General features: G+C 35.5%; 1 pseudogene; it reads right to left on the reverse strand.

Moving 5' to 3' along the window:
* Window positions 1–30,007: 30,007 nt before the first annotated feature.
* LOC145678955 (protein GVQW3 pseudogene) lies at window positions 30,008–30,562 on the reverse strand (annotated as a pseudogene).
* Window positions 30,563–72,089: the final 41,527 nt, after the last annotated feature.

A 72,089-nucleotide genomic window follows, 5' to 3' on the forward strand; every position in this document is an offset into this window, starting at 1 on the left:
ATCAGTTTTTCACTCTACTGTATAATTCGGTACGATTATAGTTAATATTCATGGCATCTTTTGGAAGCATTCGCGTTCCTCACAAAGAGAGCTGTAAAATTTAGTTTTGTTTAAAGAAAGCACTCTTGATTTTTTTTCACACAGACTTGCATTTGTTGCACTTGTGGATATGAAACAAAAGGAGAGAGAGAGAGAGTCAATACTTTAAAAAGAAACACACACACAGAAACACTAGAACAGTTTTTTTCTTCATGACAACGAGCTATCGCTGTGACTGTGTTCCTCACGCTGTGTGTAAAGCTGCAGGTTGCTCTTGTTTTGTTTTTTCCTGTTCCTGACTCACAGACACTCGCAGTGAGTTGAAGCTGTGTAAAAACGGAGAGGAAACGGTTAAGCATACCATACCATAAACTAAAAACAATCGCTATTAGTAATAAATAGTAAGCTAATTCTGAATAAATACGTCATCAGAAAAACAAAAAGTTATTTCATTATTATATTATTTCGTTTCTTATTAACATAAAAATTATACACTTTCTACAATGTTTTGTAAAGAAAAAAAATGAACAGGACCGGATGGGATTAGATCTGGTGTCAAAACAGTATAAGAATTACTAGTCCGTCACTCTCCCCACTTGCCCACACAGATTTTCTTTTGATGCCTATCATTTTCTTAAGAAATAAATGCTCATGGCTATAGAGCATGTCACTTCCAAACTTAAGACAACAGTTTTTCTCTTTGTTCATATATTTCAGTATAACATCTTGCTTACAGAAGCTAATTTATATTTGGCAGACAATTTACACCCTAGATTTAAGCCAATAAATGCAATATTTTGCTCCAATTTCCAGTTCCTTGATTCATCTGTTCTCCTACTAATCTTGTTATTCCCTCTGCAATCGTGCTGTGCTACTCCAAAAATTCCCTCGAAAACATTATTGCCAGTATACACAAAACCGAACATAATTTTGTTTTTTGCTTATATTTTTATTATTTTATTATATTTTTTGGAAATATCTCCTTAGATGGATTGCTTTCTATTATCTCCACGTACTAATAACTGAATTTTACCAATAAACATTTGGAAAATGGAATAATTGCGAAAAATTGTGAGTTACAGTATACGCGCAATATTTTTTGCGCATGGGAGTACATCAGGTTCGTTAGAGCAAGCTACTGATCATATTGATCATACAGAGTTACAATAAAGAACTGCTTAAATTATAAGAATATTATTTGATAGTTTCATATATTAATATTCATAGTTAAGTTTGTATATGACAAGAAAAATTCTATCAGTTGTGACAAAGTAGACAGAGCACCTAATAGTATAAACTAGTATTGTGCACCTAAAATCCTTTATTAACTGTAATTCATCTTATGCTGTGATTTGAGTTTTTTTCTGCTTATATCAAATGTGTTGTTTACGTAGGTGGTAGTATGTAGCTAGTATAATTTTACTTATTTCTTATAATGCTACCACAGGGACTAGTTCCTCTAAAGGTTGTGTCCTTTATTTAGGTATATACTTATGTCTGTCTGTATTCAAGATTATATCATCTTTTTATTCATTCCAGCAAGATATGGAATCATTTCAAAACTAATAGTGGAAGGACGAACAATCCGGCGGAAGGATGGCATGCGAAATGGAACAGAAAATTTCCAGGACACCATCCCAACACATTTTCATGTATCCAAGCCTTACAAGAAGAGCAAGCTTCGAATGAATTAGCTATAAGAATGTTGGAGCTGGGCAATGTCCCTACAAAACAAAAGAAGTGGAGAATAATTGATGAAAGGCTAAAAAACTTAAAACAAAGACTAGTGAGCGGAAATATTGATTTGTTCACTTACGTTAACGCAGTATCCCATAACGTTCACATAGAGTAGCTTCTCTCTTTCTCTGTGTGTATATACTATTTCATGGGGCAAATCATTGTGACATGAGCATTAATGGACTTTCTTGTTGTATAGTGCTTATTATATATTCATATTCTAGTTAACAGATATTGCAAATATTCATTGAAACATACTGAAACTAGATTATTGATTTTCTTATGTAGAAAGATTAATACATAGATTATTTCTTTTCTGAAATGTGCGTATGATTTCATAATTTCTTAGTGTTCGTAGTTAATACTAGTACAGGAATTCCCTCTTTAGAGCAGAAATTCCCTTCTTACATCTTAGGCAAGATGGGAGTAGGCAAGATGGGAACTCCCATCTCGCCTAGAATGGCGGAGATTCTTATCTTGGAGATATCAGCGGCTGATAAATCGTTAGGCGAGATGGGATTAGGCAAGATGGGAGGACACCTAATAATAATAATAATAATAATAATAATAATAATAATAATAATAATAATAATAATAATAATAATAATAATAATAATGAATTGTTAATTAAAATATATCATTCTGTTCACAGGGTAATCTGTAGGTACAGTGTGTTTGACGTTTCACAATTCATAAAGATGATATTACACAGTTTATACGAAACCCAAAAATCACACTAAATTTTAATAAACACAAAGAAAGGTTTCTGGCAGCCCTCTCAACGTAGATCCTGATTACATTACTGACATACAGTGCTATTCGCCTTTACAGTTTTATTAATTGCATTAAATAGAAAACAATTTGTGATGATAAAAAACTAGTCAAATAACAATTTTAAAAGCATCGCCACATTTTCCATAGAAACTGTTTTTGCTATAGTAATCGTGGGTACTTTGTGAAGGATTAAAATTTTAAATATTGAAATTTCTGCATGATATGAATTTATTCATAAAGAGACTCAGGGTTTAGCGTGATTATAAACAAGCTATTTCAATTTTCACTTCACGATGTAGCATTTAAAAATATTGAATTTCTTTCGTATTAGACTGTTAATTTCAAACAGACAAATCTACTGTTTAGAGGCTATTATTCCCACCAGAACGTGCGAATTGCAGAAAATTACACCTACTGCATAACAAAAGACAATATCGTCGGCGTTAAGGCATAAGTCACTAACTTCAAAAGCACACGAATGGAGTTAGGTACTTCTTTCAGTACGAGAACGATATCCAAGTTGGAATGTACGGCGTTCTGATACACATTATGAGGATAGATGTAGCAGCACATGACATTGTTATGTTAAGGATAACCACGCTTAGCATACAATTTCGCCTACTTCATCTAGCCTGACAATGTTAGAACGTCGTGTATTTCACCTTATGTATCGTTATCATACTGAAAGAAGTACCTAACTCCATTCGTGCGATTTTGGAGTTGGTGATTTCTACCTGAACGCCGACAATATATTGTGGGGATTTATAGAATTTATAGGTAGACAGGTGCATTTCAATCTTCGTAGAGATTGAAGAAGAAACCCTATTCTCGAACTTTTTAAATATGATACATCTTTTACCACTAAATCCCCAAAATATGATTACTTAAAAATTTAGAATATGAGAAATTGTCCTAAATATACTTGGATTCAATTATTGTCACAATAATTATAATAGTTTTAGAGATAAACTCAAAGTTATTTATTAAGTAACAGAATTTCGTTAATAAAAGCTAAAAATGAAGGCTGCAAGAAGTATCATCTTGGTGCGAAAACAATCTATAGCGCTTGTAACCAAGTTATTAAATGACTCAGCAACTTAGCTTTCCAAAAAGGTATATGAATAAGCTAAATTCTGGAGTTCACGTTAGCGTTTTCAGTTCAGACTGATGATGGACCGAAGTTTTTAATTTATTCTCCTTGTATTCGGATTTTCATGTGTTCTATTTTCAACGCTAACTTTTTGATAAATATTTTCCATGATTTATGTCTTCTAACAAGGGACGTATGCGAAACGTGACGTATGCGCCACACAAACAGTGTTGCCATCCCAAAACAAATTTATGGTTTTTCAGATAGCACGTATACCATTTTATGGTATTAAAACAATTGCCATAAAACTTGAAAGAAAATAAGCAAAAGGGGGTTATCTTTGTTGCCAAATAAGGGAGATATGAGGCTCTACAGTTGAGGAATTATGGGGCCCGTACAGAGAAATGAACAATGTACAACAAGAAGAAAACTACAGAAGGACCAAATGTACAGTGGAGAGTTAATTATGAACAGCATGCCCAGCATGCAGTGACTAACGGTCTTGATACAGGGTTCACCCAAAAAGGGCACATGGTAGAGTTGGCGTAGAAAGAAGTTTCATGAGACATTATGCAGAAATATGAACAAGAAGTCTTCCTATAGCGCAGTAACTTTAATGGCGTTTGTGTGGAATCGATATCTCGATCCGTTCCCGAGATCTATAAAACGAACTGTCTTGGGGTTGCAACACTGTATAAAATCCTGTATGTCTTCCAAACCACAGAAACGAAGGCGTAGCGCGTGAAAAATTATAGAAAAGCTGTGACACGAAAAGTAAGAAATCTGTGACAAGAAGGTACGTCAGAATAATTTCGCAAAGATTAATGAACTATGATAGGTGTCAGTCTAGAGTACAGGAAACGTATAGTTAGCATGTGAGACAATGATGAAGATAAAACACACTGCTCAGGTTACCAGTAATATACAGGTGCAACATATTTTAATATACAACACCAAAACATACAACACAAAAGCCACAGATAGTATGGAAAAATGCACATATTTATCTCTCTAGCTGCACATTCGACATGACGTATCAAGCCCGTTAGTCACTGGATGCTGTCCATGCTTCCTACTGTACATTTGGTCCTTCTGCAATCTTGTGTTGTTGTTATACATTTGTCCGTTTCACTGTGTGGACCCCATAATTTCTCAACTTCAGAGCCTCATGTCTCCCTTATTTGGCAACATTGAAAAACCACCTTTTGCTTATTTTCTTTCACGTTTTATGACAATAGTTTAAATGTCATGAAATGATATACATTCTATTTGAAAAGCTATAAATTTGTGTTGGGATGATAACACTGCTTTCGTGACATTACTGCTGTATTCTTGGTCGTGTGTTCCCCTCCGGTAGGTATCAGGTTACCTACATCCATTTATCATTTTTTTGCGTTTTTCCGTCGTTTTTGAAGCATAGTCTCACTCGGTCACCTCTTGGTACGAGATGTATCATACGTACCGGGTAAACAAGGCAATTTCGCACAGAGTGAACATCACCATTATGATTAGCTATCCACGATTAATCAGGATACCAATTCTCGTAAATATCTAGCTGTCACGTTTCGTATACGTCCCTTGTAAGCAGTTTCAGTGTTTATATTATCATCAATATCATTACTTGGTTCTGGGCCTATTAACAATCAAAGACACAAAACTTGAGTGCACAGTATATAGGAAAACAATCAGAAATCACACTTACCTGTATCTGTAGAGAATATTATTGAGAAGTAAAATTAGTAATGGATCTTACTATATTTTATCTGTAATTAGCATACATAGTTTTATAGTATTATAGGAAAGAAATAAGAAAGAAACCAAAAGTGATCGAACATACACCAGCATTTGCAACTACGTTGATTCTGACGTAAGAACCTAAATCCCAGTGCTATACTTTTTGTCTTTCTTTTGTGATATCCAAGAGGGAAAAAAAAGACAAGCGATCTTTTTGCAGTCGTTTTCTTCAGAAGATTCTTTGTCCTGCTTACATAAGGAAGAAAGCGAAAGCAGAGGCCCTGAAGCGTTCACCTCTGATCTTTCCAGATGTTCCGGAGACACGCGGTCCTTCGAGATCATTCATGGCCCCCGGAACTATGAGCAGATAGGCACATCAGAAAGGAAAAATTCCAGAAATGGAGAAACTTTTCGCCAAAGTTTTAGTCTTCTTTCCCAGTATGTGGCTGGCTTGGCTGTGTCTGTGTGTAATATGTTCTACTTTCTACGAAAGGCGTGGTACTGAAAGAGAAGAGTTTTCCAACAAACACTTGGCTTACGAGCCTCCTGAAAGAGCATGGCTTAGTCTTAAATGTGAAAAAATTGTGTAACTATTTTCTTGAAACAGATTAACCGGACTACAATATAATTGAGGAAATTGAGCTACGAAAGGAGTGGTAAGAGTTTTTGCTTTGTTCCAGTGAATTAGGTAGGAATGCTGATAGAAGCACACGTGAATTGCTCAGATTTCAAGTTAAATGTTTGGTTTAAATTTAGATTCTAATTAAATCACATAATATTTTTGATTTTTGAAAAAAAAAAGTTAATTTAGAAAATTAATTTTGATTTTAAAAAAATAAATTTATTAATAAATACTCAGCAAATAAATTTGTAATTTGCTTCAAATAGTGCATATCCATCAATATCCATACAAGAATAAAGCCCTCCCAATTCGTCTAGTGGTTAGCGTTTGCATCTTTCATGTATGATGTCCCGGGTTCAATTCTCGGTGGAAGATAAACTAAACAATAAAATAATATTTGTGTATCCTGCAAGAAATCGGATGTTTTCGGAGAGGTAGTTATTGCACATAAACTAACTGATAATATAGTCTGTGCCCAGTGTACATGCATAAATTCTAAAATAAGACAATCAAAAACACAAATAATGTTTATAAAACAATTTCTTTCATCAAGAACATTTTTATACATGCTTAATAGTATAGTATACTCACATAAAATTTACGGTTCTATACTACATAATCTACCACTCACTATTAAATGTCGGTAGCCCCTATCAGTAGATCCGTATTTACGTAGGACACCGATATCTGGACCCAAGCAGTATCCAGGGGCAGTGTAAAAAAAAAACGACATTGAAGTATAGAATGCGGGAAAAAGTATACCATGCTACTAGCGGTATTGTAGACAGCTTAAGGAAGATCTATACTAAAAACAATGTTGGTACCACAAAGTATTTCCTGTGGACTAGCAATTGGTAGTTTAAACGATTTTTGTTTGTATTAATGTCAAAAAGACACATTACAATGTTAGTTTTTTGTCGGACTTTTATGTTAGGTTTGCTTACAAATAAGAGATTACGAACAAATAAAGAGGCTGCAAAATTTGTTGGGTTCAGAGACGTTCAATACAAAACTACTGTCCTACTAGTCATATTTTGAACATCCTCAAATAATTTACCTTACTTAAGCGTGATGTGCATAAATTCCAATCATTTCAGGTACTTAATGGTTTTAGAGCTTATTGGTAAAATGTATTCTTTGTATGATTTAATTCCATTTATCTGTTCTACTTCTCCGTTTTTTATTTATTTGTGTCAATATTTCACCATCCTTTATTCTTTCAGTTAAATTTCGTATTTTTCTCTTGTTTGTGTCAGGGGGGAAAATGAGGGTCCCCTTAATAGGCTGAAGTGTTTGCTCCAAAAAAGGAAGGAAGAAAAAATAAAATGAAATCTTTCAGTTGATCTTGCATCGTTTGGCCTAATCCTCGTTTCGCCTAACCGATTATCTGACATTTTTATGGCAGATGAATGATAAGATTTGTGCTCGCCATTTTAGGCGAAATAACTATCCTCGTTTGGCCTAATCCTCGTTTTGCCTAAAATGGCGGACTATAAAAAAATTCGCGGAAGTAAGACTGGAGGTAAATTTCGAAAGATTATTCCCTACTATATGAAGAACTGAGAAATATTTTATTTCCCCAAAACTAATTTGTAGTATGAGCATTTGCTTTAGGGAAAATGCTTCGACATTTGTGTTATGGTTATTTTTCCTTTCCATTTTGAAAACATTAACATTCGACATACCTTTCATTTAAATTTAACGCCCTCACAACATCTATAGTGGCTATATTTCAGATGAGAGAAAAATAAGTTACACATACTTTATTCCCTATTATTAATTTCGTTTAAAAGTGAGTGTTGTCCAAAAGGTACAAGTGTGCATTCGAAGTACGAAAACAATGAACGAAACTGGTGGGGTGAAGAAGGTGGAAGGAAACGCATGAAGACCAAGATAACCCTTACACAAGATTTGTAACGTGTACTTGAGCATGGTATTTCATTCGATTCAACCATATCTGCTATTTGTGTAATTATTTAGTCATATGATGTTCCGTTATAGTTTTTTTTTTTTTTTTTTTTTTTTTTTTTTTTTTGTAGCAAGTGAATTTCACATGATACTGGAATGTTTCCCAGTATTTGCTCAAATCTTGGAAATTCGAATGCAGGAAATGACTATAAAGCTCTTCCACTACTTTCAACACTTGTATTTGTTATTGCAAAATGTTCTGAAGTACATTAAGGTCAGATGAACAAGAACACATCTGAAAGAAGCTCAAGATTGTAACGGACCAATATATTTATCTTGAATATACACCGTATTTTAGGATTACACTTTAGCCCACAGTCCGAATATTTATAATCTAGTCTACTACTTTTACCAAAATCCACTGAAACACTCCATCTTGATAGTACCTTTTATTATAATACGTAATGAAGTAAACAGTTACACTTTTTTGAATAACATACATGTTGATTCTACAAGATGGATCCTCTGTTATATTTTTTGGTTTTCGTTTCTATTACGACCAATAACACATATCGTCAGATTACCATGTTAGCATAACATCAATAATAATATCAGAAAGAAATTAATTCTATTTCTTTTTATATTTTTTCTTCTTCTTTTAACTAGCTTGTGCATATTTCAATAGCACATATTGCCCGTAAATACAAGAGATAATGTTTAAGACTACATGAAAAATACACAATATCGTTATAAGATAAGGGGTATGTTTAGTACAAGGGGTCCAGAAGCACGTAAAAAACGCAAAATTTACAGGAGAAATGAGTGATACAAGTACTTAGACGTAACATAACGTAACCAAATCTACCCTAACCTAACATAAACTAACGTAAGCTAACCTGAACTAACCTAAACTAACGTAATATTAGTAGAAATAAGCGAAATTCTATCATTTTTTGGAAAATTATGCGGGATTCTTACACTAATATAACATAAACTAAACTAACCTAAACTAGCCTAACCTAACTTAAAGTAACCAACCCTACCCCAAACTAACCGAATGTGAGCAGAAATTACCAAAATTGTAACATTTTTTAGAGAAAAGAGCTGGACCCCTTCTGCTAAACATAGGCCTAAGATAAACAAGTATTCTTTATACTCTAGCAGTTTTTTGTACGTCTTTGCTTCATTTATAGTTTTGTCGTACCAATACATTACAATTTGAATTTTCTCAAAGCTCTTAATCAACTAGTTTTTATTTTCATTGGTGAAATTATAACTTTTGATTTCAAATTTCACTCATTTGACATACTACCGGAACGTCCATAGCATAAGTCTTTGATTAAGATTGCTACGTCTCGGAGATGGTGTAAAAATTGAACAAATTTTAATGATACTAGTTAAGGATAATCCGGAGTTGAAGACACGCATGATACAATCAAATTTAACTTGTGTGCATAATAGTGAATCTAACATCCTTATTGCATAGTAGTGATCTTTTTGTCTCCCGGGCGGATTTACTCTCTCTCTCATACACACACACAAACACACACACATTATATACGAACATGGTAAATACATAAAGTTTTGCTAATCCTAACTGCTTGAAAATATTGACCGCGGGTTAATATAATATCAATATTAATAATATATTTTGCATTTCTTTCTAGGGAATTTTCTCTTGTAATTTCCCTCTACTTGAATTTCCGTGATTTTTTTTATTGTCCGCCATTTTAGGCGGAACGAGGATTAGGCCAAACGTGGATCCCCTTTCCGACTAAAATGGCGGACTGAAATCTTATCATTAATCTGTCATACAAGTGTCAGATAATTGGTTAGGCGAAACGAGGATTAGGCAAAGCGTGGCGACACGCTTTCAGTTGAACGTTCCATGATTAGGCTTTTCAGGATAAGAAAGACGATGATTAAAGCAATTGAATGGCAATGGAAGAATTGGTGGAGTGAGAAAGTGGGAGGAAACGAGAGAACCCTGAGAAAACCCACGGACACGATATTGTCCACCACAAATTTATTTTGACGGGATCGAACTTGGGACCCCACGCAGATGTAAGTGCTCTACCACTGAGTCACGGTAACCCCTACAAGGAAGTAGAACATCAGTGGTTATTAGTAAAAAAAAAAAAAGTAGAAACTTGGATGAATATGTTGATATTGTTTGGTTGTTGTTTGTTCTGTATCAAACACTATCCATTCAGTCGGTCCGCCACGAAAGTTGCTTTATCATTCTGTCTCCCTGCTCTTGTATTCAGGTGATAGCCCGATCAAATATATTGTGTCTATTAACGACCGTCCACTTAGTTCTGGAATTTCATTCCCTCCGCTGGTCTGAATCAAATTTTCTTATATTCCCCACTGTTTGAGTCGGTTTGCAATTTCTCTCCATATTTCCATGTTGTACAATAGCTGAAGGTTTACAAGTACACAATATTTGAAAAATTGATTAACTAGTTAATTTTTCAAAATCAAATAATTCCTGCAACTCCTGAAAAATATATCCTAAAATATACTGCAACCAGAAATGCAATAAAGTAAGCTGGGTTGCATATTACCGAGCGATAAGAACTTTTCAGCCAGTTTTCTGCGAATGATTTAACACTGATGATGGATGTTTAGAACATTGGTGGTATCATGACTGTTCGTTTAAGTATTTTGTAAATCTCGTTCAATTTATTAGCTTAACTTATAAAATCTTTCATCTTGATACGTTGCTAGACAAGTATCTGTAAAATAATTACATTTATTTCATCATTCTGTAAGAAAAAGAAATAAATATTAGACTACTATTCCTTAAACCATCACGCCACATTCCTTTGGATTGCACTAGCCTTTCTGGTTATATGATTGAAGACGTCTTCGTCCTCTTCTGTCAAAACTGTTGGAACTCACTTTCCAGTGTGCATTATGTAAACGGACGCAGAGAGAAGTGCATCGCCACAGCACCCACTATTGGAGGCTATGATCGCCTCCAGGCCGATCAGCAGTTGAGATCTGGGAGAGTGCATCAACACAAAAGCATCCCAGGCCGCCATCCGCATATCACTAAATTGCGTCACGACAATCCGTTCGCCGTCCTTGGCAGATTTGATGGAATATGAAATTCAATCTTCAAATTCAGCATCAGTTCTATTGTATACGCCAGAAAGTTACACAACAACTTTGTAGAGTCATCTTACCAATTTGAACAATTTCAGAGAAAAAAGAACAATTAAGGAAAGTTATTACGTATCCTGATAGTCAAATCTTTTATGTTCTCTTCCTTTTTTGTTTAACTTCCGCCTAATCTAGTCATTGTTTCATCATTGAAGTCGAGAGGTTTCATTTATGCATTGAAGCATAACCAGCGGCATAGCGAGCATTACAATATTGGGAAGGGGGGATGAAACTCGAAATTGCCAAGTGATCAGCAATGTATTCGTGATTTCAAATCTTGTATAGTTCACTACTTATGGATGCCCAAATACGTGAACTTTCTATATCGAATCTTTGAAGTATACAAGTGAGCAGAAAATTTTTTTTCTTCAGTCCTCCAGTCTCCTCCCACTTCGATTTCATGATTTCGCACTTTGATGAAAAGTATTAAATATCGGCACGAAAAATACTAATATATAGCATCCCTTTTAGGTGTCCTCCAACCATGCGCCCGCGGCACGTGCCTCGCTTGCTCTCTCATAGTTGAGGCCCTGTGAGCTACATAAGTAACATACAATGCTTACGTAATACTTTGACCTATAAATATTATAAAGAGAGGAAGAATTACAATTTTTATTTAACTTTACGAAAGAAGCAACTACGAGACTAAAAATAAGGTAGGAAAGGCAACACATATGTATGAAAATGAAGTGAAACGCACACTGGCCTATGCTTTCACCCAATAGACCTATTGTTTGGAACCCACAAATGTGACTTTTGGAATCTTGCACTTGGGTTCGCAGCGGAAGCGACGAAATGACTTGATTCATCCATTGTGGCTTTCCTCCTATTGAACAACACTCCCAGAAGCCTACTCTGAGTCCATTCCCAAAATACACATTTGTTGAGTTGTCCCTACTCGAAAAGCATGTAAATAGAGAGTTTTACTGCAAAACAGAACTGAAATAAGCTTTTGTTGTCCTCTGTATTAATATGATGTTTCAAAGCGAAAGGTTTATTCACACACAAACCAGACACAGTTACATAATATATTCACTTTGGTATCAAAATCTACTTCCACTTGACGAGCTCCTCCTTGGCTAAGCTGTTACCGTACGCGCCTTTGGAGTGGGATACTTGGGTTCGATTCCCGGTGAGAGCTCAAGTGGCTCGGATTCCACGTTAATCAGTAGGTCCACGTCTCATATAGCCTTGCTACTCAACAGGATGTTAAACTCAAAATCAACTCAACAACTATTTCCCTTTGACTACTGTAAAGGTAACCAAGAAAGTTATGTCACTTTGTGAGGAGGTCTGTGTTCAATTAGCCCTACCACCCTGAGTTGAATGCGAATGGAGGTAAGGCGAACGTCAGTTGTTTCTGTGGGTATATCCAACATACTACCTGGTTGTGGCAGTTCAGTTACACCGAGAACTTGCTTAAGGACAGAGTGAACATGGGACCTCCACAGACCGTCATAAAGTCATGTATGCTGTACGAGTACAAACTGGGGTCAAAGATGTGCCAGGCCTTTGGTGAGGGTGTCGTGACCACCTGGACAGTGCAGCGGTGGCTTAACAAGTTTAAGGACGGTGACGAAACACTAGAAGATGGCACAACGTGCCAGAAGAAAAATAAATGTACAAAATGAAAATTTTCAGGCAGCAATTGCGGCGAACAGTGGCCAGATATGTGAGTAACTGGGAATAAAATTCAGTGTGAGTGGAGAAACCATTCGACAGCACCTCCATCAACTTCGGAAGCACTACAAGTTAGATCGATGGGTACCACATGATTTGACTCCGGGTCAAAAGACAACGCGAGCAAACACCTGTGTTTGTTGTCTCGTCTGAGGAAGGAGCCATTTCTAGACAGGGTGTTGACATATGATGAGAAGTCGGTCCTGTACGAAGCTCCACGGCGCCGTCATCACTGATAAGAATCCCGTGAACCTGTTCCAAAACAGCCGAAACTAGCACTGCACCAGAAGAAGGTCCTATTCTGTGTTTGGTGGGCTGCTTGCGGCATCGTGCATCGGGAACTGCTACCAGCTAGTCAAAGCATCAATGCAATTGTATACTGTCATCAGTTGAGCCGTGTTCAAGAAAAACTCAAAACTCTGGAGCCAGCACTACTGAATCGCAAAGGGATCCTCCTGTCACAGGACAACGCTAAGCCCCACGTGGCTAGAATGACCGGAGATACCATTCTACGCCTTGGATGGGAAACACTATGGCATCCGCCATACTTCCCAGAAATTGCACCGTCAGATTTTCACCTGTTCCATTCGTTGGAAAATCACCTTAGAGGACGCCAGTTCAAATTCAATAGTAGAGGTGAAAAATGCACTTGATACCTTCTTCGCTTCACGGCCCACCAAGGTCTTCAGCTATGGATTAAATAGCCTTCCAGAACGTTGGCAGAAGGTCGTTGATGCTGATGGGGACTATTTTGATCTTCCAGGTACGTCGTAGGTGACATATCGATGTTCGAAGGTGGTGGGTGAAAAAGCGACAGAACTTTCTTGGTTACCGTTATTTTAAGAAAACTCTTAAATTTGGCAAATTTACATAATGTACATAGTAAAAAGTTTTTACTAACCAGTCATTGCTTTGTTCTTGTTAATCTCCACAATCTGCCTTTTGTCTTGTATACGCTTTTGTATCAAATGCTTTTGTGTCCAATGGTCTACCTGCCACCGAAACGCCTCTTTTGTCTCTTTTTGTTTTAATTTCGCACGCCTCCAGAGCCGTATCTAGAGATTTCGGCGCCCGGGGCGAAGTAAAATTCGGCGCTCCCTACACTCACCTTACCAACCTTTTTTTAAATTTATTTGTTGCATATAAGAGAAGCAGATCTTGTTATAACAATTCGCTGAATTTTCATCAAGCTGCTTAGGAAGATCATAGCAAAAGTCAAAAGCGATCTTTATGTATTCTTTTACAAATAACAGCTGTTTTCAAGAGGCCTATTTTGGACTTTTTGTGAAACTTTTCAAAACTGTCTTTCGTTGTATATAAATCCACTTGAAGAATAGTTATGAAAATTTACACTTATTTACATTTCATATTTTATCGATAAGAAATTAAATTGTAATACAGTACAAAGTATGTGCTTCAAAAATGTTCGAACTGCCTGACAGTATTAATTTTCAGTAATAATTGTAAACTTTTGTAATTTTATTCTGTATGTGACCACATAAATATCATTTTAATTTTGATTTCTTTTACGGTAAAAAATATTTTGTGAAATGTAACGGAAATTCAGCCCTCTTTCCGAATTTCTCAATATTGGTCGATGGAGGTGAAGAATATGTTTAAGGGCCTTCACTACAGCGAAATTAAACTACCGCTAATTTTAGAGTTTTTCTATAATACCTTTTAAACAAATAAAAATATTCGAAAAGCAGAAAGTTTAATTTTGCTGTTTAATTATATATATATATATATATATATATATATATATATATATATATATATATATATATATATGTGTGTGTGTGTGTGTGTGTGTGTGTGTGTGAATATGTTTTGTATATAAAAATATGACACAACTAGATACGAACTCAAAAAATATCCTGGTAATACAGCTAGTTGTGGAGAAATGATCCCAATAAACTCATTCAAATTGGAAGGTATTTCATATGTCAATGGAATAAAAGAAACACTGGCAGTGATCAGTCTTTGAAAAAGACGAAATTCGTTGAGTTTTGACCCTGCTGCTTGGGTCAGAACTACCCGTATTCTACAACTGCTTGAAGTTCCTATGAATACCTTTATTTTTAATGTTCCCGCGCAAACAACAGCTTGCGTGTGTCTTAATTCCTCTCATTTTCATACCTTCATTCTCACCATCGTGATTAATCCGATTGGGTAGAAAAGCATGATTAATTCAGCAAACTAATCACCATCAAAACGCTGAACATGTATTTCATACTTCTGACCGTTTCTGATTTTGAAAACGCTCCTGCATATACTATAAGTAATTACTCGGTACCTTGTATATCACTTCATCATTAACAAATCATATCTGTTTTTAAAGTAATAAGTAAAAACTTGTTATGACTCTCATAAAAACGTTTGGGTTGCGAGCGAAGCGAGCAAGAAAATTTTTAAGAATTCTACTTCTTTGCAAACCGAGAACAATATTGATTTAATAGTGCGCCAATACTTTTTCGGGGTGACTCGTCGTTTACTTATTTCCAATGCTTTTCCTTTCTTCTTACTCGTTCGGCGTCCTCTAATGTCAGCACCCCGGGCGACCGTCCCCATAGCTACGGATCTACACGCCACATCTATTCTGTTTTTGTCAGTGGTACAATTTCCCGAATTTCATTAAAGATTCTTCAAAATGTTTAGGGATATCTAATGAACAAAAGTGAAGTGTGATCACTTCCGACAAGTAAAGAAACTTTAAACGAATATATCAATTTATTTCAAGATAGGAAAGTACACAAAATTTATGCCAAGTCTATAAAAGAACTAATGATAATTTATAGTAACTGGATATCTAAGAAAATGTTAAACCAAGTGAATTGAACAAAACGGCATTCTTCAAATTGCCAACTAGGTATTTTAATTTGACAACTTGTTAAGAAATTGGTAACTCTGGGAGGGATCTTCCCCCTTACACACCCCTTAACGACAACCCTGAGCATAACCTCTCATGATTTTAGTTGCGTGTGAATTGTCAGTTCTAATCCCATTTACATCCCTTTGTATAAGTGATTTTATGGTGAATTGCGAGTAATTCATAAGTCAGTTTCTAAGCTAATAGAACTGACATGCCACACTTGCATTTTTATGTAATACTTAATAACATGACGTGTGCCATTTAAAAATAACAAATTGATTGCATACCAAGTTAGCAAGCTGTATTACGTACACATTGATGATAATGCTTTTGGATAGCCTGTATGCTAGTATAATGCTATTAAAATATCTTATAGATTACTTAAATGCATCTGAAGTCATTTGAATTTATCTTAATTTTTTTCAATTATATGGATTTACTTTTCTCAAATCTTTACTGTGCCATAACTTCATTACTTGCGCCCATTAGCAACTACATCTTTGGAATATGTTGAACTTTCTGACTGGTTATACAAATCTGTTGTCAGATTATCCAAAACTCATTTTACAGTTGAGAATCATTCTTGATTAGTGTTATCACGATCAACTTTGTTTTCCTCCTCTACGTTTCTGGGGAAGGGGAACTATGGTAAATCCGGAGACTGCGTCCAAGCATTTCAGGATGCACAACATTATGTCCAAAGACGTACAGTTTCATTTTATGTCTCCAACCAAAGAAGAATGTTTTATTTTTCTAACAAGGCTTTCCAACCTTAATAAATTCTAATTAAGAATGGCGATTATATCATGGAATGATTCATGTTTCGGTAATTTCGCTTAATATTCAAAATGTTTTACGTATTCTTTTCGGTATCTCGTAATATGGTAGCAACCGAAATTACTTTCAACCTTATCAATGACCGAAAAAGAAATTCTGTTTGGCTTTTATTAAATTTTAAAAGCGGTAGATGTGTATTCAAATGCTGAATTAAATTGAAAATGTAAAGAAAAGGTTTAGATCAGAGCTTAAAGCTCTTTTCAAAATGAATTTTATAAATGACTTTGTCTGGATAAGGTCTTACGCCCACCAAGTATACGACACAATAAGGATAAGTTCATGAGATACCCAGTAAGAGAACAAAACATGAGAAGAAAAAGAAAAATCTGCAAAATTTCAAATTTGTTAGATGAGACTTTATCCAAAACATATATGAATGAAATGAAATCTTTGAGTTTTACGTCCCACTGTTATGCCGGTTAGGCTAAAGGAGACGGTGATGATGAGTAATGAATGAAATGGTGGAATTAAGAAAGTGGGAGGAAACGGGAGAACCCCAGAAAACCAACGCACACGGTGTTCGTCCACCTTTATCCAAAACAGTCCTTCATGTGTTAGATATAGAACGTCTCAACAAATTGTACTGGTCAACATATGGTAAATTACATTGAAAAAAACATTGAGATTCGATAATTTAGGTAGAGGTAATAAAACAATATTATCACCGTGCTTTTACTCAACATCCTTGTTCAAAACTTTGTAACAAGGAAATTTATAAAACCTGTGGAAATTTATAAATATCCTGTATTTAGATTTTCAATCCGTAATCAAATAGTAAACTTTCAAAACATAAGCAATTTTTAAGCATCTCTTTAGCCTGTACATGTAGGTTCATGTCAATAGAAAGACCAGCAAAATACAGGACACTTGCAACTTAATACCAGATTAAGTGCGATCTCGTCTCTAAATATATTGCTTCCGAAGTGTGCAGCAATCAGATACTAAAACGCTATTAAGCGGCTTTCATCAAAGTTTTTAGTAGATTTTGCACTTTAAAACATCGTATTAGAAGCATATTTTACAACACTAGACGTGAGAAGGAATGTTACCCTTGTGATCTCAACATAGTAGAGAGAGAGAACGAGAGAGGAGTGAGAAAATGAGATTTCTCGTCAAAATGGAAGCTGTGAACGAACATCGCAGGACGAGCTATTTCTCTCTTCTCTGTGTATCCACCTCCAACTACCACCCAACATTGTCTGACTCACGCACCTACAGGAGTTTTCTCAACTTTCTCCTTCATGCGTGAGCGCGTGTGTCATTTCTCTCTTTTTTTTTCTTCGTGTATATATAGTTTTAAAAAAACTGACACTAGTTTCTCAGATGCACGTACTTTTCTCCTGTCCCTTGAGTGTATTAGCAGGCACAGACTCCCTTGGGTTCATATTTATCCCACTTTCGGGTACACTTCTCTAACGCTTACCTTCCAAGGAAAGAAAGAAGAGAAAAAAGTTTTCACTCGCAATCAAACCCGATTGCGTGAGCTTTAAGTACATTGGAGTAAATTGGTCGCGACGTACCTTTCCCCTCCTTCTACAAGGCTTCAATTTTAGCCTATCCGCTCCACTATTCTCCCTTTCTATCTTACAATATCTCTTTCTTTCTTCCTTTCTTCCTTCCTTCCAGTGCAGTCTCTCAATTTTCGTTTTCTTCTCTTTATTTCTTACTCTGGCTCAATTCTGGAGAAAGAAGAGAAATTGCCTCTTACTTTCTCTCTCTCTCTCTTTCTTACTCGCTTTCCTTTATCTCTTTTCTTCCTTTGTAATAGTGTATCTGCCGGATAGAAGCCCCGAATTCAGTTCCAACCCGAGTAATTTTGCTTCGGCTCATTGGCTTAATAGTTCCATTGCAACTACCCTCTGTTTTCTGTCATCATGTTTTGTTCTAAAGTTTCATTTTTCTTTCTTTTTTCTGTCTTTTGAAATTACACTTAATTTCTGTGATTCTTAAAATGCTTTAGTTTTTTTCGCTTTTTCGTTTTTGTTCATTTAGCTTTTTGCTTTTATTTATGATGGTATTAGCAAAAAATTATTTTGAATGAAAATTAGCATTAAATGTGTTCAGGTGTTTATATATATTGCTCGCTACCATCTTTTCAGATAAATATTTGAAAGGTACAAGGAATAAAGGAGCTAATCGATATTTTACATTCTTTTCAGGAGAAGCAATTTAAAATGTTAAAATGGGGCCTTTCTTTCCATGTATGGCTTTTGTTTCTTGTGTAAGTTTACTGAATCAAGTCACTTTTTTCACAATATTCGTAGTGCATTTGGAAGTACAAACTACCACCAACAAGTGGTGCCTATATCGGCTTTTTCGCAAAAAATTGCAATGAGCCCCTTCATTTGTGTTAGTCTTTCTTTCATTCAAAAGTGTAATAAATTATTTCGTTTCTTTGTTGAAGTTCAGTGCATTTTGCAGTGGGGTTTAGGCTATGTGAGAAGTGGATCTACTGTTTATCATGGAATCTGAATCACTGTAATTCGTTCAAGAACGAAATCCTATCGGAGTTCGAACCTGAAACCACGTGTATCAAAGACGGACGCTAGCCATTTCGTCTAAGCTTCCTCAGCTAGGAAAGTTCTCTCTATAGTCATCGATTTAACCACTTTTCTACTTAATCCAATGCGTTAGGAATATGAGCACGGTTAAAATCATTCATGTTCTTCAGAGGATATCAGATCTACAGTGGGTTTAGTCTCACGTTCGTCAACCTAACGCTTCAAACCGCTCTTTTTAATTAATTTTACCGCTCGACTTACAAGAAAGTGTTCGCAAGCTTTCTTAAATTTTTATTTAAAGAAAATTGTTGAAAGCAAATGTAAAAACTTAATTCGGCGTAGGGAAAAGCAACGAGCAAATAATGAGGAGAAATAAACAATAAAAGAAATAATTCAAATGAGGTTAAGAAACTGATTAGACTGTAATTCGATAAGAAATTTCTTATTAGGAACATGATGAGATATGAATAAACGTAAGTGAAAAATAATATAGAAACTTAAAAGGAAAACTGTACTAACCAACTTCAACAAAAGGTCCAAAAATTAGAAAATAATAATATTAAAGCACCTAAAAGCATATAATAATAATAATAATAATAATAATAATAATAATAATAATAATAATAATAATAATAATAATAATAATAATAATAATAATAATAATAATAATAATAATAATAATAATAAAGTTCCTAAAACCAGATAAAAATTCACTACTATTGTATATAAAAATTTTGAAGTCTATGGTAAGTAACATGTTAATACCTCATAAAATTGCCATTTAAACTGATTTTATATTAGGCACAGACTTCAATAACCTTATCGATAAAAGTAATTCATTACTTTCTAATTTTAAGCGCTTCATTATTTTCATCTTTTTGGCATAATGTGTTTGGCTTGGCGCAGACTTCAAAATGTGTTACAGATAGAAGTAATGCATTACTTTCTGATTTTAAGAGCTTTATTGTTATTATTTTCTGTTTTCTGGCATAATATGTTTGGCTTGGCAGAGACTTCAAAATGTTTTATAGATAGAAGTAATGCATTACTTTCTGATTTTAAGAGCTTTATTATTATTATATTATTTTCTGCTTTCTGGCATAATATGTTTGGCTTGGCACAGACTGCAAAATATATTTTAGATAGAAGTAACGCATTACTTTCTGATTTTAAGCGCTTTAATATTATTATTTTCTGCTTTCTGGCATATGTTTGGCTTGGCACACACTTCAAAAGCACTATAGATAAAAGCAATGAATTCTTTCACATTTAAATAACTTTATTATTATTATTATTATTATTATTATTATTATTATTATTATTATTATTATTATTATTATTATTATTATTATTATTATTATTATTATTATTATTATTATGTTCTGCTGGGATTTTATTAAAATCAGATAATATTTGTAAGAAGATTTGTATTATTATTTTCTAATATTTAGTAAGTTTTTGAGGTCGATTTTTTTTCCTTTAAGTTTGTCGATTTTTTCCCCGTTTTACATTACCCCAGTTGTTTAGTTAAGTACTTAAATTAAAGGTAGGACACTAAATTTCTATAAAATAAATCAAAACGTGCATAAACAAATACATTCTTTAAAAAAAAAACAGATCGATACGCTTTTAAACATACACAATATTAGCATGTCATTTGTTGAGGAGTTTCCTAGCCTAGCTGCAAAGACTCTAACAACATTTTATATGGATCCTGCGAGAAAGAATACTATTTGAAACTCAAAAAGAATACTATTTGCACACGCACTTTCAAACAAGTGGTAAACCAACAAAATTGGTACACCTATGTTAAACTTATGTGTGATCAAACACATATTTTTACTACTAACACTATCAGCCGCTGTAGAGGTTCATGGTTAATCTCCAAAGAACTTCAATAAATTCATATGAAATCATTGGAAAAGAATGCTGTTTTAAACAGGGAAAAAATAATCAAAATCGATAATTCTGTGTCGAGGTTATGCGCGAACATACACTTATTAAACTTGGTTAATTATGGTTTTTAAACTATACTCACTTAAACCTATCACAGTCTAGTTCCGAAGAAATTTAATCTTGTTGAAATTTCTACGGAATAAGCAAAAATGTAGTACCGTACTCTTTTAAATCAAAATCAGTATAACTATGAACATACCCACATAAACGGATCGAATTGGGAACCTCCTTTTGAAAATCGGTTAGAAAAACGTATTCTAAACGATAGACTACATTAGATAGTTTTAGGTCAATATTTTAATACACTAATCATATCACAATTATGAATAAAATTACAAACACATCCCATTGAGTAAATTATATGTTAGAAATGGATTTGAAGTGTATTTTTCGTGTGGGCTTGGATAGTTGTCCACAAAACAGACATATACCTTATACCATTATTTCTTCTCAATGACTAAAAAGTTAGTGTACGCGCCTATGGCGTGGAAGACTAGGGTTCGATTCCCTTCGGAAAATCATGTGATTCGGATCCCACGTTAAGCTGTATGTCCACGTCTCTTATAGCTTCACTGCTGAAGCAGATACTAAATTGAAAATCAAATAAAATCAACCTTATATCATATAATTAAACGGATTAGTGTTTGCAAACCCTTTCATTAGTATAGTCCGTTTAAATTACCAATGTAATACTCAAAACTGTTACGAAGAAAAGTAATAAGGTACTTCCATTAGCACGATAGACTGAGGTCCACCTCTTAGTTATACCTGCTGGTGGAGGGGACTTCCCAAGCGAATGAGAGTCTTTTAAGAAAAATTCACAGGGTATCGAATCCCGCAAGGTATGACTGACTACAATCCGGTAGAATCAAATCTATTTTTGTAAAAACCCCTTGGAAGTATCGAGGTAACGATTTAAGTATTGCTTACCTCAGTTTATGGCTATGATACCACGTCTAGATATTCACCCGTTTAATAGTAGGACGAATCTCGCCTCCCCCGGAAAAGCATCCTATTATATATCCATATCTAATCCTATAAAAAGATAAAAACATTGCCGGCGAAAGATTTATCCCCAATATTCTAACTTAATGGTATACTTTACAAATATCCCACGAGGGATGTAGTTTTATGATGCCAATGCCAAATCGGTGACAATGTGAGAAACATTAAGAACCGAGAAAAGAAAGCAAGGTTTAAGAAATTGACCATAACTTATTAAGAAACAAAAATAAGAATAGGAAAACAGGACTTTAAGAAGAAGAGAAACGTATATTAATGGTGGCGAACTAACGAATTATGATAAATGTCTGTCAAGCATTTCGTACTATACGAACTAGGAACATAGTTGTTATAAGAAAGCGTGAACAAAAACTAAAGGCGTTCGATCATTTATTTATACATCTTTTTGGGCATTAACAGCATCTATGGCTGGTGTGATTCATACTTAACCCCATCATATATGACCCTCTAGGTAAGCACACTATTTGGGGATCTAGCAGGGGTAAAAGTGGATCTGAAAAGGTTGGGGGACGGTAGGTAGCGGCATGGCGTCACGCCGTCCCCTGCCTATCTTTGCCTATTGTAATTTCTTAGGAACCGGGGAGACGCCTTACATAATTTTTGGAGGTGAGGTACGGCGTTCCCCCGCATTTCCCCGCACTTTTACTCCTGAGATCCAGGGAAGGAAAGAAGGAATGGGGAAAGGGGAAGCGATCTTAAACCTGTAAGTTAGGTACCATAATATCACTTGCCTTTTATGAATTAGGAAAATCCAAGAAACTTCACTCAGGATAGAGTGAAAGAGCTCTCACACCAGGAATTAAACGCGGGACTGTTCGCAACAAAGGCAAGAGCACTGCAATACGCTACAGGGGGCTGCTAGAGATGTTCGAATTGTGGGTGTGGAGAAAATTGGCTGGATAGAATAGACAATCAATTTTGAAGAACAGGATCATTAGAAGTAAAAAGTAGCAATGTTAAAGGAAATTAGAAACTGTGAAATAAGATATTTAGAATACTGATTCAAAAAGAAATGAATCATGAGGAAACGTGAGAAATGTGTCATGTAAAATAAAACAGTGATGGAATGCAAAAGATTGTAATTGATTCAAAATATTAGAGAGGGTAGTTTTGTGAAAAAGAAAAAAAAACAATAGTGGAAAACAGTTGGGAGTGGATGCCTCTTAATTTACATAAAGTGGCTTTTTAGCTACGACAGAATATTTGTCGTGAGTCGTGACGATGTTTATTTACACTCTTTATAGTATAAGAAAGTTATTCCAATCTTTGAGGAAGGATAATTTTCTTCATTCTTTTAATTTATTTTCCAACAGTTTAGCTTACATTTAAATTGAACATTGGAGAAGTGAAGTGGTAGCTCTTAAACAAGTTTTACATTCCTGGTAAGAGAAAATTGCGGTTTTGTTGAAGGTTACTACAGCAGACGAAAAGTTCTTCATTCTTTGTATGATTGAATCACGGTTTGGTGCAGAAGGAGCCGACATTGACAAATTGTCAGACTGTACCCGTCTTCTCATCAACTTCTGGGAAAAGTGAGTTAGTGAGAACTTCTCTGCAACAGGAATTGTGTGTGTTTCGTTGTAAGTGTTAGTGAAAATGTGTGGAATTTCACGTCTCTTAATAGGAAGTATAAAGAACAGAAGAGTCACAAGGAAGAAACTAAGATAAAGAGCAAAGAAAAACGTAATATAAAAAAGTGACAGAACACTGTATCTAGAATGATGAATTTCAACTTATTTCTCATCATGATTTTCAACAGCATCTACGCAAAATGTTAGGGAAAAAAAATCCTGTCTTAGTGAGAAAAATCTGTTTTAATTGAAGTTCCGTTTTTAAAAGGGTGTTACTATGAGTTAATTTTCTGTCTTCAAACAGGTCGGGAAATAATGTTATTTTTGTTATCAATTATACTTCTCTTTTGACTTCATGCTAGGTTCATTATCTGAATAGTCTTTTTTCTAAATAAATTTCTTTAAATGAAAATAGTTTTTAAAGTTGACTATTACTAATGAGTTCTTTAAAAAAAAGACCTCCTTTATTGATTTTTACAAAACTTTAACATTTAACCATACATTAATTTTCAAGAAATTTGTTCCATGTATTTTTCTCTAATTCTGGTTCCGAATAACATTAGTAATTATCTTGTTTTGCGAATATTTCCCTAAGTTCAGCATAGGGAAAAAAAACTCTCTACAATAGAGTTCCATTCCATATGAGTCAATGCAAAGCAAAATCTGATATACCTTAATTGATATAGCACTCGGACATTTCCACTGTTCTTTATTATTATTATTATTATTATTATTATTATTATTATTATTATTATTATTATTATTATTATTATTATTTTCAATGTCTCACACCGTTTGCAAGATTTGAGCCTACTTCCGATTGGGGTTTCTAATTCATGCATAATCAGTGTTTTCTTTCTTCTTGCATGCAGTAAGTAATAAGCGAATGCATTACACACACATAATTAATTATGTCTGTGATATATGGTGTTCATTGGGCAAAGCACTCCAAAAAATAATGATTCATCTAGACTGGAGAAACGGTCATCCTTCGTTTTCCATCATCATTTGGTCATGAAACAAACGCCGGAGAGATATACTAACCCCGTGTACAAATGTGTGATGTTGAAATGAATAATTCCAAGGGTATGATGTTTTACTTTTTAAAATTTCAGTACTTCTAGTATACCCTTCTAAAAATGTAATAAAAAATAACGGTCATTTTTTCTAAGTATTCAACTATTACTGAACAATATACACAAAATTTGGAATTTATCAGTGAAAACGGCATATTTCTACAGCTTGTGGTTTCCGAGATATCATTGTCAAAAAATTGGCCACAAACGTATAATGTTTTCTTGACCACAAACATATGAACCTAGCATTTTAATATATAGAAAGCGCTACAAAATACTTTAGAGCTAGCTGATTATGAGAAACACATCCTTTCCCTTATATATTTATTCTAACTAATCGAAATTTGCGATTGAATTTCGATCTGTTACTCGTGCGCTTAAACCAATGACCGCCATGTTTGTACGTCATCTGTCGGTTCGAGGAAAACTGTCTGCATCACTCAGTAGGGAAATGGTTTAGAGAAAGATGCAATGAATGTTTTTCAAGTCTCTAAGACGTTCCTGATAAAAAGAACAATTTAAAAAGCAACAGAACTTAAGATTTTTTATTTTTATTTTTTTTTATTATTTTTTTTTTTTTTTTTTTTGAAAAGTAAACTATTTGTCTGTTTGTTTGACTCGAATATCTAAGGGCAATGTTACAGTTAATTAGTTTGATAGATTATACACAAAAATATCTAACATTGAAAACCTCAATTTTATTTTGCTATTATTTTTATAAACACTGATCTTTTATTAACATTCACAACATGTGTCATGTGTCATCTTTAAATACATTTGTCCAAAAGAACAAAAATATTTTTTTTATATCCAACACATTTTTTATCAGTTAACTACATATTTCATCTAATTCTTCTTCTTTTTTAAAAAAACTCGGCATGTGCATAAAAATAAACAAGTTTCGTCAATAACTAACTTCTTCCTTCCAAGTATATACTGAACTATTGGCAATAAAGTCAATACATTGAATTAACTAAACCACTTAAATATGTGACTAATGTTACTTTCCTTAACAATACAATACGATTAGTGTCTATAAACATAGGTACTCATCTAACATTTGCAGTTCTGTTAAAAGCTATAATGTAAGCTACACGTATAAGTACGGTATCGAAGTACTTTACACCTTAAAAATATTATTTCATCATCATTTTCTTTAGTCAATGGACTTACTAGTAATTTTTATATGTTAGTCCATGAAATATATAACTGATATAATTGGTATAGTTTGGTAAGTAGTGGTCCATGAAAAAACTTATAGACCGACTGAAGTGCTTTGAACACATGACTTAACATTTAAATCAAAAATTAATGATAAAAAAAATAGTTCCAATTGGCTAATTATTGAATGAAATGAAATGGAATTTCTAGTTTCATCTTCCTCATTTATAAAAAAACTAGTTCAAATTGGCTAATTATTGAATGAAATGAAATGGAATTTCTAGTTTCATCTTCCTCATTTATGCCCTATAGGCTAAGAGAGACGGGTGCTTAATGAAAGTAAATGATTATAAAATAGTTAGTGAAATGCTCATGTGGGAGGAAATGCTAGAACTTCGAAAAACTCTCAGACACTAGTATGTTGTCCACAACAAAATCACACAGCCTGAGATCGAACCAGGGCCCCTGGCAACAGAGATGAGCGCTTAACTATTAGTTTGTCGTGTTCCTTGATTACTGAATGAATACGAACGTTTATGATATGTCATGACAAATAATATGAATAATGTGCAGTTCCAGAGAATGAAATAATATCAGGGAAACCAACTTACACTGAGAAAATTTAAACAAAAAGCTAAACTCTTCAAACAATTGATTTTTTGAATATTGTTTTCTTTGTGGACCTCATAAAACATACAAAACGCAATACTTTCACGATCTAATCTTTTTCAAATTTATCACCATACACGAAATATTATTCGAATTCCGAGCTAACGAGGGAAAAATTATAAACATGTTCGTATATTCAGACCATTATTTCGTAGAAGGTTATTGAAAAAGTTGAAATTTTGAAGGAATAACACATCTACCACATAATGAAATTCTGATAATATTCTTCTTGTTCAAGCTTGAGAAATCCAGGACACCGGGTAGCTATGGCGACTAGAAATACAAATCTGGTTCCTAGATAATTTAAATCCAAAATATTCAGATCCATGTATCAAATTGCATTTGTATTAACATGGTGGCTAGTTTTGAGGCACCTAGGTCTAGGTCAGAACCGGTGTCTAGGTCAAAAGAAAAATTTGCGAGCACACCTGATTCTGTTTGCTATAGCTTTCTTGAGCTCCAAACCACCGCGGTCATAACGAAAGCGTTTTTCTCTTGGAAATATAGTAAAACAGTAAAGACCATATATAATACGAGTTCTTAAAGTATTAAGATACAAATAGTTGTAGTAATGGTGACTAATTGCTAATACGTGTATGTATAATAATTGGTAGATATAGTGTAAAGGAGGTAGTAGGATACGATTTTTTAAGGCATTAAGAACTTTTTAATACAGAAATTGCTATATTTGTAGGTGTAATATAATACCATGGAGACTCACTACATTTATAATATGTACGTATTCCGACAAACAAACTTACAAAGCACTGGGAGCCAAATTTTGAAAATAAAGAAAAGTTATATTTATAGCTATAATATGGTGGCCTAGATATTCTCAATCTGCGCGTGATTTATTTGTAATTTGAATTTATGTAGTAGTTAGACTCCGAACGCCTTCTAGTCAAATACAATAATAAAGTAATCCTGTTGCCATAATACTTGTAGTGATTAAATTACAGATGACTTTTAGCGTATTTTAAAGCAGAAAAACACATTGGGCCTTATGAAGAGTCGTTCTGACGCCTGATTAGTGCCATGCTAAAGAATTCGACTAAAATATGTTTCCTTCAGTAGTCACGCTTTTAGTATGACGTTAATCATACGTTAAAATGACTCTGCATAAGGCGGGTTATATGTATTTTACTTATTTTCATTTTCGTTTTACTATTCCACTAAATTTATTTGCAGTTTACAGTACAAAACTCCAGTAAAAAAGTATTTTCTGAAGTCTTCAATACGGCTCAGAGATGAGGACTGATACGTGATGTCATGCCAAAACAGCTTGTTTATGCTGCCGTGACGTTAAGCAGAACATTTTAGCATTGTTTAAAGCTCTGTACCTCCGCAACTAAGATTTTTTTTTGGAGATTTTTGGTATGTGATTTATTGAAAACTAGTTCTACATGATGGAATCATTAAATTCAAATATTTGGTCAAAAAATGAAGTTTTTATTGCTTCTTCCAGGATTTGCATTGCGTTGTGGGTCGCAAAAGTTTGCAAAGATTGGTACGGAGTGGAGAACTGATATTGCCGTTCCATACTTGGTCAAGATCGGATAAGTTATGTAAATTGCTATGATGTATACAGAGCATTATGATTTAGTAGAAACGCCTGAAAAATGTGCTACTTACCAGAATAATATGTTATTGGACCACCTTCTGATTTGACGTAGAATGAAGTCATAGATGTCGTGAACATTACTATATGTAATATTAAACCATTCTGCATGCAGTGCTTTACTCAGTTCTGTGAGAAAAGATGGAGCGGAAATCTGTACCGTATTCATATCTTGAAAACTACCCAGAGATGCTCAATTATGTTCAGGGTGGACTATGGGAGGTGTTTAAGTTCATTCCAATATTCCTCAATCCATGACACAACACATCCATCTGTGTGAATAGAAACATTATCATCCTGGGATATGACGTCATTGTTCGTAGAAAAGACATCGACAATAAAGTGCACATAGTAACCTACAATGGCGACATATTTACGGCTAATGACGCTACTGGTAAGAATCAACACACAACCCACTGAAAACCAGGATATCGTAGCCTATGGTTTATTGTTGGGTAGAGACATTGCAGATCATACGTTGCTTTGGGCATTCACCACATATAAACACAGCCTGTGCTCTGACAGGAATGAACGATAGCTTTTCTGACCATAACACAAGTTTCAAATCATCCGTGGTCCGTGTTGCATGTCCATGGCATCATTGTCATCGTGCTAAAGCGTTATGGTCTCTTATCAAAGTTTCTCTGTGGAACTCGTGGCATATTGTGTTTGTCAACATTGGCTCTGGCAGGTGCTGTTTGAATTCCTCCACCACTTGCATCACAGTCGCATGTCGGTTGTGAATGAAATTTCGTCTTAATGTACGATGTAGCCTACAACTGAGAACTTTCTTCCGACTACTGTTAATCTTCGTCGATGTAATTTTGTCGTGTGGAGGCGGTGATCACTTTGGACACTATCCGTTACGATACGCCCAACACACGTGTCACTTTCTCCATGTTTGTACCGCATAACCGAGCGTCAACAATTTTACTATGTTAGGTAATCAGGGAGATTGTCCATTTTATACTATTATTGTCTGCTCAGCTCACTGCACACTGTGGTTCTACTGCTGCTCGCATACTACGGAGTTTGTTTTAATACAACAATACCAACAGCACTGTGCTGTGGTCCCCGTCTGACTGATGTCAAACCAGACACATGGCATGTTTCCAACTCCAGCTGTTAAATTGGTAAGTATGTATATATTGATCTTATGATTGATTTTTTACAACAAAACTCAAAGAACGAACAGCTCTATTTCTATGCCAAGATTGGTCGAGATTGTATGAATTCTGTTCTCCTTGTGATTGGTTTTGTTTAGAAAGATAGAATGAAAGACGGAAGAAAGTGTATATTTTTTAATTTTTTTCTGATTTAAATAATTTGTTTTATGTTAGTTTATTTATTTATTCATTCATTTATTTATTTATTTGAAAATAGTATATTTATATCGATTTCTAGTGAAAGAAACTGTATACAGGGTTCATTATGAAAGTAATGAGCATTGTTTAGAAAAACTGTTTTATTGTTCCGATTGTTACAAATCTTTAAAATTCCTCAAAATACGCTCCTTCTGCATCGATGCACTTCTGAAGACGTGATTTTCACGCCTGGAAAGCGTCTTTAAAGTTCTCGGCTTGAATGGCTTTTGAAAATCTAATAACATGGGCTTGAATGTTCTGCACGGAGTCCCAATGTTTTCTTTTGAGGTGTCTCTTCAAACGGGGAAACAAAAAAAAAGTCACTAGGAGCCAGGTCAGGACTATACGGGGGTGGGGACCACTGGGGTTCTGCTCCGGGCCAGGAAGTTGACGACGGTAAAGGCGGTGTGACTTGGTGCATTGTCGTGGTGGAGTTTCATTGAGTCTTTGATGCCACTTCGAACGCGGGCGACCCTGCGTTTCAGTCTCTTGAGCACTTCTAGATAAAATCCTGCGTTGACAGGTTGTCCTGGTGGCACAAACTCGAAATGGATGATTCCTCGAACGTCGAAGAAGACAATGAGCATGGTTTTGATTCGGGATTTGCTCATGCGCGCCTTTTGGGGTGGGGGGAGGATGAGGTGTGCCACTCCGCACTCTGCCTTTTGGATTCTGGATCGTATTCGAACATCCAGGATTCGTCTCCAGATACGACCGAGTCTAAAAAGTCCGGATCACTTTCACACAATGCCAACAACTCCTTGCAGCGCAAAACTCGAAGTTCTTTTTGTTCGTTCGTCAACACCTTCGGCACAAGCTTCGCACAGACCTTTCGCATTTGCAGATCTTCGGTCACTATCCCATGTACCGCAAATGTTGACATGTTTAGGGTGTCCGCGATTTGTTGAATGCTCACACGCCGGTCTGAGCAAACACGGTTAACGTTGTCGTCGGTCCTGGCCGTTGTTGGGCGTCCAGAACGGGGCTCGTCGGCGACCTCCTCCCGACCCTCCTTGAACGACTTGTGCCATTTTCCGACCTGGGATCTTGACAAATACTCCTGCCTGTAGGCTTCTTTCAGCATCTGGTAAGTTTCCGTAGCATTCTTACCCAACTTGACGCAAAATTTTATGGCATAGCGTTGTTCGAGCGAACCTTCCATCGCGCCGTGTTACAACTTGTAAAAACGTGCTTCACGCGGATCGACATCCACACGCTGTCACTGCTCGCAGCAGACTGACTCCGGGCGCGTTTGGAAGGACAGAGCACCCACTACTTTTTCCGCGCCGGTAGCGCGCGCTGCGATGGATTGTTGAGTCAGGGTAACATCATGCTCATTACTTTCATACTGAACCTTGTATGATGAACATTTCTCACCATACAGCAAAATTTACATGTTTTTCACATCCACTCCTTTGCAAACAGCTATTTACCACACTCACATACACTGCCTTTGGAACATGAACAAACAAATGCATACTACACCACAACAGAAGTATACCAACACACAAACAATACCTTCACAAAGAAAATAGGTAAACAAGTATTAATTTTGGAAGAATCAAATATCTGGAAGTTCCTCATAATTGGGACAGTAATGTTTCAAAATAATTCTTATTACAATTTTTGCGATATATATATCAGACAATAGAACAGTAAATTTCCATTAAATAAACCGTCTTCGGTCCCATACAGGGATGTAATGGAGGGTATACGCGGGTATACGGCGTATACTCACCTCTAATTTTTGGAAACTATCGTATAGCCACCTAAACTTTAGGAGGTACGCGGGTATACGCTACATTCGATCAATAGTAGACTCACTTCATTCGAACAAACAACTGCTTTTCATGTACTTTTCAAAACAAAAATATCTCACTAAACAGCTGGTCGTCAGGCTGTTACCGCGAATGATATCTAAATTCTTTTAAAATATTTGCGTTTTCGGGGTGTGGGAATCAAATTTTCTGAGAATCTCTTTTATAATGGAAATCAGCGCTTTGAACATGCAGTGATTTTTCCTCAAGATGTCACATGTGTTATCCCTACCTTCCAAATTCCAAATTCAATTCAAGGTCTGTCGATTGGATACAATTTGAGCAAGGAAATATGGAATAGAAAAAGTTCATTTCTAATCGCGGAAGGAGGTTCCGAAAAAATGTGGTCTTTATTTTAAGAGTTAAGAGGAAATTAACTGAATGTGTATGCACGAAGAAATCGTTGGCCTCCACAAATATAACAAAACATATGACTTATCGTCGGTCTAGTTTGAAGGATTCACCGCCGCTCCCAATACTACCAAATACAACAGCGAACCTCGGATGAGTACTGTTCATTTGTAGCCGCAGTTGACATCAAAGAAAGGAGAAATTGATTGCGATAAATACTCAGCAGCTAGTACTAGTAGTAGTTTTTCCTCAACCTACTGAACAAAAAAAGGGATGGGGTAAAAATAAACATTTTTCTTCGTTATTTCATTTTCTTTTAGATAAAAAAGAAAATTGAAGAAAATTTGTTAACAGGAAGGGGTAGAAACCAAAAGTTAGGAAAGACTTGTAGCATATCACCATGTCAGCAATCTTTGATCATTTCGATACAGCCGTCACTTCGGAAATATTTGCCTAGTAGTGTTAAACCGTTTGGGGATTTATGGTACGAAACGGCATCATGGAATAGTGTTGTGTTTACCGCTTATTAAGCTCATGTAACACGTATTGAACCCGGTTTTTTAATTGGTCAAGTCAAGCATGGACCTAAGAGCACCCCAGATACGTTTCGGAACGGGTGGTAAACTTGGCGGTGCCAAGTGGGGGCGGAGGGGTGAGGGAAATTTTAAAAAACACCCTTAGTTTTCAAGATATCAATATTAAAATTTTGCATACGGTTTGTGCGCACCTTTGAATATTTCTCTCTCTTCTTTTGTTTTGTTTTTTTTTATACCTACCTGTACCCGGTTTTTTAAAGGAAATACTTTTAGGAGGAGAGCATTTTTTGTCTTTATCTATTTTCTTTTTTTTTTCTGAGGGTGCGTATTTATTTTATTTATTTAACAACCACCAGATACAGCTCAGAAGCCATTTTATACTGCATATCTAACAACAACAAAAGGATTTGGGAAGGTATCAGTCAGGGCCTGTTTAGTAGGCACTATTCCGGCATTTGCATGGTAGAACTGAGGAAAACCACAGTCAGGATGGTTGGCTGCGCGAATCGAACCCACGACCTACCGAATGCGAAGCCACACTCTACCACTTGAGCTACTTCTCTCGGAAAGATTGTCGTTTGTGATTTTTAAAAATCGCTCCTGACAAGAAATCTAAAGCTCGAATCGAAAGAAATAATTGGCGCAAAGTTTTAGATGGGTATACGGATACTACTCGACTCTAACTTCGGCGCTGGCATCAGGGCTTAATTTAACCATAAATTGGCCTCGAAAATGCTCTCCAAGGTGCCTCTTTGCTGTTTGGTCGAAGCGGCTCTTTTTAATCGCTTCTGATTTTTTTAAAAAAAAACTAAACGTTTAATTAAAAAAAAACTTATCGGACCAAGTTGCAAACACGAAAAATATTCGACCATAAATTGGCATAGACCCGATGTGGCTTCCTTCAAGAGCCGCCCCTTTATAAGAATTTGTTGAAGTTTAGCGTCAGTTTTCAACACCGTGACTATATGAAATATTATCCTGCATTTTAAGGTAGAATCCCGGAACCATCGTAATGCATTTAAAGCAGCAAAAGATAGCTCTGTGTCTGAAGATCGCAACAAAGACTAGATTTGAACTTATGACAGTGGTATAACCTAAGTTTATTTCTGCTTTTCCGAGACATCTAAAATTCTAAGTTCTAGGTGTGGTAGTTCATGAAAATAGCTTGTCTTCGTATTATTGTAGACTATTATTTGTCTATTCTTTATACTTAGCTATTAACGCTTCAAGTCATTAACTATTTGCTCATTGGGACATAGCTGTCATTGTTTTAATTGAATAGTTGAGTGACACAGTAGCCTAAGTACCAACAACAATAAGCCCGATATTAGTATTAATACGGATACTAATTTCGACATTAATGCTGTTGGTACTTAGGATAGAGGATCACTCAATCTATGAATTTTAAAACGGTCATGCGGCAACGAAACCAAAATTAAGCTTTTTATATTTTAATGCAATTATGATCCGACAAAAGAAAGCTAAATTCATTTTCCGAGCAAAAGAACAACAACTAAACACAATTTTGGGAGGGAGAGAAAGAGAGAGGTTTTAAGCTGCAGGACGGACAAACTACAAATTGAGGGCGATTAATCTCTTCTTGGTTATGGCCCTGATTATCATAGCAGCCAGTAGGCTGTGGTTCGCGACCGATTTACAATGTTAAAATTCAAAATTTCAATCTTAAATTACTCCAAATGTACTCAACATTTTAACTCAAACGAGATATATGTATTTCTGTGTACATTAAATAATCCTTTGAAAGTGTCACAGTGATAGATAGGACCAAAGGAATGAGCAAGGTGGCGGAAACAACATTGGTCCGTCATTTTTTTTCTTCTTATAGTTATCAGTCATACAAGTACAACCACTTCTAGAGCCTGACCTACTTAACGCAGATGGCTAAATAAGGTTTTAAATTAATCTATAACATTATAGGTAATTTTTTTCTTAGTCTCTGGTTGATAGGTTAAGTGGTTCGGTAACTGTTCTCCAAAACATAGCCTTCCATTCAGACTTCTCTTGCTACTTCATATATATATCCTGCTTGTTATGTAACCGATACGCACAAAGAGCCAGTGTGAATTGCCTATAAGCAAGGATATTTCACCATAACTTTCTTATGAACTTTGAACTTTAAATAGTGCAAAGCCTAAAAGTATTGAACACACTATATTATATATATATATATATATATATATATATATATATATATATATATATATATATATATATGTGTGTGTGTGTGTGTGTGTGTGTGTGTGTGTGTGTGTGTGTGTGTGTGTGTGTGTGTGTGAAAGAGAGAGACAAGGGATAAAGCGTATACCCACCTAAAAAATTAGCATTACATCACTGGTCCCATATATAGTCTTTTTTCGCCTCCCCAACACAAACATATGTGTTTCACCATGTTACAGTCATTTACTTTCCAATTATTATATTAACCTTATTTGTACAGTATGTTTTCCAATTGCATAAATGTTCAGTGTTATCCTTTGTATTAGAGAAAAGACACGCCAAGATCAGACGACACGTTGCCACGTTGGATAGCAATAGCTATACGTTGAATTAGGAAAGATGTTGAATGAACATCTCCAATAACGATAGAAACTTTTTTTTAAATAATTCTACAGTTTCCAATTTACATTGTTGTATAAAACAGTTTTCAATGAACCTAAAGACTGAATAAAATATAAGAACTTACTAAGTATTTCTATGGTTAAAAACAACAGAAACTCGCTATTGCTACACTTTCAATTTAGAGGAAGTACTATTGTACATAATTTCTACTAATATGCTAATGTTATATATCATTTCAGAAAAGGCTCAAAGATAAGGAGGTAAAAAGACATATTTATAAATCATCTAATCTCCTTAGTCCTTGTGGCTATAGTCCTGAATTAAGTGTGAGCTATTTGTGGCAAAATGGTTTGCACACGCATCTTCTGCTAAAAGTTCCCTATGGCAACTCATGAGACTGATCTCATGTCAAAGTCTACTTCAACATCTCAGGTACCGTTGGTGTTAAAGGTGGATTATTAAGCTACGTATAAAAATCTAAAATCAAGCTATTCTGTAACAAATTACTTTTAAAAAAATGACATTCCACGATTATACACCGAGGCTAACGGGGATGGTGTTGATGAGAAGTATAATAATGGTGGAATGACGAAAGTTGGACGAAACGGAGAAGCCTCGAGAAATTCCACGCACACGGTGTTTGTCCACCATAAAAATCACTTGATGGTTGCTGGGAGCGAAGCACGTACCCCATAAGCCATAGTTGAGCACTCTAACACTAAACCAAAGCGACCTACAAGTAATATGTGTGCCACTGTTAAAAGAAATAGAAGAATAGTATCGATAGATGTAATTTGTTAATTGACTGGACATTAATAAATAAACACATTTTAGTGGCATAAAAATAATAGTTTTTCTCGATTTTCTGAAAAACTACGCATGAGGATTTAAACATTGCATAAACTTTGCATTGAGTATTTTGTTTAGCTCAATGGGATCTATTGATTTACGTATAGCTCATCTTTCGGCACTTTTATTTTAAAGTTAAATGCTAATAATATTTTAGAACTTCCTCTGACATTAATATTTAGAATACTCCTGAAGACAAAAAGACAAAATTTTTGTAAAAGAAGCAGAAATGGAGATTTTCTTCAACGAACTGAGATGAGAAAAAAATGTTAATCTAAAATTTAGGAAGTGAAGGAACTTTCTTTCTATCGCTTACTAGAAATAAAATATGAAACACAAAAAGATTCTTTGTTCCCGCTCTCTCTCTCTCTCTCTCTCTCTTTCTTTCTTTCTTTCTTTTTTTCTTTCTTTCTTTCTTCCTGTTCTCAATTCTCGTGCCTTAAGACATCGTTTTCTCGTTAATGTTACACTTTTGTTTTTGTGCGGTAGCAATTACATCCGCTGAACACACGCTTCTTCTCACACGTCATGCTTTGCTTCGTTTTTCTTTTGTTGTTGTTGTTTTGGTTCTTTTTTCTTTAATATCTCTGAACAAGATATATTATTTTATTTTGATAATGGATAAGCATCTGTGATAATTCATGCCTTACTTGCTATGAACAAAATTATGCACAAGAATTTATTTGTATAACCATTACTTTCTTATAGCGGTCAAATTAGCGAAGTTTGGGAGTAAACCCATACATTTAAAATAAGAAAATGATCGTTGCTACGATAAGTAAAACTAATTCTCTACAATGTCTCCCCACGTAACTATCATACGACATATTATACAGAAATTACGTAATCAATATTGCCGTTATAATACGGCGTATTTTACAATGTAGTCTTGAAGTGTTCCACTCCTTATACAATAAACACGGAAACATTGTTTTTGCGATACAATAAATAAAATTGTTTGGAAAGTGTATGGAATGAAGTGCAGCATTAAAACAGTTTTATTACAATATATCCTCCTAACTATATATAAAACTACATGAACTGACATAAAATAACGGGATACTTCCGGTTGACGTGGAAAGTTGAAATTAGATATTATTGTAGCACTCCACGACTAGTCGACAGCAAAAATTGCCAAAAGTGGATACTTTTAATTTTTAGGGGGTCTAAAGGGGCGATGAAGAAATTCCCCATGTTATTTACGTGGGCCTTTATTTGGACTTACAATCTCATATTTTAGGTACTTGGAATTGGAATAAAATCTTGAAATTCGGTATGCTTATACGTTTTCGTTAGCATTATCTAAGTAAATCACCAAAATTCAGAATTTCCAATTGTAGAGTGGTTTTATAGGGGACTGGAAAATCGTTTCCATGTTATTTATATGGGACATCTTCAACACCCCAAAACGCTTAGGCATTTCCGTTAGGATTAGAATGATGGAATTTAGCATGAATTGTAGCCTACCACACAGAGAAAACTCCGTTCTCCGGACAGCGGTATATTGTACAAATATACGGTATCCTCTTGCTTACTATAGAAATCAGTACGGAGCATACGTTATCCGTATGCTACTTAGGCACTGCCCTTAGATGTTACATCATACCGTTGCAGGATGTGAGCTTCTCCGTGGCTAAGCGGTTAGCGTACGCGCCCTTGGCGCGGGAGACCCGGGTTCGATTCCCGGCGGGAGCTCATGTGGTTCGGATTCCACGTTAATCAGTAGGTCCACGTCTCACATAGCCTCGCTGCTGAAAGGGACGCTAAACTGATATTCAACTCAACGTTGCAGGATGTCTGACATCTAGCAGTTTTCCGTATATCACATGCATATAATTATGTTACCTTCTTCAGCCATATATTATATACGTCCATTTGTATGTGAGATCCTGACCGCCTACATTGTTTCATACGGAAAGTACGTATAGATGGAACACTTATACAGAAAGTATTATAAAACATGCGTTTTCAGTTATACGTCAGCTGTACGTTAAGTCCAAAAACTACATGAATTAACGCATGTAACGTATCTTTTTAAGTACGCCACCTACATTTTTTTTTCTCAGTGCAGGACTAACCCACAGGAAAATTGCTAAAATGTAATATTTTTAGTTTTTAAGAGGTCTAAACGGTGGATGAAAAAATTCCTATGTTATCAAATGGGCATTTCCTTGAGATACAAAATCATATTTTGTATAGTTGAAACACAAAAGAATCTTGAAATTTGGTAAATTTGTGAGTTTAAGAGGTGCGAGGCCGTAGGTCGAGTAAACGTGGGGGTTAGGGTCCAAAGGCCTCAGCATGGCCAAACTAAGGAAATCTTAAGAGCAAATGCACGAAATTCACTCTTGATGCAAAGGCTGATACATAGGAGACGAAAGGCCGTAGACCAAGCAAACTGGAGGGTCTGTGGGCGGAGCCCCCAGTTAGCCAAAGGCTGTTAATTATTATATAGTGCCACAATATAAAATATTATTTGACTTTCGAACAATACTATGCACAAGTATCGGAAGTCTTATAGAACGATTTTGTCCGTCCGTTCGTCTCTCTCTCTGTCGGTTGACAGGTTTCAGAGCAAGCACGATAAAATATCAAGAAGCACCATAATACAAGTGACTCTGTGTCTCAATAATCGTTTCCATCTCCTTTAAACCTCTATTCAAACCAAAAGTGGTTGAAATTAACCATTTATGGTTTCAATGTTTATTGCCTAGAACAAGAAAAGTTATTAGATAGCGTCAATCCGTTTACACAATCCATTCAGCGTCTTAAGAAACATACCATCACCAGCCGCAAAACTCAACCAAAATTGGAAGCAGTTAAAATTTATTACTACTTCCAGTATCAATATTCATTTTACCTAATAGAGCAAAAACGATAAAAATATATCAAAAAGCCAGTGTTTTATTGTGGATTCAGCGCTCCTAGAATGTGTTTAAACTCCTCTGTTAACTCTCTATTCAAATCGGAAGTGATAAAAATGTATCATTTATGATTTCAATGTATATTGCTACAGAACCAAACCGGTATTAGAAAGCATCAATAGGTTTCTCGCAATTGATACAGCGTCTTGAGAAACACACTGCCACCACCCGCAAAACTCTTCCAAAACTGAAAGGGATTGAAATTTACTACTCCTTCCAGTCTCAATACTCATTTAATAGAGCAAAAATGATAAGAGATCAAATCGGAAGAGACAGAAATTAACAATTTATTTTTTCAATGTAAATTTTCACAGAACAAAACCGGAATTAGCGTCAAACATTAAGAAGATTGAAATCTTTATTGAAGATTATCAGTACGGATTTAGACGAAATCGATCAAATGTCGATCAGATATTTACCATTCGGCATATACTCGAACAAAGAATGTGAACATAATACCCCGGTGCAGCAATTATTTGTTGATTTTAGTAAGTTCTACTACTCAGTTAGGACTTACAATAGGACCTTAGGACTTAGGTTGTGCAATATTCTTACAGAATTTGGAATAAAGATAAAAAGCTAGTTAGATTAACTAAGGTAATTCACTGATGTTTTCTCGGAGTCTTAGAATTACTCCTACACTAAAGACAATATATTGTGGGTAGCAATATATGCGTAGAACACGGCCGGATTAGGGGGGTCTGAGGGGGGCTATATCCCCGGGCCTACAGGTGGACAGGGGCCTTTACTAGGGATGGCCATAAAGTTCCGGTTCCGGCGGAACCAGTTCCGCGAAGAACCGGTTCTCGGAGATCCGGTTTTCAGATTCGGTTCTGGAACCAGTTCCAGACCTGGATCCGAAAACCCGGTTCCAGAACCGGATCTTAGGAACCGGTTACAAACCTGGATCCGAAAACCAGGTTCCAGAACCGGATCCGTTCAGGCCCGAAAACCGGTTCTACCAGGAAGCGGTTCTGGCCATCCCTAGCCTCCACCCTGATCAAAATATCTAACTGGCTATCTAAAAAGAATCATGAAGATACAATCATCATCATAAAATAAAATATGATAAAAAAAAATATAAAACATATTCCCTTAACATCCCTACTGTACTTTCACAGAAATGTATTAGGTGAAGTCAGCAGGGGCCATATATTTTTTTCTATCCCCAAGCCTCCAGGTGGGTTAACCCATCTCTGGCGTAGAATAATGAACGAATGAGACAAAAATATTGCACAGAACTCTTGCTCTTCTCTAAGCGGCTTTCGTAACCATTTTCGAATCGGAGGCGGATTACATTCTCAGTCGAAGTATGTGTGGTTCAGATCCCATGTTTAGCTGCAGATCCACATTGCTTATAGTCTCGGTACTGAAAAGGAACACAAATTATCAAAACTAAAAAGCCAAATATATCACAATTGCTAATTCATTGAGCTTGTCAATAAACAGTAGTATAATCTGGGGAACTTACTCTAAGATTTTGTTCTTAGTGTAAATCACGTTAGGTTAGAAACATTTTGTTTGAAGTTTAATTAACTTTATGCTCGTTTTGTTTGTATGCATTATATTTATGTTTGTTAGTTCACACAGATCTTCTCAAGTTTTGACGGGGAAGAATTTAAACATTTTCATTCAAGGAAATTGAAATCTTTAAGGGAAGGGGAAAGGATGAGAAATGTTCCACCTGTAAATACAGATTATTGTATCAATATAATCGGAAGTTCTGGTTTATCAAAGCAGAAAGTTTTCCCGGACTTTCCTTGAATTAAATGTTAGTTCCAGCACTCACGGGATAAAGACCTCATTCTGCTGTCTACATTTATGCATAGAACGTAACCAACCTTCAAATGTGGGTGCGTAATGTTATATTTTATTGTTCTTCTTTATGTGAACAGAATAACCATAAGAGATTGTTCTACTGAATAATTTAGTAATGGCATTTATCAGTTAGGTCAGAAGGACGAAGTTTAGGCTGTAACTCGTAGTCTTAGTCATAAAAACTTGGTAACCCATTTCTCTGTACAAAAGTCATGTAGTTTGATGAAAAAAAAGGAATTCAAACAAATAAAGGTGAATCTTCTTTTGTCAATTCGAATTAAGCCAGAATATTAAAATGGTTTCCGGAATATATCCATCCCATTAAAAGAAAGGTAAGTGGCTATTTATAAAAGAATTTGATTTACCCAAACTTCTTGATATGTTTACTTTGTCTGTCCATTCGGAAGACAGAAGTCTCAAGAACTACTAAATGGATCACCACTAATTTTGACCAGGGTGTACAGGGTCGAAATTAAGGAACCAATTACATTGATGGAGATGATATTCAAACCGAAAATAGTAGAAATCAACAATTTTTAAGGTGATCACTATAGAGCAATAAACGGTAATAGATAGCTATAAATGGTTTTCTGTTATTTATTATGTGTCCCAATAATATATTTATTTCCACGGTTAACCCTCTATGAAAATAGGAAGTGATAGAAATCCTATGAAAATTTCGGTATCAATATTGGCCTACATAGACAAAAAGTGGTAAGAAATAGCGACAAGTGTTCTTTTGTAATCAATTTGCTTTCTAAAAATAGATATCGTCTTCTCCGTTAACTTTCTACTGAACCGAAGTCAACCATTTCCACTTTTAACATTGATTGCTATAAAGCAAAAGCGTTGAAAGATCCGATAAGCGGTTTTCTGGAACTGATTAAGCGTTCTGAGAATATATTTCACCTCCATTTCTTACTCTGTACTAAAACCGCAATTAATAGAATTCCACTCTCAACTTCCGGTTTCAATATTGATCTGCATTTAGAGAAAACGATAAATGTCTTTTAATCGATTTAGATTTCTGAAAATAGGTGGTATCTTTTCTCTTAACCCTCTATGCAAACCAGAAATGTTGCTTGAAATGATGACATAATTGAATTTTATGTGATGTAACTTTGAGACTTTAAATGGCAATTTGACTACTACACTTTTTTTTTCTTTTCTTTTGTAGACGCATCAAAGTGGACAACAAAATTGATGTGAGCATCCGGCAGTGGTCGGTGATTGAGTTCCTGTACAAATCTCGCGATAACTTAGTCAAGTTATCAATAGGAAATTTCTGACACTATGATTATGCTGAAATGAACGGTAGTAATACGTACAGAGCTTGTGATGAATTTGGTGTGCATGGCAAGACTAGTTCCGATTGGCCATTGATCATCAGACACACTGACAACGACATTAACTCTGGACATGCTCATTAAAGAGGACAGATGCATAAGCACGTGGAATTTCATATAACCTACAGAATTGTCCAAGGGAACGTCATAACAATTATTATTCAAGATTAGGTTCAACAAATATTGATAAGAAAGCTGATGCATTGTAAATTTATAAATTGATTCTGCAGGATTAAGCATCTTCTTACATACATGTAGCATTTTCAAAAAGTCCTATATAATTGCTGGCATTGACTCGTAAAGTAATTACTGTTAAACTGCTTTGATCCATATTTCACAATCGTAAAGTAAGAGGTCAACATGTGATGATTAAAATACAACAGGGAATTCTCGGAAGATTTGGAACAATTCGTCGCTCGAATAATAATCAACTTGTATGAAACGTGAACAGTGGGAGAAACATATACGTACTTATGATGATGTTAACCTATCATCAAACCAGCACATAACAATCTGAAATAGAACCTAATTCCTACTAGTCCTCATCGTAGGTATAGTGTCTGCCTTTAGCAATAGCTGAGAATGGTGTCTGGCGTTTGCTTTCCGATCATGAAACGTAATACATCGTGAGTTTGAATACTGCTGAAAGGGGAAACATTTTTAACTTCATTGAAGTTTCTGTGTTCATGTCACTGATATTATGGACTAAATAGAATATTGAATAAGATTAATTGAAAGAACAGGGAACCAAATATTATTTTTGTGACAAATTAAAAAAAAAACGTATTCAATGAACGTTCCTTTGATGCATGTAGTTCTGGGTTCGATTCCCTGTGAGAGAAGATCACTGCTGCAAAGGATGTAGATACAAATCAATCCAAGCGATTTTTAGACTTGTTTTTTTAAAACTTTTATTTAGCAAATGTTCAGACTAGTTAACCAAGACCAATTAATATGGAAATCATTATAAATCAATCAATTCTGGTATAAAGACAGTAAATAAGATCACGCAAGACTTACATTTAAGAATAAATTTATGCTTATACTTGAAGCGATCAGTAATAATCTATGTAAAGGATTCAATAAACAAGAACAATACTCTAGACTTTATAACCCAAGTATGTCAGGTTTCAATCTCGTTAACATTTTTTAGGTCTAACCAAAAGTCTTTTTGACCTAAAAAAATATTTTAACTTCAAAAAGGAGTTTCACCTCAGCACATTGAAAACTTGCTTGCGTCGTGCCTTAGTTATTGAGATGAAAGCGTTATGACGTAAGAAAGCACCTTCCATCCATTATTTGAAATGGATGGGAATTGAAACCTAATTGTAACATTGTTTTTCGAGAGGTTAAACTGTTAAATTAATAATTTTAACTTCATTAGGGTATTTGTATATTTCCATTGTTTAAATAAGGTGTAGTGTAATGTTTGTATAGACTGATAAGTATGTTATACGCAGTCAGATCACAGGATAGGCATATGTGATGATTTAATTACGGGCAACAATACAGACTGGGAACATATACCTGTTGATGTTGTTTGCTATTGGATGATTATGAACGGGACGTTCCACCTTTTGGATTTATCCTGGAAATTACGTTTCCACAGATTTAATGATAAAATTTCCGTAGATTAGAGCAGACCCAGCATCTTCACCATGAAAATTTTCTTGTGTCGTGCCTTAGTTATGGGGATGAAAGCGTTATGACGTAAGAAAGCACCTTCCATCCATTATTTGAAATGGATGGGAATTAAAACCTAATTGTAACATTGTTTTGCGAGAGGTTAAACTGTTAAATTAATAATTTTAATTTCATTAGGATATTTGTGTATTTCCATTGTTTAAATAAGGTGTAGTGTAATGTTTGTATAGACTGATAAGTATGTTATACGCAGTCAGATCACAGGATAGGTATATTTGATGATTTAATTGCAGGCAACAATACAAACTGGTTACATATACCTGCTGATGTTTTTTGCTTTTGGATGACTATGAACGGGACGTTCTACCTTTTGGGTTTATCCTGGAAATTACGTTTCCACAGATTTAATGATAAAGCTTCCGTAGATTAGAGTTGATCATCTAAACGTTATAATTTTCTTTGGTTTCAATTACTGACGTGAAAAAAATAGATAGACCCTAACTGTGCTGTTTATGTGGTAAGTTATTGTAGCTTTTTGTTTAATTTACTTATTGAACTCAAGACTTAGGTACGATAAACTGTTTTTTTAATTAAGATTACTTTTTACTGATTGACTAATTTCCACTGATTCACCGATCTCAACTGCTTTTTGGTTTCATCCTTCACAAGGTTTTTATTCCGTGTTTCAGACGGTGAAATTTGCAACCTTATGTTTGGATTCTTTTTTTTTTTTTTTTTTTTTTTTGTATGAAGAAACTTCAGTTCCTTCGTTGTTACACAATGACCAAAATCCCCGGACAGCCTGTGTTTACAAATTTGACTATTATGCCATACCCGAAATTGTGTTTGTGTTTACAAGATGTTACAATTTCTTGTTACAACGAATTTTTTTAATTAAAGTTTACATTTCTTTTTTCAATACATTAGTTACTTAATTTTGCAGAATCTTGTTTTGTGTATGTTATAAAATTATTACATAAACGTAAACAAACCATCGCGTAATGAGTTTTTGAAATGTTTTTTTGTTTATACAATTTTTTTGTTGTTTCATTAAGTTAACAGATATAAGGTTTAAATTTTAATACAATACAATTTTGATATAGTTTAAACAAAAATAAACTTAAAATAATCACCTAAAATTCCTATGGGTAACAACATGTTTCCACGTATGGAATATCATTAACAGCCGTTTAAGTTATTGCTACCCGTGAGGTTGTTAACGTATAGACTTAATTATAGAACTACAACGTCTTTCCGGCAAGACGCAACGTCTTAAAAGTCCTATCATGTTTATCTATAAATTAGAGTACTTTGTGTACTTCAGCAGGACAGAAAGTTCTCCTGCTGGAAAGAGATGAACTCTAGTGTTAGAGCAGAAAAAAAAGTGTTGGTACGATGGTAGGACGCCGGCTCTGTACAAAAGTCCTTCCGGAAAAATGTAGGTTTGTACGTTCTGTCATTAATGTTAACATCTTAACCCTAGAACTGTCGGGCCAGATCTCTGAGACCCATGTATTTATATTTTAAATAAAATTTTCAACTTAAAGTTAACCTTCCTGTAGTGGTTTGAGTTGTAAGTTTCTATACCTTCCTGAAACGCCCGATAAGAGACTCTAGTGTTGCAAACCAGTTTAATTTATTGTTAGTTTGATTTTAATAGAGCTCTGAACCTCGCATGGACCTGTCAGATCTAGCCCGTTCGTTCAGCCCAAACTTTTTTTTTTTTTTTTTGCTAGTGTCAAGAATCTTGTAGGAAGTTTACTTTTTTATTGTGATTACCTATTCGACATTTTTGAGTGTGTATATACGAACAACATTTCAGTTGGTATTTTGAGCAACTTTAGAACATAATGGAACCTGAAACAGTTTCTGTGAGTGAAATTCATAGAATTTTATATGATGATGAAAGTGAACTGGACGATTCCGATGCAGATCCTCATTTTGAATTATTTAGTGACCATGATAGTAACAGTGAGTGTGGTGAAGAAGATAAGAGTGAAGAATTGTTATCTGCTCCCGCTGCTGAGATGACGTCTTAATAATGACGTCTTAATGGTAATGTCCTAATGTTAATGTCTTAATATTAAACATCTTAATGTTAACATGTTAATTTTAACGTCTTAATGTTAATATTTTAATCTATTTGTCTTAATATTAACATGTTAAAGTATAGTTTCTTAAAGAACTTGGCAGACACAATGGTTCTATTTGTCTATTATAGAAAATAGAATTTAAGAATTCACTTCCGTTCAAGTGTCATCCCGTGGAATAACGGACGGACGGGCTATCATTACAACCTTATAAAACCTACTGGCGTGACCCTGATAAAAGTGATTAGAAATGAAGTGAAGAAGAGTAGAGCAGAACTTACATATCTAAAGATATCATAGGCCTATCTTGGACATCACCTGACATTACTACGAAAATAAACCACGGGGAAAAAAATCAGCCACGATTTGTTGTTTGCTTATTGAAATTTAGCATCTATTTCCAGGACCTATGTTTAAGGTGGAATTCATACCACTCTAACGCACTTAATGCGTAATGCGAACCAAATCCAGGACTACGTGCACCAAAGGCGCGAGCGTTAACCACGCTAGATCAACAGGGAGAGTTTTAGTCATGATGTTCGGGTACCGGACGCAAACGGGATACTTGTCATATAGAAAATAATTATGAGAACCACTAACATATACCCACTGGATAAACGAATTACATTGCACTTACTCATTTGTTTGGTATGACTGAGCAGTGTGTTCAAACAATAACTGAGCATTATGAAATAACTAACTTTACGATGAGACTTATTTTCTTTTAGTATAGACAAGTGTTATGTATTAAGTAAGATGAGATTATTCTTCATTATCACAGATTTACATAATATTTCATGACAGTTTTACTTGAGAGAAATGAATGTATACTATTAAAATTGCAGAGTAGAAAACTCAAAGCAACCATTTTTCATCTGTTTGACGTCGATTTAAAGTGTTGAAAGCTTTGTGTTATGGACGTTAGCACACTAGCTGTCAAAGTGTTCAAGTATCAGACAGTCTCATCTAATAGATGAATGGTTCACCAACTATTTCTTATCCCCTCTACGTTCTCTATCCTTATTCCGTCCAACTATTCTTCGTCTTATTCTTTACTTCGAAAAAAAGAAAGAAAAATATATCAAAATTCGATTTTCGATTCTGTCATTGCTTCGTCTATTTGTGTACCTTACTTTGGTGGTCTCTGCAACAAAGAATAGAAGCTTGAAGAAAAAAATACATCAAGAAATCTCACCAAGAAATAATAGGATAAGAAAACACAGCAACGAAAAAGTATTCACAAAAATTGTGAGAAATTTAGAAAAAACATAGTAAAAGAAACTGAAAAGTTTTCCTTTTAATTCAAACATTCTCTTTGAGAAACTAATGGTTTATATGAGTGCAAAAGTGAACCATTTTCTTCCTTAAATAAACAAAGATCCAAGTCTTAAAAATGCAACTAAATCGGAAATTCCTGTTGCTTGGGATTTCACAATCGGAAAGTGTGTAGTTATTGTTGAGTGCAAAACATTTATCTGAAAAAGGACTTGCCTCTCAATTCATTGATACATTTTTCGTTAGCGAAATGAAATGGCTCCTCTTACTGAAATGAAGTAGCTATATGATATTGGTATAATATCAATAAAAGTTATAAATAAAAAGAAAAATCAATTCAGAAACCGAGAATCAACCAAAGACATTTAGCATGAAAGGCGAGTTTACTTTGCATAACTGTTTATTGGAAATTTGCTACTACAAGTATTCAAAATAATCTTTCTAGTCTTAGGTTTATCGATGACAGTATCAGCTTTTGATTTCGTTTTTAGTTTTAAGGTACCTGTTCCAATTGTACACTTCTCCAAAATATAATTGCATGCCCGAATTTTTCGAAGCGCCTTAAAATTATAGGTTCTGCAACAGCCCAGTCGACGTAATGGTAGGGGAAGTCAAAGAAAAAATAACGAAACTTCCAAACACAGCTCACAGTTTGCTGTTTGAAATACTCAGTTCTCTTTTTATTAGAACATCATAGTACTTGGTAAATGCAGAAAAGTTAGTTGTAAGTAAAGCACACACAATTTTTTACCACAATATTCGTTGAAAACAAGAGAGGGGGGTTGTTAAGAAATTCGTTCTGTATCCATAAAATGGGAGTGGAACTTCATAGTTATCTCGATAGCCACGCGTGCTAAGTTCTTGTTTGCTGCACGGATTTATTGAACCTGGTTCGAATCCCGCTCGATGCTCTTACTTTTTTAATTTTGTAATTTTTCAATTATTTTTGCCGTACACTTTTATAGTATATGTATTACACGGAGATGATGGACTACTTTTAAATTTATCCGAAAATAAGCTGTATAGGTGTAAACTTTTTCTATATATCCCAGTGTGATTCCTCCTTAGTGCAAATTACTTCTTGTATCGATCCATAAGATTTTCGTAACCCTGAAAATAAATCCGGAGCTCTAGTGTCCAGGAGATCACTATCAGCAATAATACCTCCTTCATCACTACAACAACCCAGTTCATATTATTATTATTATTATTATTATTATTATTATTATTATTATTATTATTATTATTATTATTATTATTATTATTAGGGATGCGCTCGAGTCGAGACATGTCTCGAATCTCGACTCGACTCGACTCGAATTCGAGTCGAGATTCGAGTCGAGACACACTTTGTAAAATTCGAGACGAGTCGAGCCAAACGTATTTCTCGACTCGAATTTTCGAGTCGAGACACGAGTCGAGTCGAGACGGCTCTTAAAAATCTCGACTCGACTCGAATGTCTCGAAAATCTTTCTATAATTTTTAATATTATTTTGAAGAAAGTATTCACCCAGAAACAGCCTTGAAACCAATTCCAGCTTTTATTCCTTTGGAAAGGTACAGAACGCATAAAATTAATAGTTAATCTTTAAAGATCAAGATTTAATTTTCAGCTCAATTCAGTTAATTATAACTAATAGTTAATGTCGTTGTATTTCGTTGTACTGCAAATATAATGATAATAATAATTGATTATCTAGTTTGTATAAAACTATTATCCGTATTCTAAATCTAGTTTGTATAAAGCTATTGCGATAAAGTGAACTTCGTAAATTCTCTGAATGAGCAGTTGGTAGTCTATAGTAATTTAACATAGTTATAATTATTGTGTTTTCGTTCCCATGAACGCAATAGGGTTACGTAACTTCTGGATTATTCGCTTGCCCAATTATTCTGAGGCTTTAATATGTTGCAGCATATCACGAGCTACGAATAATATATAATGTAACATTTGTTGTACATCACATATTATGATACGAGACTATTTTACATAGTATATCTTATCTAATATAAATAAAATAAAGAGTTTGTTTCTGTGTTTGTCTGTCTGTCTGTGTGCGACCTGGGGACCAGACGAGTGGACCGAGAGTTCCCAAAATTTGGTCACGGGTACCTTAGTCCAGGCTAAGACGAAGCGTTTTTTTTTTATTTCGAACCAGGGGGTCTCGGGGGGGGACGTTTACTGGGACTGACCTGGGGACCAGACAAGTTGACCGAGAGTTACCAAATTTTGGTCACGGATACCTTGGTCCAGGTCCCAGTCTAAGGCGAAGCGTTTTTGTCAAAATTGGAACCAGGGGGTCTCAGGGTGGCGTTTAGCGAGACATGTAGTAAAAGTAATCCAAATTGATCGACATTAGTGTCAAATCCATAGTTTTCACGGTCGCTGAGATCAATGGTGACACTTCCATCAGCGATGACTTGCAAATTCAGCTACTACTGTATGCGGGCCGGGTGTCAGCGGGTGAGGGATACCGAGACATGTATAAATAGCCCATATTGATTGATACTAGTGTCAAATCCATAGTTTTCGCGGTCACTGAAATGAATGGTGATACTTCCACAGGTGTTGACTTCCAAATACAGCCCCCATGCGAAGAATGGGTATATTAAGCTAGTATTACAATAAATGGACTGCTTGGATGCCAAGAACTAGTACAGATAAGTACCATTCACTTCTATGAATAGGTATTTTTTAAAAGGATTTTTGTAAACACTAAGTTATAAAACAATGAACTACATACAGTAATTATGGTTTTGGTTCCCAACATAAAAGAAATATGGATTGTTCATGAGATATTGAACTTCAACTTTCACTCCTGGAAAATTTCAATATTGGAGTTAGGCCACTTGGCATCAAAGCAGTTCACTGTAAGATAAATACATTCCGCACATTAGTAACATAGTTGTTCAGGGGCCTTCGATTTCCATCCTCTCAAATGAAAGCTGAACGATTGCTTGATACATGCTGACTATATAGGAGAAATAGTGTATTAAGTTTTCGAGCTTTGGTGCGTATCCGTATTTACACTCTGATATAACTTTAAGTTCACACTCAAATCGAGCTAATTGTTTAATGCATTTCGAAAGCTTTTGTTTTTATGCAGCTCATTAAGGAAAATCTATTTCATAATCGTAACATTTATGTACTAAGAAACTATGAACGTAAAGTGGACTCGACCTAGCCCCGTGGCCGCTGTGACTCAGTGGCACAGCTCTCACCCTTGGTGTGTGAGGACTCTGATTCTGTGTGTGTGTGTGTGAACTCCGCGGCTAGTGTACGCGTCTTTGCCGTGGAAGACTCGGGTTCAATTCCCGGCGCGAGCTCATGTAGTTCGGATTCCACGTTAATCAGTAGGTCTACATTTCATATATCCTCGCTGCTGAAAGAGACGGTAAAGTCAAAATCAACTCAACAATATATATGTGTGTGTGCTTATGTGAATTTCCTCGTGGCTGTATGGTTAACACATACGCCTTGATCGCGGGAGACTCTGGTTCGATTTACGGTGGAAGCTCATGAAGTTGTTACCGGTATCCCACTTTAAACTGTAGATCCATGCCTCATATAACCATAGATATAATATATATGCCTTTGATACACTTATTTTCCGACTTGGAAGCCATCGAAAATTTCCGGACACAGAGTCCCGTAGACCGAAAATGAGAAACATGGCTACAGAGTAAAACAGCCATAGAAATTTAAGCTTTTTAGGCTAACTTAATCCATACATATAATGCAACTAGCTTGGCCAAGTTATAATGGAGGAAATGCTATCATTGCAACACTCTGAGAATAGAAAATGTTCGTCAGGTATTACTATCCCCCCCTCTCCTGCAGAATGAAAACCCTGACTAAAACTCAATATATATATATAAAACTATTTTGTGTAATGTAACAAACAGTGGCGGATAGTATTCATGTTTCCTTGCAGAGGTCCTTACGAGGATTCGCTTCCATCTTCCTCTCCCCAAGAACTAAAATAAATTAAAACATTGCTATTACTTGTTAATCTTGTACAAAGGACGCAATTAAAGTCCCAGTGTAACACCCCTTCACATTTAGATTTTCTCCCTGGAAGAAAACCAGTTATTATTGTTTCTTGATTTCTCAGTCTCACCTATATAAACATACGAATAGAATTACAGGATAGGACATGTTTAGAGTGCTTGCACGTGACATCTAACTATATTTCTCATCAAATGTGTCACAGATGAAAATTTCCGTTTGTACTGCCTCTATTTTCTGGTACATATGTTTCATTTATGTTATGTTGCTAAAATTCGTTAGGAAACAAGTACAGACTGCGCCTGTGTGCCTGACAAAACGTAAATGTACTGGATAATTATTTCTTCACTTTCTTCCAGAAAAAAAAGAAAGTAACCCATCTCATGTCGGCTAACAAAAGGAGGTAGCGGACCAAAGATAGCCGTTGTTTACCTAAGGTCGTTACACAACAGGGGTTTCATTCAGTCAGAGGGAAAAGAAAAAATAATTTAAGGTTTCTACATTTGTTTTGAAGTGCAATATACTTCTTCCTTTTATTTTAAGAACCATTTCCTTCTCATTTGTCTGCATCAGAAAAAAATGCAAAAAAATCACTAGAATGTGCCTATTTACCCAAAGTACGTACTAGATCACTAGTTCAATAGTAAAATCACTAAATCTAGTACGAAATCATAAATGTGGCATCCCTGGGTTGGAGCGAAAGTAATGGTTGAAGTAAGAACTAGTCCGTATTTCTACTGCGTTCTGTTGTTGAATTCACAGAAATGTTCAAAAATAAATTCAAGAAGTAAAACACGATCCTACAAAAGACTGTTTACTTGCTCACTGGTTTTAGTATTGTGAACTGAAACTCAAGTGCGCAGTCATGTTGAATACTTCTGTCCCTTTCTACTTTACAACTTGAGGTGGGATGAAGGTCAGGATAGATCTAGTGATATACCGCTAAAGGAAGTGCTTCAGTATGTCGTATTGCGGTATGTATTGTTTATACTACTTACAACGTTACCCCCCACATAAAATATAAATTCACCCTTTCTCCCTTCCCTTTTTCGAATACAATGAACCGACTCTTTTGCTGAAGAAAGATGCTGAAAGAAAATTGAAACATCTGTGTCTAAACTTTCTTTGAAGCGCAGTCTTTTGTATTTGTAAGGTTTTGCGAGTGTTTTCGAGATAGTCAAATCTTTTACCATGGACTCCTTCTGCGAACTGACCGTGAGTAAACACCCGATCTCGCTGTGCTCAATTTCTCTCGCACACGTGAAATGGGTTTGTTGTTTCCATAACAAATAGGAAGTTACCTTGTGCTTTTGCATTTCTGCACGCACACAGGTACCATTGTTGTTTTAATGATCAGAAGAAATATCAAAACCATCCGATATATATGATACAAAACAGCTAACAGAGGGAGGCAAAGATAAAAGTAGGCCTATACCAAGTTTTCCGCGTGGTATCATTATGGAGAATAAATATTTGATAAAGTCACGTAGATGCGCTTAAACCTATTCCATCTGTCCTTATAATTTTTCTGGTCTCATCAATTTCTCAGGAGAATACGTACAACATATGTCCAAATTCCATATATACTCTTTCTAAACTAATGAGTAAACTCATTAAGAACACCAACTGATATCAATAAACAGGAAAGAAAACAATACTTTATACTTCTATCATTTGGTACACATCTCTATGAAGCACAGCTTGTTTCTTTTCGAAATAGCTCCTTCGTGTCACAGGTGTGGTTAGTTTTGTTTTGTGTTAGGATGAAAGAGAAAAATGCAACATTTGCTTCGCGGTGAAGTTATATATATTATTAAGATGAGCGGTGATAAGCGAAGTTTAACAAAGAGTGCCTTTCGGATGTACAATTTAACGGGTAGTTGCAGTCCGTGAGAATCGAACCAAAGCTATGTAAGACATGTTAATATTGAGCTCTTTTGTGGTAAAGGTGAACTTCAGAAACACATAAAAGACTTGAAACATCAAGCTAATGTAAAGCAATTGAAAAATAGCCTACCTATCGCTGCATCTTTTCTGTGGCTAGGAACATGCAGTGTGTAGCAACAAGAATCGTGTTAAGGACTTGTTTTCGAACATAACATTCCCTTCCACACCATAAAAGACAATATAATGTTTGTTAAAAGAAAGTGCACATAATATTTTTAAATTTTGTTTGTGATCCTATCATGCATAATTATAAATAATGCCTTTCATACTACGAGAATGAGTTCAACTATACGTCATGGCCCCTCTAAAGCGGGGCCGCGGTGGCTCAGTGGTAGATCGTACACCTCTGGTGCTTGGGGACCCTGGTTCGATCCCAGCTCGCACCAAGTGAACTTTGTGGTGGACAAACACCGTGTGCGTGGGTTTCCTCGGGGTTCTTCCGTTCCTCCCACTTTCTTCATTCCACGATTTCACTAATTTCTCATCATCACCCCTCTCCTTTAGCCTAACCGGCATAAACGTGGGACGTAAAACTCAAAGATTTCACTTCATTTTTTCCCTCGAAAGCGATATGTTTTAAAATTATTTATTGTTAGATATTGTAAATTTACGGTATCTATTTTAGTGGACGGGAAATTTTGCATCTAATCGGATAATTTCATGGCTTCTAACAGGAATTCGCAGTTACGAAATTTGCATCACTGTCTTTTGAAAGGATGCCTAGAAAAAATACTACTAGAAAATAACTGAAAACACAAAATGGATTTGATAGCCAAATTCACGTCATCTTGGTGCGTCATCATTTTTCTTTAAATATTTGTATTTAGTATTAGATTAGAGTTTAGTGTCCCTTTCAGCATCAAGGCTATATGAGACGTGAACTTACAAATTAACGTGGGTTCAGAACCACAGGAGTTCCCATCGGAAATCGAACCTAGGTCTCCCGCACCAAAGACGCGTACGCTAATCATATGGACAAGGGTGTTCGATAATTAGTAATGTGTACATAAAGTTGTGAAATTGCGCTTGTATAATGGAATGCAATTCCTTCTACTGACATAAACCTTCACAATACTTAGCTGGACAAAGTATCTTTAAAAAGAAAATGTCACTTTTTATGTTTCAGTTCCTGGTTCGACTGAAGGATGGAACAAATTGCAATGAGCGTTTTTGGATCCTACTTTTGTAGTTGATTCATCATAAACTTGGTATTTGATACGGATATGAACTATTACACTTATTTGGTGTTTATTTCTAAATAATAAGTCCTAATACAACTTCATAAAGTTGTAATTCTTCTTTAGTTTGTATCACTTTACACACAAATCCAAAAGGTGTGTAGTATCGGTGCAGTACCAGTTTTTCACGTTTTTCAAAATGTTCCAAAACCAAAGAATAATCTTTAATTTCTGATATTTTAGTCGTCAGAAATTACAATTTTATAATGTAGTCAATGTTTATAATTACTGGGCAGTTGGGCGTTTAAACTAATCACATCATAATAAAGTCAAAACCATAATTTTGAGTTGAATTGATTCTGAGTTTAACGTCCCGTTCAGCAGCGAGGCTATGTGAGACGTGGACCTACTGATTAACGTGGAATCCGAACCACATGGACTCCCACCGGGAATCAACCCCAGGTTTCCCACGCCAAAGGCAAGTATGCTAACCGTTAGCCACGAAGGAGCTCCACCATAATTTTAGTGGGCGATAAGAAATATCTCGCCAGTGCTTTTACAATAAATAAAATTTTATAAGTATTAAAGAATAGTGGTAAGAGATTTTATAATAGCTCTTTTATTTATGAGATATGAGTATTTTGAAAGAAAAAAAACAACTAAAGAATAGGTTGGCGGAACCACAAAAGACTCGTAAAATAAACTTTCTTATAAATACATACGCACCTTACTCACCTTTTATAATTGCTATGCTTACGTTCTCCATAAAAACATAAATTCTCTTTTAGTGATACTTTACACAAGATCATGAAGTGGGTTCAAATTTAATTAAAGGCAAAATACAATACAATAATCCTCAAATATTGCCTCAAGTGAGTTTAAAGATTTCTAAACACTAGTGCGAAACCGGGCTCTGCCGTTGCGATCGATTTACAGGTCTTGAGACGAAAGTAAGAAGGGACTTACGCACACAGTAAGTAAAAACAATTCCTGTAACTTTCCCCCAAATGGGTGTATCTTAAAACTAACCTCACCATTATTTTTCTAATTAAATTCTAGCCCGAAATTATGTATCATATTACCCTATTCCCATTTTGAAAACTTGACCTTAATTCAAAATGGCGGATTTCAAGATGGCTGCCATCAAGGTCATATCTACCATACGACTTCCCCCAGGACTTATATGTATCCACATTGTTTTTCTTCACTTTTCTTCATTAACGCTCCGCTTACAAAGGGTAGTAAGGGACTTCTGTAGTAATCTCTAATAACCACATCACAATTCTTAAAAGTTATTTAAAAAAAATAAAAAACATGCACCATGGCAAAAATTTGTCATCACAAGTAATGATGCATACATGCCTTCTATCAGCAAAAAAAAAGTTTCATTGAAATTGGAGCCGGACATTTGAGTGATGTCCCTTGTGGGATGTGATTGAACGTGATGTCAGAACACATCGCCCCCCTTCCCGGAATTTACGGGAATTAGGTGAGCTGTGTGAGCACATGTGGTGCCAGCTCTCTCCAGCGACCTATCAAGGATCATTGCGTGTATGCCAAGACGTGTCGCCGTTTTTATCCATGCCAAAAGTCGACATACTGACAATTAGGTAGGTAGTCATGATGGTCTGGCTGATGTGTGCGTATATTTTAACTCGTACATTTTGTCTCGACTCGAATTTCGAGACGTCTCGACTCGAATTCGAGTCGAGTCGAGACACGAGTCGAGACAGAAACATATTTTCGAGTCGAGACACGAGTCGAGACAACATTTTCTCGAGACGAGTTGAGACAGGCTTAAATCTCGACTCGACTCGACTCGAATGCATCCCTAATTATTATTATTATTATTATTATTATTATTATTATTATTATTATTATTATTATTATTATTATTATTATACGTATCTTGAGAGTGAGAGACACGGGGAGCTCATGTGGTTCGGGGCTACGTTAAGCTGTAGGTTTACTTCTTATATAGCCTCGCTGCTGAAAGGGGTCCTAAACTCAAAATCAAATTATTATTATTATTATTATTATTATTATTATTATTATTATTATTATTATTATTATTATTATTATTATTATTATTATTATTATTATTATTATTTTGTAGGGAATAGAAAAAAGTTTTGAGGGTACTAAATTTGGTGACACGATTTATTTTTTTTTCCAGTTTGTTGTTACACCCAGAGCCGTAACTTGTGGGTAGCATCGGGCAACTGTCCCCAGGGAAGTTCCCCGCCGTTCGATGGGGGCCCATTTTAAGATAATTATTTTTACTCTATATACGAAACGAACATGAAATTATAAATGAAGCATCAAACAGGTTAACTACATTACATAAACAAAACAGCCCGCAAAAGGTAAATAAAACAATATAGAGTCTACGGCCCAAGCAATAATAGGTATTAGTATGGCTTTGAGATTTGTCAATATTGTCCCCTTAATTAATTTGTCATGTATGAAACGAGCTCAGGGGCGCAACTAATGGTTCCGCAGACCTTGCCGTACGGGAGAGCCCACAGGTTCGGGGGGTTCATAAAGAGTAAGAGAAAGATGGAAAGAGGGGGCCCAAGAATTAGTAAAACAATTTTTCTAGGAGGCCTTAATACGCGTATTAATGCTTACCCGTCCCCAGAAAAAATCTAAGTTACGGCGCTTGTTACACCTATGGACTGTATGTTATCTTGGTGTATCAGAACCATTTTAGATAGGTTTTCACGACGATCTCGCATTTTTCACTTAAACGTCTTAATAACTCTCAATAGTAGCACTGTTTCCTAGAGTCTGTCTCATAAGAATGCCCTCAATTTCATGAAACATTGGGCATCATCTTACCCCGAACAATTTCTTATGAGTATTTTGCGAGTGGAGATGAGGTGTGATCTCTACTGCTTTCAAATCGGTGTTTTTCAGGTTCAAAGTAGTAGTATTGTCAACAGCCAGAGCAGCTCGACTCCCGCCTCAGTCACCACCGAGCAGAACTGAGAAGTGAGCCGAGCCAACAGCTCATCCAACCGTGCCGGCTCGAGCCGATGGTTCATTCCAACTGAGCCGGCTCGAGCCAATGACTTACTTAAACTGAGCCGAACCGAGCTGATGGCTCATTCCAATTGACCCTACTCGAGCTGTTGGCTCAGTTGAACCGAGCCGGATTTCAAGATGAGCCAGTGGCTCAGGGCTCGAGCCTAGCCTGTTGATACCACTATTTCCAACTCGATAAAGTTTTTACATAGCTATCGTGAATAACTAATCGATTTAAGCAGTGTTTAGTAGTTTTGATCGGTTCAGGTGAGTAGAGCCATGTTTTCTTGCTCCTTCTTCGGTTATGACCCGAGTACTCTAAATCATATCCTTAACTTTAAGAGTTTTCTGAGCATGCAGAAAAACAAATGAGAAAGATAATAAATTTCCTATCGCTTGTTGAAATCGAGGAAAGCAAAATCGCCTAGAATAGACCCGAGAGCAGGCCCGTAGCCAGCCCAAAAATTTAGGGGGGCCCGGTAGAAGTTAGGGGGCCCGACCCAATCATATCATACTTCATCACCATATTATAGTTCATTTGCAAGTCTGCCCTGAAATTTTATGGGGGCCAGACAAAGTTTAGGGGGGCCCGGCCCCCTTGCCCCCCGTGGATACGGGCCTGCCCGAGAGGCACACGTAGAAGGCAAGTATATAGTAGATTCACCATTTGCCAACATTATTTTACTATGAGCACTGATCGGAAAGCTACTTTTCAACAGTAGCTGCTCTACAGCTACATGTTAAAATTTGTAGCTCGCTGTAACTATTAGCTAGTTTTCCAGAAACGTATTCGGTACTTAAGCTCTTGTCACAAACACAGTTTACTTGGCATCATGCATTATAATATATGTCATGGCATCTACATACGTAACTGAACTTAAAAGCTTGGTTAAAATATTACATAAAAACTTTGTCTGTCAATTTGCATTTCATAGTAAAGTATGTGTTTTGTCTATTCTTTTTAAAGTATATATATTACCCCCTCCCCCAAAAAAATGTATATGGTTTCGATGCTAGAATGGCATGTAGGTCTATTTTAAGAGTCATTACTATCCTTTTGACCGATCGTCAGTACACAATTTATTTCAGAAAATTTTGTTGTAATATTGTTGCAAAATAATTGGAGACAGAAATCAGAAAATAATCATATTTGCTCCCTATCATCATATAAAAATTTACTAAAAATTGTGAGGAAATGTTGGAGTTACAACATATTTTTGCGTCCTGGAAAAGATTTATTTACAGCTTTAGTGCAAAATTCGCTGCACACTATAAAAATATGTAGTTCAGCTACAAGCTACAGGTTTAGACTTGTAGCGCCGCTACAGCTAGAACTAAAAAAAATTGTAACTAGCTGTAGTAGCTTCGCTACAAATAGCGCGCTACTTCCGAACCGACTGTGAGTTATATTAGTAACAAGTGTCATATACTGTATATAAGGAAAAGTTGATGACAAAGTAACGCGATAAATTTTAGAAGTAACTTAACCAACAGATTGAACTCTAGACAAGATATTTCATGTTTCTGTCAAATTATATTTCTATATCATCATTTTGCTTTTAATGTGCCTATATTAGAACTATCCAAAATTACCATATATATATTCAAAAGTTTGGACTACCTTTCAGAAAATTCATTTCCGATAATTCATGAATCTTCACGCTTACGCTGTGCAGCATGAGAGAACATCAGCGTGTCGTTGTTGCCCAAATTGATACTCATTAAACACTTTTACTGGTATCTCCAACTGAACAGCAGAGTGCATAAACAGTAAAGAAAATTTGAGTTAATTGTCACTTGAATATCTTTTCTCCAATGAAAATCCTGCGGTACTGTATAGATGCGAAATATGGTGTTGTAAACAAAACTTCTGAAGTTTTATATTCTATAATAAAAACATCGTTCTTTTTAGTGTTTGTATTTCAAATTTCCAATAAAAATCATGCCCCTACTCACTTCAACCGATAAAAGCTACTGAACACTGAGTAAATCCATTAGTTCTTCAAGATAGTTATACAAGAAATTTATCGAATTGGAAATGTAAGTTACACCTGTATTCAAGGGCACCCATGTTGTGATTTCCAAGGGCAAGTATAAGCAATGTTTCAAATATAGTTTGAAATTTTGCTGTAACTAATGTAAAAATCCTATTGGGTTTTCGATATTCCCAAGTACAATTTCCTGTTAGGAGGGGCGAGAGCCGCACCTTGCCCCCCTGATGGGCGTCCTTGCCTGTCTTTACAAGAACTTTGTTTTGTAACAATCCTCTTCACAGCCGAACCAAGGCTTTCTTTAAGGAGAGATCAAATACAAGAAGACTCACTAAGCCGGACATCACTTCCATAAAAGCAATAACCGATTTAACCTCTAGCGATGAAACTCGGTCCACTTGAATGCTTTGAATGAAACGTGCCGATTCTAATTGTGCAATTGGTTTAAATTGGACGGCTCGCTGCTTGTTCGCCACAGAGACGAGTTCAGAAAGACCGCTCATATATCACGCCTACCGAGCGGATGGCGCACCTCAACCGAGCCAACTCGAGAGGATGGTTCATCTGAGCCGAGTCGAATAGAGCGGATAGCTCATCGCAACCTAACCGACTCTGTGGTGCGCATTACAGAGCTTTTATTGGGTACCTCTACTAGAAGGATATCACCTCAAAAATCCATCTAGATAGGTGTCAATTGTTGAAAAATTGTTATGCAACTTCTAATACTACTGTGAGAATTTGAGTTGCAGACTTCTAAAAGGTCAAAGATTCATTGTTAATGAACTTCGATGCAGTGCACCTTCAATAATACTGACCCAGAAAACATTGATGATATCCATGACAGTATTGCAAAATCAAAACCTTTGGTGTGCTATAGAAATTATAGGCATTTCGTATCAGAAGTTATAACATCCTCTGATGAAGTCCTGAAGATACAAATGTGAGTCAGAGCATGAGGAAAATATTGACGAGGCAGGTTCCCGAATTTGAATGCTGAACACAGTCGGCAGCGATTTCAGTGTTTTTTCTAGGTGTACGTTTCCCCTCGAAGTTGAAACATCGCCCTGCGCAGAAGCGCCCCTTTCAGCAGCGAGGCTATATGAGAAGTAAACCTACAGCTTAATGTAGGCCCCGAACCACGATCTCCCGCCGGAAATTGAAAACGGGTCTTCCAAGCTCAAGACATGTATAATAATAATAATAATAATAATAATAATAATAATAATAATAATAATAATAATAATAATAATAATAATAATAATAATAATAATAATTGCGTTCTGGTAGTGATGAAGGAGGTATTAGATCTGATACTGACTTTCTGAACATTAGATTTCCAGATTTATTTACAGTTTACGAAAATTTTATGGATCGATGCAAGAAGTTATTTGTGCCAAGGTGGACAAATATATATAGAAAAGGTTGGGATATATATATAGAAAAGGTTCTACGCCTGTAACCTTATTTTTGGATAAATTAGAAAATTTTCCATCAACTCCGTTTAATACATATACTATAAAAATGTACGGCAAGAATGGCTGGAAAATTACAAAATAATAAAAAAAAATAGATGAATCGAGTGGGATTCGAACCAGGTTAAAAAGTATTGCATCAATACGAAAAAATAGATTATTTAACACGCATGGCTATCGCAACAACTAGAGAACGCTCCTTCAGTTGCATTGATAGATAAGGAACTCCTTAACTACCCTTGTTTTTATGACGATCTTTGTTTTTCGTTGAGAATTGTGTTTTCTTTTTTAAAAAAAAGAAAGAAAAAGCTTGGTGCATTAATGCTAAGGTACTGTTTTATACTAAAAGTATTGTTATTAGAAGTGACAAAAGAGGAACTGACAATGAGAATTTCAAACAGCAAACTGTGAGCTGTGTTCATAAGTATTGTTTCTTTTTTCATTCCTTCCTCTCCTCTCACTCAGAATGCTTTGTTGCCAAACTAACAATTTTAAGGGACTTAGAAAATTTTACTTGCGCATTTATAAATTGGAGAAGTGTATAAAGGGGAGAAAAACCCAGAAGTTGCTTAGGTGCCTTGACTACCCATCCAAATATTTTCGTTTCAATTTTCTAAAGAAGTAAGACATCAAACTGTAAAAGTTAAGCAACATACTTTGGCCCTCAACATGCCAAGAATGCAGCACTTGGGAAATAAATTCGAAGTATTCTAGGTTCCCTTACACAACATTATGCATGTTGACCATGTCACTTTTGCATGCCTTTGCTTGCCGTTTCAACAGTCTACTCAACTGGTAACGTTGCTTTTTTCATTTAACACGCGACGCCTTATCAGTATGAAGGCCAAATGGCTGATGTAATTGGAAAAATTTCCATCATTTTTGATTGAACATCACTTATTTCCAACAACTTTCCTCTCGTTTCTTTTTTAGAACGTTTTTGCTCTCGAGCCTGATTTGCCTCAGACCAGTGAGAGAGGAAAATTGATAGCTAAACTAAGCGTAATCACGCTGCTCAATAAACGATGAAGACTGATTTGAGATAGGAGAGTCGAAAAGGGAAGGACGAAATAGAAAAAAATTTGTATAACCGTACCCTTAGTGTATTTATTAGCATAAGATCGAAGTAATCTTAAAATATTTTTTGTATAAATGTGTTATTTATTAGCTGTACTATTCTTGTAATGCCCTGTGTATGTTCAACAATTAGATAATTTCATTATTTCGATAGGAAATATAATAATTATTACCGTATCTATGTAATAACACATAAAAAGATATTGTCCTTTTTAATTAAACTATTTAAAATAAATGCGCATGAAACTACAATTTGGCTTTCATCTGCATTCGAGTTACTCAGAACAGAATGAAGTTGGTGCCCCACTGTTAACTTAATAGAATTGGAAATTGGAGTTTCCGTAATTAATTGCTTGACAAAAAGAGGTTCTCTTCATCAAATTCTTCAGACTTTGGAATTATAGAAAATCATTTCACAAAACATTATCCAATTTCTAAGTATTAAATGATTAAAACCAGCGTTCTTTAGCAAAGTAAAAAGAGCCTAACCACACAATAATCTGCTATAAGTAATCTTGGTTTCTTCTTCTGAGTTCTTTCTGCCACAGCACAATTTCTGACGACTAATTCTCCATCGGCTTCTATTTCTCTGTCAACTGAAGTGTGTATCACTGAATGTTTTCAAGCGCTTCGCAATTGTCTTTGAAATGAAGTTCTGCACGACACAAAAGTTACAAGATTACACACTTAAAAAAAAAAAAAAAAACACTTCGTCCACTGAAAAAATCACAGGGCAGGAGAGAAATGATACCAAGCGCTATAGAAGTCCAGTGATATCTACCTCCTGTAAATATAATCTTATAAATTAGGCGTCTTGGAGCAGGAAGATTGACGCACGAGACACCTCCCATGTTCAACTTCGGTCCTTATCGCTGACCAATACACGTCCAGTTGATCTGGGGGTCGCAGATCGATGTCCATTCCGATGTAGAGCTGGACGCTGTAATCAGTCGTATCACCTGTTGGTTCCTCAGCTTCCACTAAATTCATTACGCTTGACAGCACAAGCATCCCAACAGTCGACTTATCGGCAATTGGACCAAATAATGCATCTTGGACCGCAGGAACAGCTCTTGCCGATTCAGACCCTCTTAGAGTTGTCACTGCTCCTATTGACAAAGTCAGAAGGTAACCGAAGTGGCGCCTTGTATTATCCGTAGGAGCGACGACGAATTCGATTCGTAGTCCAACGTTGACAACTCTTCTTCCTCACTGAGTACTTATTGCAGATTCAGCTCTGAACTTCTATAACCTGACTGTTTAGGGCTACGTTCGCTGGTCTCATAGTAGATACATGAGGATCAATGAATGACTTCCAAATTATTATGCTTTTCCATATTATAAATGTCAGCAAAATTGTTCCTTGTATAGGTAGAAAGCATAAAAGTAATATTCAGTATAGTCAATTACAATGCTTTTAATTATTCAACTTTTTTAATATTTTTATTCCCAGAGGTATTATAGTATGCCTCAAAACCGTATGAGATATCGAGATGCTTTTTTTTTTTTCAAACGATTTAGCTTGTGGAGAATAGGTTTTACCTCTTCTGTTAATCCTTTTTTCAAACCAGAAGTGGTTCAAATTAGTCATTTCCGGTTCAGAGCCTCAAGAAACATATCACAACTTCTATCAAAACCGGAAGTGGTTGAAATATAGTACTACTGCCTGTTTCAATGCTGATTTCTATGGAGCAAAAACGTAAGAGATTTCGGTATTTTACAATCGATTTCGCTTGCCAAAAATAGGTTCCATCTCTTCTGTTAACACTGTGTTCAAACCTGAAGTGGCTTCAAAAACTTAACACCATACAATAGAAATGCTAATAGGGACGAATGAATTTAGCAATCTATTCAATGTCTCAATCGTATAAGGGACGATCAACTGAAACCCGTTCATTTCATGTATTATAGGTATAGTGTGTAGGAGGATATTGTTTGTTTAATAGTGTGTAATAGCTAATGTCCCTGCATGTTGGGTGTAGGAATGTGCTGATACGTGTTTCCGTTTTGCAGGTATAACGAGTGAAAGATGGCGTTCAAGATCCCCAATCCGTCCACACAGGATCAGCGTGCCGTCATCCAGTTTCTGAGTGCCGAAGGTTGTTAATCAGCTGAAGTGTTTTGGCATATGAAAGACGTGTATGGTGATGCATGCGTCTCCGAAACAACAGTGGTGGACTGGGCCAGAATGTTTCAGAAGGGCCGTGAACAAACCACTTATTATCCGCGTCCTGGTCAAGCCCATGTTGTTGCGAAATGTTGCAACACCCGCTCTACAGCCCTGACCTTTCACCTTGTGACTTTCACATCTTTGGGCCTCTAAAGAAGGCATTGAAAGGTCAGAGATATTAGTCCGACGCTGAGGTTCAGGGCGCTGTGCGTGATTGGCTTGATAGTCAGCGGTCCAAATTTTACATGGAGGGCATTTGTAAGTTAGTGACACAGTGGGACAAGTGTCTCAACGTTCATGGTGACTTCTTTTGAACAATATTTTTACTGAACGCTAACTATAGACGCCTCTAAATAGTGTACAAGTTTCCGCTCGAAATAAAGTTTATTTCATGAATTATGACCACTGAGCGGGCTTCAGTTGATCTCCCCGTATATATACCTGTATATCATCAGAACTCGCAACGTTATATCGAAACCAGAAGTGGTTGAATTTACTAGTACTTTTAGTTTCAGATTTTCATAGAGTTAAAACTATAAAATACTTTATTTTGAGAAGTGTTTTTGTGTAATCGCTTCAGCGTCCCAAGAATAGGGTCTATTTTATCACTTAAGTCTCTATTAAAACCGGAAGTGTTAAAGTTAATGAATTTTGGTTTCAACATTTATCACCATAAGACAAAAACTGTAAGAGACAGTGAGTAATGACTTTTTGATATGGATTCAGCGTCCAAGGAATAAGTTCTATCTTTAATATTATTACTTTTTTGCAACTAGTACTTATAGATGATTTTGAATTGATTTTGAGTTTAACGTCCTTTTCAGCAGCGAGGCTATATGAGACGGGACCTACTGATTAACGTGGAATCCGAACCACATGAGCTTCCGCCGAGAATCAAACCGGGTCTCCCACGCAAAAGGCGCGTACGGTAACCGCTTAGCCACGGAGGAGCATGAAGTTTGACTATTGAATTCGCATAGTTTAGAAGTCTTAGTTCCTCACTGTGAAACGATACTCGCTTGTTTTTTTATATATATAAGGTGATGAAAATCTGCAACTTCATAAACATTTGCTTTTTTTAAAAAAAAAAAAAGGTACGAGGGAGTATGACTAATGTTTTTATATATAACAAAATATAATTGTTTTGATTATGTGACCTGAAAAATGAAGAACGAAGACAAATTATATCAACACGTGTAACAAGTTTAATATTAATCAAATATTTTCCTATCCAAAGACTAAAATTTAAATACAGCAAAAATTACTTCGTTTAATTGTTTACATTTCGTTGAAAGGCGAGTTAACCAAGTTAATCACATTCAGGATAACATCGAACATTGTTATTGTTTAACTAACTTCATCAACTTTTTATCACTAGAATTTGAAATTTTTAAATTTGTCTAAATATGCTTCATTAGAGATTATTTCACAAAATGTTCTATAGTAAAAGTTCAGTTGTTAGGTGAATTTGAAGGCCAAATATAATACCCCATCTTCAGTCCTTAGAAGCTTATTATTTAAGAGCTTTTGATGTAACAGAAACGATGCATATTAGGTAAAACATACTTTTTAACTTCAGTTCTCGTATGCAATTTACTATAATACCCTCAACAATGAGATTAACGTTAAAAACTTTTTGTTCTCTTCTTTTTTCTACAAATATACAAAAATGGTACAACAAGCATTACTATACTTTAATACTTCTGCCGGAAATTCACTCCGTTGTCCACTAGAAAACATCTCCTTTTCTGAGGATTCGCTGGACCAACTTTCCCATTCCGGTACAATTTCAGGTGAAGATATAGCCATTGTTAGAGCGTAAATGCTGTTGTGACTAAGCCGTATTAGGATAACACGCGAACTTTCGTACCCTTTTGAATGAGACGTAAACCCTAATGTGCGGTAGAGTCAGAAAAACGGGAGGAGAGAGGGTAATGAAATAGGGCGAGGAAAAATATTAAAAAAAAAACAAAGAGGGTAGAAGTAGAGAATTATTTGTCTCATAACTCTAATGCTTCATGAAATAGAAGAGAGAAAAAATGGGATTAACACATAACACTCCACATGGATAAAACAAAGTAAAGTTACGAACTAAATGTAACTTAGTTTTGAAGTACTTGTTATGAGTGTCGAGTGCTTACACTCATACACACACACACATACAAACATACACACGCATACGCACATACACATAGAATTTAGATCAAAATGAAAAATTCCATCCCCTAAATGCGATGTATCTATGATCACAACTTATTACCAAAGTGAATATATATATATATATATATATATATATATATATATATATATATATATATATATATATATATATATATATATATATATATATATATATATATATATATATATATATATATATATATATATATATATATATATTTATATTTATATTTATATATATATATATATATATATATATATATATATATATATATATATATATATATATATATATCTTTTGTTTTACAAAAAGCAAGTATAATGTATTTTCCATTATAAAAGATTTATGTTTCTCATATAATTGTGATAAATCTTTCCTCGAAAACATGGCGATTCCGTTTAGACGTCTGTTTGGTTCTCAATAGTGGAGAATAGACACAATATTACCGAAGACTGGCCGTAGGGGATAAATGTGGATTTATATATATATAAAATGTATATATATGTATAAAATATATATATAATGTATATATATAAAATGAAAATAAAACGCCTCAATGAGTTTTCGGTATGCAAGATCTCAATTCATTTTTTTTGAAATTAGATACCTAGCGTAACTAGCTTTGCAACTGCCAGAAAATATCCGTGGCGTTCCCCTTACTTTCTAAACAAATTACAATGGGCAAAGATAGGCAAAAGGGACGGCGTGGCGTCATGCGGTTCCCCTACTTTTTCAGATACATTTTTACCTCTGCCTACAATATATCATTGGTTTCATCAAACATATTATCCGATGAAGCCAATGATATTGTAGAAAAAGTGACACAGATTAGTAATAATGCGTGATTGTTTTCCTGACGTATTATTTTTGAGTTATCAAAAACGAAATGAAATGAAATATTTGAGTTTAACGTCCCACGATTATGTCCTTTAGGCTAAGGGAGACGAGGATTAAGATAAGTGATGATGGAATAATTAGTGGAATGATTGTGTGGGAGGAAAGATGAAAATCCCGAGAAAACGCACGGATATGGCGTTGTCCAAGACACACTTACTTGGCCGGGGATTCGAACCTTGAACTCCCATGCATCAGAGGTAAGCATTCTACGAGTGTCCCTTTGCCCGCGCTGAGATATGAGTATGCTAAAAGAGAAAAATAATTCAGATTTACAGAGAAAATCTAATTTGACTGATTGTGTATATCATTCTAATTTGTGTATACCATATATGCACTTTCTCAATGTCTTGTACTGTACTTATACTATAACCAATAAAATTAGAATGAAAGATTGGTTTGTCATACTATCACATGGATAAGGGTTTTCTTTTAGAATACGTAATAATAATAATAAGCAATGTATTTCAAAATATTAATATCGTTGTTGCCAAAGAGGGTTTCAATCAGCTGAATCAAAAAAAAAATTCGGGAATTGAATATAAAGAATTCTTTCAATCGCACAAAGTGCCACGGAGCAATAAATTACTGAAATTTCCGCACTTTCGTTCATTGTCCGACTAGCTGACCTAACTATGAGATGAATGCAATCTGGCCTCTGTGTGTGTGTGTGTGTGTGTGTGTGTGTGTGTCTTCTCTGCCTTCTAGTCCTTCTGATGGGCACTCTTTGCTGTGGTCAATGTGCGATTACGCTAAATTTGGTGCATCAAGCGTTATCAATGGACTTTATGTATTTCTTTTCTTTCCTTTTTCTTCTTTCTTTCAGGGCCACAGTGGCTCAGTGATACACTGAGACAAAATGTATGTGTCGTACGTAAAATCGTACGTTACACTTGTAACTCCTGTAGTTTGTGGACTTAACGTACAGTAAACGTATAACTGAAAACGCATGTTTTGTAATATCTTACTTTCTGTATAAGTGTTCCATCTATACATACTTCCCGTATGAAACAATATAGGCGGTCAGGATCTCACATACAAATTGACGTATATAACATATAGCTGACGAAGGTAACATATATATATAGATAATATAAGGAAGATTGTTAGATATCAGACATCCTGCAACGGCATGATGTAACACCTAAGGGCAGTGCCTATGTAGCATGGATAGAGTATGAATAATGTGTACTCCGTACTTATTTCTGTAGTAAGCAAGAGGATATTGTATATTTGTGCAATATACCGTTGTCCGAAGAACGAATTTTTCTCAGTGTAGAGCGTTCATCTCTGATGCATGGAGGTCTTGGTTCGATTCCAGCTCGCGCCAAGTGAGCTTTGTGGTGGGCAAACACCGTGTGCGTGAGTTTTCTAGGGCTTGTTCCGTTTCATCCCACTTTCTTCATTCTGCCATTTCATTTATTTCTCATCATCACCATCTCCTTTAGCCTAACCGGCATAATCATGGGACATAAAACATAAAAATTTCATTTTTTCTTGCTTTTTTGTACAAAAATACATATTTAAAATCGTATATTTTCTTCAAATTGTTAAGTAATGATAAGTATTGCTTCTATTCTGTTAAACAGTCTTATTTTGTTACGAGAAATAAACAATGAAGAAAAATTTCCTGAACTTGACGTTTCGTAGAATGCAAATTATTTTGGTGTTTCGAGCGTGAATAAATTAATTTACCAACCACTTTTCAGATAAAGCTATGACGTATCCTAACAGTAAAAATTAACAATGAAAAACTATCCCCTCCAGATACTATACGGAATTTCTAATACCCATAAAAAAGAATTTAGACTATATTTGTGGTTTTATAAGAAAAAGAAAGAAAGAAAAAGTAATGAGTATTAAATGACAGACTACATTTTTGCCCTAGAACTCCGAGTCTAGTTTAAGCTGTAAAAATCCGTAGTTCTCATATTAATATGCCAGTGTGAATGGAATATACTCATGTTCGTTTTAAATTTTCCAAATTAGGCACTAAATATTCCGAACGTAAATGGAAGCGACTGAACGTAATGGATGTGCTGGAATTTGTGTCAAGAAGAGAAAGAGAAGAGGAGGAAACAATAGGGAGAGAAATCTATCTACAAAGGAGAATCCAGTATACGAAAGAGGATAAGAAAAAGAAAAAGAGTAGAATAAAGAGTAACGGATGGTATCCATTAGAAGAATTTAGCAGTTGTATGCATCACACAAAAGGAAGTGGCATACAAATCATTTTGGTTGGAAAAGGATTATCTGTAAGATATTCTCTTCTAAGAAAACGAAGCGAATTTCACCTCACACAGCATTATTTCTCTCTTTTAGTCTCAGATTTTATCTTCTCTTCTTCTTCTATCTCTCTTTCTCATCTCTTACTCGTTCCTTGCATTCCTCTTTATACCTCCCTTCTCTCTCCTCTACTAATGCATATCTAGTTTTCTCTCTCTTCGCTATTTCTACATTTATCTTTTTTTTTATCTCTTCTTGGCACACAAAAAGTTGCATTTTTGAAATTTAAATCTGAAATTCTTTACCATGTGTCATAATCGCATCAAGCGCTTTACTGTTTATTATATTTCTTCTGCACTAAGCAGATTGGAAACAAGGCTGTTAATGGTAACGAAACCGATGGGTGTAAACAGGTTTTACTGGGTTTCTGTTCCGGATCCGAAACCGGTTTTCCACCCGCACCCCTTCACAAAATTAACGTAGGTTCCTGTCACCACGGCATGGCGCGTCCTCAGGTTGCGGATCGAGGAGAAGGCCTCTAGATATAGAGGTTAGCTGCGAATATACTGAATAAGCAGTCGCGGACAGACGACTAGGAGTGGTCCTCCAGCTTGGGGGTTTGGGTAAGGCTAACACCCTCATCCTGTAAAAAAAAAAAAAAAAGGTACTTGTTCAGAAACATTCACAAAAGCCTCGGACAAGGACTGATAACTTGGCACGACATCAGCAAAAGAAAATGGACATGAGATTTGGAACATGGAATATTAGAAGTCTTTATAGGGCAGGCGCGTTAAAATCTGTAACGAGTGAGTTAGAGAAATACAGGATGGACTTAGTAGGAGTTCAGGAAGTTAGTTGGGAAGGAAATGGATCTGAGAATTCCGGAAATTTTACGTTCTTTTACGGGGAAGGAAATAAAAATCACCAGTTAGGAACAGGGTTTTTCGTTCACAAACGAATATTACCAGCAATTAAACGGGTTGAATTTGTTACTGACAGACTTTCTTTTATTACTCTTAAGGGACGGTGGTGTGATATTATTGTTTTAAATGTACATGCTCCAACTGAAGATAAGGGTGACGATATAAAAGATAGTTTTTACGAAGTGGAACGGATATTTGACCAACTCCCGCGATACCATATGAAGATTCTATTAGGGGATTTCAATGCGAAGGTAGGACGAGAGGATATTTTCAAACCGATTATAGGGAACGAAAGTTTGCATAAGGAAAGTAATGACAACGGTGTTAGACTCGTGAACTTTGCAACATCCAAAAACCTAATTGTGAAGAGTACAAAATTCCCACATCGCGACGTTCATAAATACACTTGGACATCACCAGACGGAAAAACACATAATCAAATTGATCACATTTTAGTAGATAGAAGAAGGCAATCTAGCATAATTGACGTCCGGTCGTTTAGAGGGGCTGATTGTGACACTGATCACTACCTGGTAGCAGCGAGAATACGAGAGAGATTATCTTTGAATAAAGATAATACTCAATGTCCGAAAACGGAGAGATTTAACTTAAAGAAATTAGAAGAGAGCCAGGTAAGAGAGGAATACCAGATTGAAGTTTCGAATAGATTCTCGGTTTTAGAAGACTCGGAGTGCACTAGTGTTGAGGATACTTGGATTGAAATTAGAGATAGCATTAAAAGTTCAGCAATAGAAAAATTGGGACACGCGGAAATACGTAGGAACAAACGCGAGAATGCATTAAACTAGCAGAGAAGAGAAAACAGGCAAAACTACGGTGGCTACAAAATCCGAATGAAATGACTACACAAAATTTCGCAGATATCAGGCGGGAAACTTCCAAAACTTTTAGAACAAAGAAACGGGATTTTTTGAAAGCTAAAATTAAGGAACTTGAAGATAATAGTAAAAATAAAAATATTCGGGACATGTATAAGGGGATCAGCGAATTTAAGAAAGGCTATCAACCTCGTGCTTATATTTTAAAGAAATCTGACGGAACAGTTCTGACTGATACGGATAGCCTCTTAAATAGATGGAAAGATTTCTTTGACGATTTGCTGAACACGCAGCCAAAAACTAATGTGCGTGGAGAAAAGGATATACACACCGCGGAACCATATATTCCAGAACCCAATCGAATAGAAGTGGAAGCAGCTATAAAGAAATTAAAGAAACACAAATCTCCGGGTGTAGATGAAATTCCGGCTGAGTTAATTTTAGCTGGAGACGAAAAATTGTGGAACAAGATACACAAACTCATTCTCCTTATCTGGAACAAGGAAGAATTGCCACAAGAGTGGAAAGAGTCAATCATTGTTCCAATTCACAAGAAAGGCGACAAAACTGACTGTAATAATTATCGAGGCATTTCTCTTCTGTCAACATCCTATAAAATCCTTTCAAATATTCTGTTAGCAAGGTTGACCACATACGCAGATGAAATTATTGGAGATTATCAGTGCGGATTTAAACGAAATCGATCAACTATCGACCAAACATTTACCATTCGCCAAATACTCGAAAAGAAGTGGGAATACAATACCCCGGTACATCAACTATTTATTGATTTTAGAAAGGCTTACGACTCGGTTAGGTGAGAAACATTATACAACGTTCTTACAGAACTAGGAATACCGAGAAAGCTAATTAGATTAATTAAGATATGTTTAAGTGAATCCCAAAGTAAAGTCCGGGTAGGAAAATTTTTGTCCACGAGCTTCCACGTCGAAAATGGCCTGAAACAAGGAGATGCGTTGTCGCCATTATTATTTAACTTTGTGCTGGAATACGCCATAAGGAAAATCAAAGATAGCAACCAAGGCCTAGAGTTGAGCGGCATTCACCAGGTTATGGCATATGCTGATGATGTAAATTTAATAGGGGATGATAGGAGAACAGTATAAATAAATGCAGAGATCTTATTAAACGCTTGCAGGGACATGGGTTTAGAAGTAAATGCAGAGAAAACTAAATACATGGAAGTGCATCGGGACCGTAATACGGCAAATTGTGGAGGCGTTAAAATATTAAATAATACTTTTGATAAAGTGGATACTTTCAAATATTTAGGATCAATATTAACAGACGAAAATCATATTCACGAAGAAATTAAATGTCGACTAAAAGCAGGGAATTCGTGTTACTATTCGGTTCAAAATCTCTTGTCGTCGCGAATTCTATCGAGGAATTTGAAGCTTAAAATATATAAAACGATAATCATGCCCGTTGTTCTGTATGGTTGCGAAACATGGTCGCTTACTCTGAGGGAAGAACATAGACTGAAAGTATTTGAGAACAGG

This window comes from Thermobia domestica, chromosome 1, assembly GCF_964235325.1.
Source record: "Thermobia domestica chromosome 1, izTheDome1.hap1.1, whole genome shotgun sequence".
Lineage (NCBI taxonomy): Eukaryota > Metazoa > Arthropoda > Insecta > Zygentoma > Lepismatidae > Thermobia > Thermobia domestica.